Raw genomic sequence first — 68780 nt, forward strand, 5'->3', positions numbered from 1 at the left:
GAAGGCCAAGCTCCCTCAGTTGGCTGAGGATCCTTACCTTCTTACCTCCGTTCGTAGATGTCGTTACAGGAAGTAAGGTTGGATTGTGCAGGAATTTAAGTTTTGACGGAAAGTAGTGCTGCAAGTCAGAACTATCTATACATATATAGATACTATTAGCCACCTGATACTTTTCCATATAAACCCCTAGGGCTTTACGTTCTAATCACCAACCTTAACGGATCCAACGTACTTTATAAATTCATTTGTTGGCAAACTTTTATCCAGAAAACACTTTTTAAGAGCTATTCTAGATGTAAAGATAAACCTACAGCTCTGATACCAGCTGTGGTAGAACCGCTTGAATTATTCCGGCTCAAGTGCGCTATTGATCGCCGTACAACTGCAATCAGCCCAACGCACTTCAAACGGAACAATCCTTTGGTCTGTCGGGTCTCCGCCCGATACAACCATGGTTCAGCAGGATCGAAGCAGGTTTACCTCGCACGAAGGCGAGTTCACATCACAGAATAGCTCATCAACTTTAATTTACAGCCATATATATATACACTATTACAAAACGAGTTCAAAGAGAGGTAAATTTATACAACCATGTTCGAACTGACAAGCGTAACAGCTTGTCTAAACTCACAGCGGAAGAGAAAATTTTACTCGACTACACACGTCGCGAAGGCGAACGCCAAGCTTAGCCCAGGGCTTGGTGTCACTCCGGAGGGTCAGTGCCGGCTGGGGACGGGTCCCACTCCACGGACCAGCCAAAAGGAACGGACGTTGGCCACACAAGGTTGTCCGTGGGATTCTCGTAGGTTATACCTGAAACAGATATTGGCAAGGCTGAGTATTCTAATACTCAGCAAGGCTTACCCGGGGTTGGGTATACTTAGCCCATAACTAGACTCGTGAAGGCATTGCAAAGGCTCTAGGTTTATTTTCAGCTGAAAAGTAACAAAGAGTATGAACTATTTTCAAGTTTTAGCTTTCATTTTCTAGTTGAGTATTTATTCTAGATTAGCACCTACACTAAGCAAGCAAGGTAGTGATTATCATCCATCAAGATTATCCATCATTAGTTCCACTTTTTACTCAATGTGGCAAAAGGGATAAGCAATCTCAATCTTCGTGAGAGGCGGACGATTCGAATCGAATTTAACCTTGCAAGATAAACCTAACACACACGCTTGGAAGATCCAACGATCGTTCCGAAGCAACCGTTTGCCTTTCATTCCGGGTCGTGGATCAGGTCCACCACAAGCGACTGCAGGACCGTACGCACACCCAATGTGTACAGGACATACGTCTGTAGCGCGACTACAAAACCCGTATTCCTGTCTGCCTTGCAGAACGTACTCCCGCACATCGGTGCGTGTAAACATAACATAAAATCGAGTGGTGGGAGGTATGTCCACTTGCCGGGCCGATTGGTTACTAGGCTTACCGCTTACCATATTTTGCGGCATGTGGCTAGTACTTTCAAAAACTTAGCCACCACTACCACACATTTCGACCTTAAAGCGTTTATCAAAACAGACAGGGTAAACTTCCAGGTCATGATACAACACATGACCCTGTCTGTCATCCTTATAGTGATTGCAGAAATGTAAACATGCAACTCCTATATCGCGCGAGTGACAGGAAATCACCCGACTTCTACCGGTCCTATTAGCGAAGCATCTAACCGATAAGGACTTGGGAGCATTACATTGGATTCCTAGGATTCATGCATCTAGGGTTTCATTACAACTCCTAGACTTAATGCAAGATATAATATAATAGACTTAGATTGCAGTGTAAATAAAGTAGTGGGATATGTCCGGGGCTTGCCTTCTAGAGTAGGGTTGAGGGCAGGAGTGTCAGAGATTTCCGAACTCGGGTTCGGAGCTTCAGTTAGTTCCTCGACGACTTGTGCTGGATCTTCGGAAAAGCCTTGGTCTTGTCCTAGCACCAATTCGTAGTCTCCGTCGTCGAGTGTTGTTGATTCTATATGAAATGCAATAAATTAATAAGGTGAAATTTAAATTTAAAAATTCACATTTCAAATATTATACTCATCCAATTAACACACAAACATGCATAAAATAAAGAGGTTTAGATTTGAAACACTATTTATAAAGATATGGTAGAATTCATTGTAATAAGAACTAAAACATTTAAATTAAATTTGAAATGAACCAGAATTTGAATTAAAAACCTTTAAATAAAAGATTACAGAAATTTGATTATAAAATATCACATTAGAGACTAACAATAGTGTTAATTTAGAAGAGGTTATATAATAGGTTTATTTAATATTTCAAATTTGAAAGTTCAAATAAAAGAAGTTAAATTTAAAACAAGTTTAAGTTTGCAACTTTACACAAGTTAACTAGAGTTCATTAAACATTCATACTATACTTTAAGAGAAACAAAAGAACATGAATTAACAAGATTGAGTGTATCTTACCCCTTAACTTTAGATTCAGAACACAGGTAGAAATATTTTATTTCAAACTAAACTCTATTAACAAAAGTCATAGAGTTTGAAATCTATTCTCTAACAAAACTGGTTTTGCTATTTTTGGATTTTTCTGTGAATTGTTACGGATTTTACAAGACAAGACAAAGTTTTCACATGAAATAACAGTCATCCTTTACAGAACAGCCCTTAACATTTAGCAGAAAACCCCCTGGAAGAAAAACCTTCCAAGCAATTGGGTCCAGGCCATGGCCGGCGGTGGGGGAGGTACGGGTCCGGCCAAATTCGGCCGTAGGGGTCGCCGGCGGTGAGGGGAAAAGAGAGAGGGAGCATGAGGAGGTCCTGCGCTACCTGTAGGTAGTCTCGGGGAGGCTTGGGATGGCCGGAGGCGAGCTGCCCACGGAGGGCCGGACCGGCGGCCAAGGATGACCGGCGGCGGTGGAGTTCCGGCGGGCGAGGAAGGAAGCGGCTGGGCTGGAGAGCTGCGGTGGGGCACGGGGAAGCTACTGGTGTAGTCGGTTTGGGAAGGAACTGAGCGGAGGGGCGAGTCCCACGGTGACCGGAGCTGGCGGCGCTAATGGGGCGGCGGCGAGGTCTGTGCACGCGCGCGGGGAGGGTCCGGGGCGTCTTTTTATAGGCAATTTGAGAGGCAAAAGGGGGCACGGCAAGCTGAGCTCGGGTTTGGGGATGCTAGCGGGGAGGATGGACCTCGGATGCACGGCGGCGGCAGGGAACACCGGTGGCGGTGCGGCAGTGCCGCAGGCGCCGTGGCGCGCGGGCAGGGTGCCAGCAGGGGGGGGATGGAGCGGTGGCCGAGCAGAGGGGCGACGCGTGGACGGGGAAGAGCAGGGGGTGGCCGGCGGTGACCAGGGGCGGCGCATTACGCCGGCGGCAGAAGAACCAGGGGAGGCAGAGCAGGGGGAGCAGAGGCGCCTGAGGAAGAATGGGGATGAACTGATTTGTGGACTGATCTGTAAATTCAGAGAAAGGCAGGGACCTTACTGTAAAGGACTTGCAACTTTTAAACCAATGCTCAAATGATGATGGTCCAAAAAGCAAAAGTGCATGGTTTTTCAAACTCTACAACTTCTCTTTAAGGTTCATCTGCATTTGAGCAATAGTTTTGGAGATAATATAGACTTAGTAATAATTTCGTATTTTATGTAAATCCATAAGTAAAGTTACTTTTACACATATACCCTATGGTAATTTCATATATATTTTTGCAATTTAACCACAGATATCACTTTTGCAAACTAACCCTTATGCCTTTTAAACTCTTACCCCATCTCCATCCATTTTGCATAAAAGGACCTTTAGTTAATATTAATTACATAAACATCCCTTCTTCCATAGCATTGCATACATAAAATACACATTTACCATACTTAAAACATACAAGCATACCAAAACTCTAATGTGTGACCAAGCTAATTACCTGAGTGTCACACCTAACTTACAATGGTCCGCTAAGGTTTCAGGCCGCAGTGGTCATGACCCTCCCTAGTGAGGAAGACGCCTTAACCAGGATCATATCTACACCTCAAGAGCACCGAGCTATACCCCATCAACGCACTCCCCTCTTGCCCTTTTGGTAAGACCATTACAAGCTAAAGTTTCTAATTAATTAGCCAAGATCAGAGCCATGTAGTATTGTGGTTGCACTGTTTTCCTGGATGGTTCTCCATGTTCCAATTAATGCAATGATCTTAATTATCACTATAAAAATATTCCATATTCGGGTAAACCAGTGTAGCATGATTTCAGGTTATCCAACCAAAGTCCAGTAAAATCAACTAGCATAGCTACAGCATAAATGTAACAACCCAAGTTAATCAAGGAAGTTCAAAAGAAACTAGGCACATCTTTAATTTGGGATCCATCATATTCTAGACACATGCATGCATATAAAGTAAATGTGTGTATTTATGAAGTTATTGGGACTGGAGTATGATCAAGAACCACTTGCTTTCGTCAAAGAACTGCTGCTGCTCGGAAACGTCTTCAAAGCTTTGCTCTTGCGGACCCTCGAACTGCGCACCGTCTATCGTAACACACAAGTACATACAAATAAATAAATATAATAAATAAAAAACAGTACACTAAACAATATAAACTGAGCAAAATAACATTGTAAAGCTACTGTATATGTCGCAAGGGTCGCGTGAGCACGAGAATCGATGAAAATGGAGTTAAAACGGAGAAGTTATGGCTAAAACATGATTCTAGGAGCTTATTTATAGAAGATTTGAAACTAGAAGGGCTCTGAATAAAGAAACCAAGGGCTAGAATATAATTAAACATTAGATTTAGGGTTTAGATTGCAAAACAGAGGGGCTAGGGGTGGCGGGTTCTATTTTAGAAAAGGAGAGGGGCCTAAACAGAATAAAAAGGATCTATTCATGAATACTTTTGAACTATTTCGATAGAACTCAGGGGCTAAAGCACAAAATAACCTAGGTTTGATCGGTATCGGGTTTACTTGACTCAGGTTAGATCTAATCTAACCTGTTGGATCAGGATCCAACGGCTAGGGGGGGCGGCGCTGGACGCCGGCGGTGATGGTAGGCGGCGACGGACGGCGGCGGGCTCGCCGGACATGGCCGAAAACGCCGTCCGTGCACGGTTTTGAGCGCGGACTACACAGGAAGGACGTGGGCGTTACGGGGAACTCATCTAAAGGCTCGGGTTTGGTGAGGCGGGGCCGGAGAGGGACGCACGGCGGCGGCGTGCGGCACGGCGTAGACGGTGAGGAATCGGGCACGCGGGAAGGCAGGGGAGAGGGGGAGAAGCGCCGGCGAGGATCCTCACCGCAACGCGGAGCTCCTGGGGCAACTTGCGGCGGCAGCGGGACGGCGAGGCGACGGCTGCAGTGGCAACCGAGAGATGGCTGCAATGGCTAGGGATTCGAGAGCGAGAGGCGGCGGCTGCGGGTTTGACGGGCTCTAGGACACGAGGGCGGCATTTTATAGGGCGGCTGCAGGCGCCTTGGCGTGCGGGCCCGGGCGACGCGCGGCGGGGCGGTCGTGCCGTGTTGCGGCCGGACTTGGGCTCGAACCTGAGTCTGGCTTGAGGACGGGAATGGCCCCGACAGGTGGGGTCCGTCTGTCAGCGAGAGAAGGGGAAGGGGGAATGGAAGCAGGCCGCGCGGGCGGACTGGGCCGGGGAAGAGAGAAACTGAGCCGTGCGGAAGGAAAAGGGGGAAAGAGAAAGCCAGGTTGGGCCGGGCCGTAAGGAAGAAAAGAGAGAGGAAAAAGAAAAAGAGAGAGTGGGCCGGACCCAATTAGAAAAAGTGGAAGAAAAAGAATTGCATTCAAATACATTTAAATTTAAATTTGAAATTTAAATTCAAATGGAAGACAAACAATAAAACAATACAATAGGGCATGAAATGCACAAGACCTATATTTCCTTATATTTATTTTTATGGTTAAATAAATAAATTACTATTAATGCACGGTAAATGGTCTAAAATTAAAATAATTGAATAAAAAATCTTATGGGTCCTAAAAGAAATCTAGCAAAATTTATTGAGATTTCTAATTTGAAAATTAAAGTGTTACATCATACTACAGCAGTTTATGATCATACTGGATTATACGCTTATTTCTGATACATTTTTAGTTAGTAATGTTACACAGTCATACTAATTAAGAAATATTGTAGGATTAATGTGTGTGCTTACCTGATGAGGTGATTGGGGTGGTCCTGGATTGGTAATGGCAACACCCGCACCCCCATGCTCTCAATTTTTAGCTGTGATAAATTGTGTTGATCAGCATTAAGCACTATACTACCAGGTCATTTTTAGTGAGCTGCTACCTGCAAGTCTGCAACTGCGACTTGGTGCCTTGATCAGTCATCATGCATGGTTGTCTACATGTTATGGTCATTTGAATATTTGCTAGTAATAGCTAGTACTGGACAGATATATGTAATGAAAACTGTGTCGTCAAACATATATAGAAAATGCAACTCTACGTATGACGATAGAATTTTGTAATGTGCCTCAAAAAGTTCGGTATGGCCCTATGAAAGGGGCAAGGTGTGTGTACTTTTACTCATAGATGAGTGTGCGTACGTCTAACTGTCTAAGCAAGCATGCCTTTGTACTATGTTTCAAAGAAAAATATATAATGTCTAAACAAGTGACAAAACTTCCTTATTTTATACGGGCAAATAGTGAGAGGGTATGAATTTAGAAATAAGAATTGAAAAATTCGTTGTCTGTTGGTAGGAATGGGAGTTAGCACTTACCACGAGAGGACTAGAAATTTTAGTTTAAGTAGGAAATTGATACGTCATAACTGAACAGAAAGGGTAATTCTCTATGATTGTGAGAATGCAAATAATTCAGTAGTGTCCCTCTTACGTATTAGTAACCAGGACTTCAGTTCCAGCAGGAAAGCTAGATCAAAACCTTCCTTCAGAAGCAGAAGAATTGAATTTGCAGGCACTACGATGAAAGTTGTTAAGCTATATATCTTGGGTGGGTGGGTAGGGATAGGGGTAGAGGAAGCCATAAAACTCTCCACCCTCCGGGGCAAGGAATATTCACCCAAAATAATGGATTTAGAAGCTCTCACATCAAAAGTCATTGATCTATGTCACTCATCTTAATTCCCATCTCAAACCAAACAAGGGGCTTCGGTCAAAAAAATACCCAAACAAATGACCAGCACAAAAGTCCAACTCCCACGCAACTGCCTCTTTTAACTCCCATCATAATTGCCATCCAAATAATGCCTTCTTTCTCAGACAAAATTGACCTTCAGTTCTGGCCAGAAAAGAACTAGTCCTTCCAAACCGGCCCTGCCTATGGGTCGTATTTACAGAGGGCACGGCCCAGCCCGGCACGACGAGGCAGGTCTTGAGCCCGTTTCGTATCCGCGCATTCCGGTGGTGAGAGAGAGGGCAGGCGGTTCGCCTTTTGCTTTCGTAGCGGCCGCGTCAAGTCCGGCCCTGGCTATAAAGCCGCACCACGTCCGCGGCGCCACAAACACAGGCAGCTCCGCCACCCCACCCCACCCACCCACTCCCCCCAAAACCCCCACTCCTCCGTCCTGCCGTCCGGCGAGAAATCCCCGAGCTCCGGCGAGATGCAGATCTTCGTGAAGACCCTCACCGGGAAGACGGTGACGCTGGAGGTCGAGAGCAGCGACACCGTCGCCAACCTCAAGGCCAAGATCAATGATGAGGAATGTACGTAGCGGTTGCGTGTGTGTTCTCCGGCCACCTTTCCCTTCGTCCGCGCGCCGCCCAGCCGCCGGCCGCCGGGCGGCGCTGCTTCCTCCTCATGTACATTGCGACCCTCCTTCTCGTGGCACTGGGACGCCGGTAGATAGCTGAAAGGTGCTTCTTTTAGCCCCCGCTCGGTGGTTTAGCCATGCGTGTGCCCAAGCAGGCAAGGCGCGAGAAATCTCTCCCCGCTTTCGTGTGATTTCCGTGGGCGGGTTGTGCTCCAGTGGCTTCTTCGGTGAACAGAGCAGGTCGGCCGGTGATGCTCGGGTTGTGCCGCTGCCGCCTGAAGGGAAAAGAAGGTTCCTTTTTCTTGGACCAAGGGAGAAGGGGATGGGGTTTTGATGGGTTTAGCTGCTTGGGCTAAATTTCGAGGACAGTGCTGGATTGGATTTCTTGATGTGATTCTTGAGTCCGATTGAATGTATTACTGTCCCAGCTCTTGCCAGCGAGCTTAAAGGTGCTTCCTTTGGCCTCCGTTCTTTGTTTTTTGTTCCTGAATCGTCACGACCCAAAATATAAAAGCACAAGATAAAAATTTAAAACATCATCATGAGCATCATCCAAGCATCAAGGAGCATCATATGCACTTAATTACATCATGAGCATCCATTTTCTTGTATGATTTATGTGCAAGTTGTGAAGCAAGTTCAAATTCTGCTATGTGGCTGTGCCCCCAAATATTTTATTAAAATACTAGATTTCAAATTATGATTTTTAGATATTTTTCCTCAATTTTTCGATGTCTCTGCCGAGCCATAAAATTCTTGGAAAGTTTGAAAACTGCAGTTTTGGATGAATTATTGTGGGCAATTTCTGGCGTATTTTTGAGTGTTTGCTGTTGCATTACATTCTTGGTAGTATGTTCTTGCTTCAGTAAAATTTTGGTGATTTTTGGAGCCAGGGAAGTATTTTTGTTAGAGTTTTGAAGTTGGCTTTCCATTTTCGGTTATTCTCTTCCCTTCCGGCCCCACCTGTCAGCCCCCTCTCCCTCTCCCGCGCGCCCGGGCCCGCGCGTCAGCCTCCCCCCACTGCGCCTACTGCGCCTCTGCGCCCGCCCGTTGGGCGCCCGCGCGGCGCGGCACGCCGGCGGCCGCTGGCTCGTCCAGCGTGGCCGCCGCCGCCCCTTCGTTTCCCGCGCGTGCCGCTCTCTCTTCCCCTCCCCACTTCAAATCGCACCCATTCTTCTCCCCCGGCCCGAACCCTAACGCCCCAACTCTCCCTCTCCCTCCCGCTACCGCCTCCCCTTCCGCCGTCACAATCCATCGCCGCCGGTAAGCCCCGCTCCGATTGCCCGCGCCTACACCACCTCCTCCTCCTCCTTGTTTGATTCCAGCCGCCCGCTACCTCTCCCTCCGTCCGCAGCTCCTCCCCGACGCTCGCCCCCTCCCGCCGCCGCCGCTCTCCGCCGCACCGCCGCCCGCCGCCCCGTCCCGCTTGCCCGTGCCGCGGCCGGGCACCCTTGCCGTGCCGCGCGGCTGGTGCGCGTGCGCCCTGCCCCCGTTCGCTCCCCCTGCCGCTCCTCCGTTCGCTGGCCGCCGCCGCGTCGCGCCGCGCGCGCGCGTTCGCGCGCAGCTCGCGCCGCGGGCGTGCGCGGGCCGCGTCGTGGGCGCGTGCTGGCGCCCCTCGTGGCGGGTCAAGGCCGCGGCCGGCCTTGACTTCGCCCAGCCCGGGGCTGGCAGCCTGGGCCCACCTGTCGGCGCCCGGGAGTGCCGGATCCGGGTGGCTCTAGCCTTTTTCTCCACGTTTCACCCAGTTATTTCATGCTAATTCTTGTAAATTGCGTAGAAATTGTTGTAGATCTCCAAAAATTATACAATTTGTTTTGTTTGAATCCTCTGTAATAGATCTACTTAGATAAATTAATGTTATGCATGTTAGGGTCCTGTACCTTGAGTTATAGTTTTTTTTCTTGCTAAAACAAGTTAATTGTTAATCTTGTTGTGTGATGCTTTAAAAATGTCAAACTAAATTTTGTTGTGTTCCTTGTGAAATGCTCTATCTCATGGTCCAGCTTATGTATTTGTTCCTGTACTGTTTTATAGGTTTTTAATGCATTTTTGGTTTGCTGCCTGCAAACTTGTAAAATGAATAACTTTTGACAGAAAAGTGATAAAATGATAAAACCACTTCTATTACTTTTGTTATCATGTCCTCTATCTCCAGTAGTTATTTGAGAATTTATAGAGATGCTTTGAGTATCTTTTAAGATTTAACTTGAGTTTAACGGCTGAAAATTATAAATAACATAAGTAATTCCACAAATATGCTCTTGATGCAATTTCAACTCTCATGAGTTTATTTTTGAGATCCCCTGTGTGCCTAAATTAAACCATGATTTATGCTTGTAGATGTCCTGTTAAGCGAAGTTCGCCTCGGTCCTAGTGTTAAAATTAGTAATCGAGCTTGTGGTGCCATGGTGGTTTTGCTTTCACGTTCGTGTGATATTTTTCTTCTATTACCTTGTCATTGCATATCATCTCATTTTCACATCATTGGCATCATCCTAATGCATACATCTCATTCATGCATTATAGTGACCGAGACGCCGGAGGACGCACCCGTTGAGCCCACCGAGTTCGTTGAGACCGAGCCGGGAGCCGAGTGTGTTGTTGAGTAAGAAGAGAACCAAGGCAAGCAGCTAAGCATGATTCCTTGACCTACTTAACTTGCTTAAATTTAGTTATTTCACTTGGGGCCTATGTTTATGTTAAATATTTATCTATTGCATCGTTGGTCCTATTTTCATGCAATGTCCTCTCTTGATTTTGTATATCCATGCCCTTGGCACACGTAGCTAGTTGCAACCCAATTAACTAAATGCTTAGTCGTGCCTAGAGTTGGTAGATTTCTTGTAGGGAAAATTGGAATAGGATCACTTGTTTCACCCACATTTTATTATCTTAAACATGTTATCCGGTGTTGGGTTGTTGGTTTGGATCGGTCTGGTTGGAAGTGTGGTTTTGAGGTTTGAGCGGAAGGTAGGACCTAGAGAAAGGAGTCTCGGAGGTTTAGTCCGCTTGAACCGATTAAGGACCGTCCGTGGATGACCTTGGAAATTGAGCACTTATCGTACTACCACATATCCATTCATAGGGTGGATAAACCGAATACCCTCTAGTTCTAATCGTTGATGCACGGTCCTAGATGCGTGGCCGTAGGGCTTTGTAGAGAGGCTTAGGGGTGTCCCCGGTGGACCTAGGTAACTCTCCGCACAAGTTAGGCGTGATGTTCAACGGTTACAACTTGTCGGGAAAGGTTGATACGAGTACCCCCTCACCCCACGTGATCGGTTGGGTGAGTCGCATGGTCCTTGTGTCGTGTGGGTAAAGATGTACACCCTTGCAAGGTTAATGAATCAATTCGAATTGCCGCGCTCTCGGTTATGAGCAAGCTCTTTATCCTACGAAATCTTCGTAAAAGTTTTGGTCAAATGGTTGGTTGCATGTTACGTTCCCTCTTGTTGATGCTTAGGATTTGAGTTATCTAATTAACTAAAATTTGAGGTGGGTTGGGCAAGCTAAATAAAATGCTAGGAGGCTAGATGGTGGAGTTAGGGAGCTCATGCTTATTTAATTTACTTAACCCTAAAGCCTTTCTTGTGAGCCTTCATATGCATTTTCCTTGATCTATTTATTCGCGTAAGTCTTGCAAGTGCCTTTGTACTCATGTTGCCTTATTATACTAAGTTGCAGGTGAGCCGGAAGTGGTGTTTGGCCATTTCTACCCCACCGAACCCGGCGCGGGCGAGGACTAGGCCAATATGGTCAATGGTGTCCTTGAGCAAGACGCCATTAATATTATCTATCGTTATATTTTCCGCTGCGTATCGTACTTGGGGTTATCATGATAAACATTAAGCTTTATGGTTCTTATCTCTTCTATGTTATTGTGAGCCCGAGGCTTGTATCCTTTATTGAATCTTAAATTTCAGATTTGAAACCTTCCCTTATGTCATTGTTGTAATGGTTAATGGCTTAACTTTGTATTAAAATTTGCTCTTTGTGGATCAATGGTGATGTATGAGCTTGTGACGGTATGTGCATATGCGTGATCTTGGGCATGTGTTGGAGCACATACCGGGACTACCGGGTTTAATATTATTTTCGGTGAAAAGTTAAGTTGGTTCTTGGGAATTTAGACGTGGGTTAACCCGTGACGCGACATTGGTGCGAGCGTGAGTTAACTCTCATCTTCATGATAAGTACCGACGGTTTCGCTTAAAATGATATTAAATTGGGCGGTTCTCACGGAATTAAGGCCTGCGTCCCTGTTTTGTCGCCATGAAAATCTAGGTAGGAGTCCTACCGTAGGAGATGCTAAAAGGAAATGCAGTTGTGCCTTCTTCTTATCGTGTTTGATTCTCGTGGCCCGGAGCAGAGTGCGACAGTCGATTTTGGGTGATTGGTCGGTCGCATCAGGCTAAAACCTGAAACTAGAAAGTAAAAGGTTGTTTTTTTTTTCTAATCGCGAGAGGTGGGAACATATTTGGATGATCGTGTTCTGGCTTTTCTTGGTGGTGATCAGGTTGGATTTGGCTTGGATTTGAGCATGCCCCTGTCCTGCACTTGGATGCTTCTGTTTAATCTGTTCGATCGATTCGCTACGAATTCTAACGTAGTGACGTGCATTGGATACTAAAACGTGCATCTGCAATGGATCGCTTTGGTTTCTGATTGACGGTGTGTTAACAGTCCGTGCTTGACTGTGTTTTGCAGGCATCCCTCCGGAGCAGCAGCGGCTCATCTTCGCCGGGAAGCAGCTGGAGGACGAGCGCACCCTGGCCGACTACAACATCCGGAAGGAGTCGACGCTGCACCTGGTGCTCCGCCTCCGCGGCGGCGGACAGGGCAAGGGCGGCAACTACCCCACCAACATCGAACCCAACCTCCTCCAGCTCGCCCTCAGGTACCGCCAGCACAAGATGATCTGCCGCCACTGCTACGCTCGCAATTCCATCAGGGCCGAGAACTGCCGCAAGAAGAAGTGCGGACACAGCAACGAGGTGAATTTTTTCTTCTGTTTTCAGTTCATCTGCTGTTTATTTTCCCTATCAATATCCCATGTGTTTTCTGTGCAATTAATCTATCATCTTTATGTGTTCCATTTTATCCATTATGGCCTCAATTAGTAGGCTAAACATTGTCCATGTTCATGCTTAGGTCATCGTATAGATAATAGAATCCGTGAAGCCCTCGTGTCCAGTTAGATTTGTGTTTGGTATACCTGCTGTGCTGAATTATGTATCGTCCCATCTTGGAACATTTTGTGCAATCATAGTCTACAGTTACTGGCAGCTGAGAACAATCTAGTGAAATGGATATCTGCTTATACTGAATATATGTCATCGTTCATGTTCAGATGTCACCTTTGACCCATGTTCTTGATTCCAGTAATCGTGGTAGCATCGCCTACGATTGCTTGGCCTTCATCATGAATAATGATGCTTGTTTCAGGGTTGTCAGAAGATGGCATCAGTTTGCTAGTTCACCTACTTAGCTTTCCAACAGTTTAGACGTTACTGGGTGTACTACTACAGCTCATGATTTGTTTTGGACTTTTGGTTCATTCCCTTGTATATGCTGTGCTAAAACTAAAAATCTTATTTGAGTCCTAGAACAGTTTTTGCATCAAGCGTACAGCATTCAATTACTGAAAGCTGATCACAAGCTGTTTTATCAATGCAATTTCTTCATTCTTTGATGTGACGTATTGTTTCTCAACATTCCATTTCAGCTGAGGAAGAAGAAAAAGATGGTAGTCAAGCGGGACTGAAGCAACATCAAAGAGCGAGAGAAACGAAGATCAATCCATGTTATGCATCAGTTGGACCAACTATCTTAGCACTTTATCCATGTTAGAGACCATACTAGAGTTGTGGGGACTCGGAATTTAATTTTCGCCTAGTTTAAATTTCCTACTGGAGTACTTATCTGATGCAGAGCAGCGGTATGCAGCTTCAGAAACTGCTTGCCAAAGTTCCTGCCTGTTGTTGAAACTTGATCGTTCTTACGTGATGCTAGTGGTTAACATGGTCGGCGTGAATCTTAATTGTGTGAAATGAGCTCCCATCTGTTTTATGCTTTCTTACCTTGATGTGTGTGTTCCTGATTCATTGCTGATCATGTGATGCTCTTCTCTTTGCAAAGTATGAGCGCATGCAGAAATCAGATTAAGAGATGACTTGTTTTGTGTAGATATTGCTGGTAATCAACACAGCTAAGTGCCATCTTTTGCCTGATATTACAATGGAGCTAATTTAGTTCCACACAGCATTGCGGGAGAATTTAGTTTCCTTGGAAGTCTGTAAAATTGAGAATGGACATAGTGAAAAAATACTGCTCCACTTTTCTATCTCTTCTAGAATTCTAGTAACCCGTATATGGACACGGTAAATCCGTATTTTGTTCAAGTTGATATTCCGAAGAATCTGAAGAATAATTATTTTTTTAGCTATAGTAAATACTACTTCTAGGTGGTGAATGTTTTTGTTGTGAACATGCATGATCATGGGCCGGGAGCCTATTTACCACCGCGCAACCGGGCCGAGCTACGCAAGACAGCCCAGTCTGGCTATAAAGCCGCACCCCAACGTCCGCGGCGCTGCTGCTGCTGCTGACATGCAATGCAATCCCTGAGCTCCGCCCGCCACCCCACGGCCACCCCACCCCACCCACCCACTCCCCCAAAACCCCACTCCTCCGGCGAGCAATCCCCGAACTCCAGCGAGATTCAGATCTTCGTGAAGACGCTGACCGGGAAGACGGCGACGCTGGAGGTAGAGAGCAGCGACACCGTCGCCAACATCAAGGCCAAGATCCAGGACAAGGAAGGTTAGTGCGTGCGTGCGGACGCGTTCCTTGCTCTCCGGCCCTCACCTTCTTCGCCACCCTGTGCTGCTGCTCGCCGGCCGGTGACCGTACATCGCCTCTGTTTCTTTCACGCTGCGCGAACGCGCCACTTCTTTGCCGTGGCGAGCTTAAACTTGAAGGCGCTTCTTTTTGGCTCTGGTTTGGTTTATTAGCCGCCATGCGCGTTTGTGTGGTTTGATCAGTGGGGCATTGTATACTGGGTGCTCGATTCTTTAAGAGTTTGATGTCCCTGCTCTGAAACAGAGCAGATCGACCTGGGTGGGGTAGAAAAAAAGGCACCTTTTTTGGATCCCGGGAGAAGGGAGGAGAGGGTTGGCTTTGTTCTACTGTTTCTTGTGATCGAGCTTAATCTTGGATGAATTCGACGACCACATAGTTTGGATTTGGCTACTCTTTATGTTTCGGCAAAATCCATGTTCCGTATTTGGTCCACCCTAGAAAAAAAATTGTTTTTGCTGACCACCTCTGCTGTGTTTGATTGTGCTTTGCAGGCATCCCTCCGGACCATCAGCGGCTCATCTTCGCCGGGAAGCAGCTGGAGGACGAGCGCACTCTGGCCGACTACAGCATCCGGAAGGAATCGACGCTGCACCTGGTGCTGCGCCTCAACGGCGGCAGCAAGGGCGGCACCTACCCCAAGAAAGTCGAGCCCAACCTCCTCCAGCTCGCGCTCAAGTACCGCCAGCGCAAGATGATCTGCCGTGAGTACGACGAATCCCCCATCTAGCCATCTCAAATCCTCAGTCTGTTGCTATCAATCACTCACCGAGTCACCATGCCTTCTGCTATATCGTCGGATGCCGCGCAGGTGCTACGCCCCGCAATCCCATCAGGGCCTACAACTGCCGCAAGAAGAAGTGCGGCCACTGCAACGAGGTGAGCTGCCTTTCATGTCATCCAAATGTTTTTGTATGTGAATGATTCCTCCTATATATCCATGGTTTCATGTTCAGCGTTGTTGTGTCAAAGTCGACGTACTGCCTATTAATTGCTGATACCTCATGTTTTGATTTGTCGTTATGACTGCTTTAGATTATTTATTAAGTCAATTTGCCTTTATTTTAATTGGTGGTCTTTATGCATCTGCTTCACTGAATCATGAATCGTCCCCCCAAGAACAAGTTGTGCAACAAATATGTTCTTCTGAATTTCAGTTACTGGCAGCTGATAGCATTCCAGAAAACAGAAGTGGATATTTGTTCAGTGTTTCATCTCGTGTAATATATTTCCAACAATACTCCTACCTATTCAGTTGAGAGCAAAGAAAAATTTTGCCTTGTTGTACCCAGTCATCATAGCGCTGTGTATGTAGCGAATCATTGTTCATGACCTTAACCCTGATTTACATTAATTCTCCATGTCCTTGACTTTGGTCATCGATCATATCATTGCCCGTGATCTCTTGGTCTTCGTCTTGAATATATGATGCTTGTTCCAGAGTTTTCATAAGTTGGCATCACTGTGATATATATCTAGGTCGATTTGTATCAGTTCAGATGTTGATGTAGCTTATACTGTTACGCTTCTTAATTTTCTGTTCTCTGATGCAGATTTGTACATAGTATACTAGATGATCTTTCCATTCTAGATTTGCATCAACCTTGCTTGCCATTGCTAGCACCTCATGTTCTTTTTGTAGCAAATATTTGTTCACTTTTCAACCTGATATCTATTATTTCCAATGTTTTCCTGAATCGGCTGAGGTTAAAGAAGAAGCTGGCTTACAAGGACTAAAAAGGAATGGAACAACATCAGAAAGTGATCAATCCTTGTGTCGTTCATCAGTTGAATCCTAGTGTCTTATTACTAGTGTTAGCGTACTGTCTGAACAGAAGTTTATCCTAGTCTAAGTTTCATGCTGGAGTACCTATCTGAGCAGAGGCATGTAGCCTAAGAAACTGCTAGTTTAAGATCCCTGTCTATTGCTGGACCTTCGTCGTTGATTTTCAATGCAAGTCAACATAGTTGCGTGAATCTTAATCTAGCAATCGATTCCTTGTTGTCTGCTTTGTATGCCTTTTCTTCTCATGCCTGAATTTGTCGGTGTCACCTGGAGATATACATATATGTGCTGGGTCATTTCTGATCAGGTTCATCATGCTGCTCAGCTTTTCTCCTGCATCATCAAGCCATGCTGAACTCTGGCCGTTCATTTGATGACTGGTCTGCCCAACGATCTTTGCATAGATATGAGATTTTTGAGTTTTTACCTGTGCCTGTTGTTCATGTACGGTTACCTGTTTCACATAAATGTATGCCTTTTTTAAGCTTTATTGCACAATTGAACCATCACAACAAAAACCTATCTAAGTTAATGTTCCAAGTGTCTTTGAGCTGGAGTGGTCGAGCTTCAGGGATGACGAACCCTTGGTCTTTTTTCTAAAATTGGAGCAGGGGAAGGGGATGATCATACATTGATCAACAGACACCCGAGAGTTTCGCGGGTAACTAACGAACTCAACTGCCAGCCAGACATCTTCAGCCACCATCTCGCAGACTGACGAGGCCCACCTCTTCCTCCGCTCCGGCGTATTCGCTGTCTAACTCTTAACGGTCTAACCACACCGACACGTCAGCGGCGGTGGCGAGCCGACGAGGCACCCTTCCGGGCAAGGCATTTCGCCTGCACCAACCGGTGATCGTCGCGGGGAAAGAGAAAAACAAAAGATGAGCATGATCGACGTGCTGACCCGGGTGGACGCCATCTGCAAGAAGTACGAGCGGTACGACGCCGACAAGCACCGGGGCGACGGCGACCCCTTCTCGCGCCTCTACGCGGCCGTCGACGCCGAGATCGACGCCGCCGTCGAGGTCATTGCTTCCCAGTGATCCGCCCCTCTCGCCCTTGGCTGCCTTCTCGCTATATATGTCCTTGGCTCCGATTGAAATGTCGCCAGCCACTCATGTCTGGTGAATTTTTCTTCCAGAAATCGGCTCGGGCGGCGAAGGAGAAGAACCGGGCGGCGTCGGTGACCATGAACGCCGACGTGCGGCGGACCAAGGCGCGGCTCCTGGAGGAGGTGGTCAAGCTGCAGAAGATAGCCACCAAGAAGGTCGTTCTCGTTGTTGTCGATACAAATTTAGAGGAGAATTTGGATGCACAAACTCTTGATTTTGAAGCGAAATGCACCAGATTGTTGATGCAAATCCGGACGCATGAATGTGCAGGTGAAAGGGCTGTCGCCGGAGGAGAAGGCGCTGCGGGCTGATCTGGTGGCCGCGCTGCCCCACAGGATCCAGGCCATCCCCGACACCCACGACGGCGGCGCCACAGACCAGGACGGCGGCTGGAATGCTCGGCCAGGGATCAAGTTCGATGATTCTTCAGGTTTCCTTTTCTCCCTGTAAACACCTGTGCTGGCGATACATACATGATTTCGAACATAAGAACACAATTTCATAGGAATTATGTAGGGATTCCGCAAAAACATAACGATTTCAGCAACAACAAGGGGATTTGGTTGTGCAAGCAGGTTCAAACTGACTTTTCATCGTTTTTGGATCCAAATTCAGTTGAAAAATTAGAAGAGGGGTACTTTCAGACAAGCGAGCAATCAGAGCAGTTCAGTAGAGAATACGAGATGCGGCGAACCAAACAGGCAGGTTTTCTGGTCATGCGAATCTTCTGACCAAATGCATTTCACGCTAATCATATCGCTCTGTTCTCTTCATCTAAACCATACATAACCTGTGTCCCATGAGGTGTGATGTGCAGGATGAAGGGCTGGACTTCATCTCTGAAAGTCTGGACACGCTGAAGAGTCTGGCCGAGGACATGAACGAGGTTTTTGTCGCAAATGCGAGCTGCTTTCTCTGTGTTGCGATCCATAGCTCTGTGGTTGCATCGTGTTACCTCTCATTGTTCATTTACTTCTGCAGGAACTGGATAGGCAGGTCCCTCTGATGGATGAGATTGACACTAAGGTTAGCTTCTACAGACTGGACAGCTACTTTGTTAACTGTTATCCCTTGTGAATGGCTGAAACTGAATTGTGTACATGATATGTGAAGGTGGATAAAGCTAATTTAGAGATCAAGAGGACCAACGTCAGGCTAAAACAAACTGTCAACCAGGTGACTAGCTGATATTCCTGAATTCCTGAACTGTTATTTAGTGGTAAACTTTGGCATTGTGTTCTTAGATTTGCTGATGAATCTAGGTCATGTTTTGCGCAGTTTCGATCGACTAGGAACTTCACGATTGACATTATCTTAATATGCATCATTCTTGGCATTGCAACATACCTCTACGAGTAAGAAGTTCATCATTTTTCTACTTTTTGCGAAAAGAAAATAGATCATTTTTATTGATCACTTAAAAAACATTCTTTATTGCTGTTGTCATCTGACCTGGTTCAATCTGCGTGGTTCAATTTCTGATGCAGCATTCTCTCCCAGTGAATCTTCACAACATGCTCTGAAACTGTACTTTCGAGAAATCCTTGTTTCATGTAATTATGTAAAAGAGTATAACCTGTTGTCCAAGGCTGCATGCATCTACAGCTAGTCTGTAATCTGTTTCGCGATGCACTTACAGAAAATATCGAACGCTCAAGCAGTTGAAATAATGAGCATAAACAAAATGAAAAGGGCAAGGGCTACAATGGCAGAATATTTCGATCACAATAAACTGCAACAGCAATCTTTAGATGCATACAAGTCAACAACTGCCAACATCATTCAGGAAAGAAATTCCACCAGGAAATCTGTAAGTTTTGCACTACAGCAATCTCACACCTGCGGGCCAGTTTAATCTACTCTCTACCTTCGCTAGATTCCAAAGAATCTAACTAACCAATGCATAATAATACATGGCCATGAGAAAAAGGCATCATTTCTGCCAAACAAGATACTTGGTTAAACAAAACTTGGGGGCTCTGGGGCATCTCCCGTTTGCACCTTGGTCACCGCATCTTGTAGAACTGTGTTCTTGAAACCTGGCATCTATGCCCATTTATTGAGTACTTGAGCTTAATGTCAATGTCCCGGGGGTTATTTTTATTGGGTGCAACTGTCATGCTACCCGTCAGGGTTTCCCCCTCACAGATTGTTATTACATCCTCAAGGTAAAGAACGGTTTGCTTCCAGTGAGTGGCTTTTGATCTCGGGCCTGCGAGTTAATTTGAAAATGAGGTTGTGCTCACTGAACTGCTAGAATGAAAGAACATCACTACACATTGTAAAGATGACAAGAACAAACCTGTTGAGAAGCCCATCAGCTTATGGCATTTGGTGAATGACACGTCGAAATATGCAACAAGAGCATGAATATAATCGTTCCGCTGTGCCGTAAGCTTGAATGGTACAGTAAAGGAAGCATCCCCAGGTGTCATTTTGGAGATATCCATTGTCTGAAATACACAGAGATTTAAGCCCAAATATCGCTGAACAAAAAATTAGGGAAGCAAATACAACTTCATTAGTCATGCAAATACCTTCAGTAACCGGCAGTTAGTGACAATCTGATTTGCGTCCACTGTATCTACCAGTGGCTCCATCATTGCCTGTTTCTTTATGCAGCTCATATCAAACCCATATACATTATTCCAAACTGCAAAAGAGATTAAAAACATCAAAGAGAGATCTAAATAGAACTTTTATTACTTAATAGGTAATAACCAAGTAGAACATCCAGAAACTTCCAATATAAAACATGCTTTACAAGTTTTATGCACCATGTACTGCCGAACTTACATTCAATTTTGTCTTCCTTATATTCCGCATCTTCGATTGCAGTAAGATGCAAAGAGGCTCTGTCTGGTAGGACCACCCCATCATCAGTCTAAAATCACAGTAGCACAACATAAGAAACACATCTCAAAAAGTTCAAATACTGTCCACAAGGTCAGAACTAGACATAGACAAAATCTACTATGAACAAAAATCTGAACATTTTAATTACAAAGGATCACTTACAAGCCATTTATCACGTGCATACAGGACAGTGTTCAACATATTCTCGAACAGGAGGAAATAACCCATCCACTCTGAGATTATAACATCTACTTTTGGAACAGGAAGCTCTATTTCTTCAACTTTCCCTTTTATTACAGTTATGACTGCACAGAGCAAAACAATGTTAATGGTTCATAGCCAACTAAGCACTGTATGTATAAATAGAAGAGAGTACAGTTAAAGGCAGGAGATATTCACCATTAGAATATCCATTTGCTTTCACAATTTCATTTGCCATGTCTGCCATCTGGGAACATTCAATCTGTAAAGTATAAACAGATCAACATATTAGTAAAAGAAAAGGATTGAAGTTGCATTCACATGATGTCAAAGTAACAGAAAAATAAACAGGTAAGAACAGATCAACATATATTAGTAAAGAAAATGATTGAAGTTAAAACTTAAAAGTACATTCACAAAGTGTCAAGATGACAGGAAAAAAAAATGCGGGTCAATAAGCCCATAGTAAAACAAAATAATTTCCTCAATTTACAGAACTTCTCGTATCCTAAACTGCACGTGCAGGGAGTCCTATATTGTAAACAATAAAGACATTTATCGAAATGGGCATCTGAATAAAACAGAACAGTACAATATTTGAGGAAACCTGAGCGTTTTTAGTTGACAGGAAAGAAATTATTTCGAGCAGCTGCTGACAGTAGATTAACCTATTTTGTGTTTTTCATGCTTCTTAAGTACATGCAAATAGGATAGATGACATAAATTGTCCCAAATTATGATAGCTGTGGACACATATTTGCATGGTAACTAGGTTAACAGTTTAGATTGAATACAAAAAAGATTATAATGTATCCACTGAAATAGCTCATGTGGGATCAACAACCATAATAGTAAAATGAAAACATGAGCATAAGTCATCCAACTAACCGCATAGACATGTTTAGCTCCTGCTTTTGCACAGAAAAGTGAAAGAATCCCAGTTCCAGCGCCAACATCAAGGACTATTTTGTCCTTGATAAGAAAGCTACTCTGGGTGATAACATTTTGATACGTTTTTGTCCGAACAATATCTTTAAGCATTTCCTGCGGTCAGTACGAGAAAAATAATTGGCATAAATCTCTTCTCTCTGAATATTTCTGTGTAATGAGAAACCAACTGCTTGGGAAACGATCCACAAAAGCAAGGCTTGTTCTAGAATCACTTACTTCATGAATACCTGCAAAACAAAGAACAGGGGAAACATGAGTACAATTTGACACTTCGTTTAATGGAGAAGCATGGGTACAAAGTAAAACAGAACCATGAAGGTTAATTTGAAAACGCTAGCAGAAATAATTACATTTTAAAAGGATCGCAAGGAGACAGGAAATGTGCTATAAATATCACCTGATGCTAAATGAACTAAAAAAAAGTTTTAGAAAGTAAAATCTCAAGGAGACAAGTAGGTGACAAAAAAAACAGCAAATCAGTTCAAGTGTTTGTTCCTCAAAAAAGATCCAGCGCCAATGATGTTTCCTCAAAAAAAAACATCAATGAGACAAGTAGTGTTTACTGCACAAATCTTCAAACACCCCTGTAGATCAACTGAACAGAAGAAATTCCCCCCCCCCGAAAAAAAAATACACACACAGAGGTTTCCTATGCACATTATACAGACCAGCAAACATGTAAACACATGTTGGCCACCCAATAACAGCGTCAAAGTATGGAGCCACTGAAGATAGGACTATATTCTTACACCAATTGAACAATTGCAAGTACTAGGGGCAAATTTTCACCACAGGTGAGGTACATGGTACTCCCTTCGTTCCAAATTGTAGGTCGTTTTGGTAAATCTAGATACATATTTTTTGCTATGTATCTAGACATAGTCTATATCTAGATGCATAGCAAAATTTATGTATCTAAATTTGCCAAAATGACCTACAATATGGAACGGAGGGAGTAACAAACAAGATACAAATTCAACTAATGATTGCAACTTAAGAAAGGTTTAATTTTTAGCCAACAAACAACTTCAGTCAAATTCCCAACACTTCAACATTTATCATCTGGGGAGGCACTGAAAGGCCGCACACAGTACAAAACTAACTAAACACCAATCTTTCAATTCCTGAATGCAGCAACTAATCAAAGCTCTAACTCATGTGTGCTGAGTACCGATCAAAATGTCATCTTTCACCATTTGTTCTATAATACATGACCAGAAGAATAATAGCGTATTGTTCTGTTATGTACATGACCAAAAAAACAATAGCCTAAGTACTAGCTTATGGGATCACATAAAAGACCGCACCGAAAACAAAAGACGATCTGCAGCTTCACTATCAGAAGCAAAAAAAAAAATACTAAAACCTTCGCCCAGACTTAGCAATTCCTTAGAACGCAGTACAGCACTCAAGCTAAAAGCTACAGAGACCAATCCTTTCCCCCGCACTACAGCCATTCAATGATACAAACAAGTCTAGCACTTCCTTTGCTCCGCACAAATCTCAAGATTCAAATTTTTTTCCGATGCAAATTAAATAGAAATAGCATCCAAATCTGCGGTAAAATAAATAGCATCTTGGCGAAATCGAGCGGGGCCGGCGCGCGTACCGAAGTGGGAGTAGGAGTCGAAGTAGTAGTCGGCGCTGGTCTTGTCGCTGCCAATCACTTCCGCCGCCGCCTGCTCCTCCTCCCCCTCCGCGTCGGGGCTCTCCTCCACCTCCATCTCCACCTCCCCCGCCTCCTCGTCGGAGTCGAACCTCAGCCGCGACGCTGTCGCCTCCGCCAGGCCGCCGTTGGCGTCGCGGTTGCCGTCCTTGCCCCGATCCATGGCTCTCTCTCTCTCCCCCCGGTGTTCTTGTGGCGCGCCGCAAAGCAGGGGAGGAGGAAAAGCTAGGGTTTTGCGAGAGGGACAGAGGGGTTTGGGGAAGTGAGGTTTTATAGCCACGGTGGCGCAAATATCTGCCCGGATTGTAGCTCACGAGTCATCACAGTTCTTAGATCCCGGATTGTAGCTCACGAGTCATCACAATTCTTAGATCGGAGCCTCTGCCTGTGCCATGTATGTACTAGTTGAAGTTGGAGTTGGATTTCTTTTTTATAGATTAGTTGGAGTTGGAGACTTGGAGTTGGAGTGCATAGGTCTGCAAAATTATACAGGTTTTCCGGTTCGCTTCTAAATTCTCCATCCGATTTTAAGTCTTATTAGTCGATTTAGAATTTGTGCTTGTCAAAATATTGGAATGTTGACCATCTATGCGTTTTTGTAATTTTTTAATTTAAGAACGTAAAATATTATTATGAAGATCATGTCGATTTTTCAAATATCTTGCATTTCAATTTAGAGGTTCCATTGCCGTCTAATTCATCAAAAAGAATTAACTCATTTCACCCTTACACTTGATTTCATGTGTATGCCAAGAGTTTATAGGGATATTTAGAATAAGGTAAAATAGATGTTATAGTCCTTAAATTTGAGCCGAGGGTCAAGTTCATCTCTCAACTTTTAGATTGGCCAATATATTAGATTGGTAAATATAGTATCTCAACTTTTAGTTTTAGATCAATTCCATCCTTATATTAATATTATACTTTATAATAATATGAGATTTATGTAAAAGGTCCTCTTTACCTTTAGCTCTTTCCCTTTCTAAGAGCTGAACATCACAAGTGTTTAATTTGGAATATAGAATTTTATTTACCTATGCATCGTATTGTATTGCGAACGCATGGAGAGTAAAACTAAAACTACTTATTGCATAATTATGTACCACTATACAAAATATTGTGGAAAGTTGAGCCAACGGTGACACAAACAATGGAAATTGAGGAGGGGAAAGAAACCAAGGGTAAAAATAAATTTTTACATTTATCTCATGTTATTATAGAGTATAATACTAGCATAAGGATGAGTCTGACTTTAAAAATAAAATTTAAGGGACTATATTGGCTAATTTAAAAGTTGAGGGGTAAGTCGAAGGGTCAAAATATCTATTTTACCTTTAAAATAATATTCACCATTTGACTATGAGTCCACTAACGTGGAGAAGTAAGCTCTCTTAAAGCAGACATAATAGATTTATCACGATCACTGACCTCTGCATGCCAAGTTGATATGGAACAGTAACAAAGTCAGTAATCTCTGTTTAAAATGCTAAAAAGAAAAAAAAAATAGAGGAGGAATCAAGTAAAGTAGCAATCGTATAGCTCGTTTACACGCTGTAATGATACTACATGATAGCTAAAAAGAAAAAAAATAGAGGAGGAATCAAGTAAAGTAGCAATCGTATAGCTCGTTTACACGCTGTAATGATACTACATGATAGCTAACGTAATCTTGGACATGAGGAGTAAAAATCACCGTATTCATTTAATCACATGGTTTGCTCATTTAATGACCATTTAACCTGTTCAAATAGCCTATTAACCCGAATAAAAGCTAAACAATAGGTAACTGACTATTTGATCCAAGGAAAAAAAATGTTAAGATACCACGAAAGTTGACTTCTCATGGAAACACATCTTGGGCTGTTATTCTTCGCTCAATGCAAGCAGTGCAAAAATAAATAAATTTTTACTTGTACTTGTAGTTAGTTAGTTTGTTGAGCTTTCAAGTTTTTAAACTCTTTGTACCGTATGGCAATGGATTTTAAATTGACAAAACGTATGTTGTTTCGATGGGCCACGCCGTGTAAAATCTCGACGGAGCCGAAACCTTTCCGGCCCAATCCAACTGACAGCCGGAGACAGGCCACGCCGTCGTCGGCATCCTTCCCGCCGTCTTCTCCCCCGCCGCCATCCGCCCTCGCGTGGCCTTCCCGCTCCTCCGCCATCTCTCGTGCATCTACGTCCATCCGCCCCGATTCCCTAAGCCTTCACCTCCGCCTGCTCTTCTTTGCCGCCGGCTCCGCCGCGGCAGGTCGGCAGGTCCCCAGCTGTTGCAATGGAGAACACGGAGGCTGCCAAGAACACGACCACCAGCGCCCCCACCTTCGCCTCCCCTCTCTTTTCCTTCTCCAACCCCGGCAGCTCCTCCTTCGGCTTCGGCTCTGGCGCTCCTCCGCCGCCCCCGCCGCCGGCCGTCGAGGTCCAGCTCTCCGAGGTACCTTCTCATCTCCATCTCTTTTCCGCTCTGTTTCTGTGCTCTTTTTATTTTTTTTTAGTTATAGCATTGAAAGTTCGATCTTGCAGGAGTCGCCTGTTGCGTCAGCTAGCTTGGAGCCTGTGGTGGTCGATGACTCCCTGACAATCTACAAGGTGCGGTTGCAAATGTGCTTGCTCGCTTGCTTGCTTTGTGTTTGTGGAAATGCTTCTGTCACTATGTAATCCTGAACTGTGCTATGCTGCAAAGGAAGTTATCACGGGCTAACAAATACATCAATGGAATATTTCTGTATGTATTTTCTAATTTACTCTACCTAAGATATCATGTTCAAACTTATTTCTGTATATGCCGTACATGTTTGAAGACAAATGACAGAGAGTGAATCCAAACAAAAGGAAGTCAAACACTACTATTATTAGCAAGTTTATCTCTTTTACTTCAAACATTCATTTTCCCTCCTTCGCTTTTCCCCTAAACCAAAGAAAGAAGAAAGACAATTTTTAAAACTGGAATAGTTGCCTGACCAAACCCCTGATTGCACATAAACACAGTACAGCAACTATGATGTTAAGTTTATTACTGCTGTTCGACAAGATTTTGCTCTTATACCATATCCCATGGGTTATTCTCAGCCTGGTTTGTGAATCAGGGGGCCAAAGGGGAGTCCAGTATATGACCACTAGTAATCACTGCAGCTATCATTGTTTGGGCATGAGTGGCTAGCAACTGCATCGTTAGTGGGCAACAGCAAGCAACACAGGGACTAAGATGTGGAATATGATTATGGTTGCTTATCTGGTGTTGATATAGATTAAGATTGAATATGATATTTTTTAGACACTTTGTTTTATAAAATTTTGAATTTCATTCAGTTGCATTAAACGGTGTCCATGCCTGTGTACACCACTGGTCATTCATATCCCCTTGTGATGATGCTAAACTAAACAAGTTTTCTTTCTCAATATTACCAGGGGAGAGTGAGTACATCTGATGTTTTTGGGGTCAAAGACTCTGATTTGGTCCCAGGAAAATATGAAGGTGAAGATTGAACAAAGTTTGTTCTTTACAACATATTTGTATTTATTTGGCCCTGCGAAGTTGAGCAAAACCATTGGCACCAGGTGGGCTGAAGTTGTGGGAAGGTTCGTTAGACTTGGTGAATACCCTAAATTCTGATATCAAAGAAGGTAGATTGCTTCTAGAAGGCAAACATGTATTAGAGGTGCGATGCTTGCTCTCAGGTGTCATGTTTGTGCATGGCCCCTTATTGATTCAATTCTTTTTTCTGCTGAAATTACTCTAGTTATTGTTGGTGTAACCTTCCTCTATTCTGTATATGTACTCAGCAAATGAACCTGGGATCATAATCTGCATTAGAATGTCCAAGTGACTGAAACTCTTAACAGAATTATTCAAACAAACAGTTGTAAAGTAGGAAACGTGTGGAGCATGCTACTTACATCAGCTATTTTCCTCTGATTCTTTAGCTTGGATGTGGACATGGCCTCCCTGGCATTTTTGCAGGTCTTAAGGTATTGCTCTTAATCCTTTCTTTTCTGGCATTTTGAAATAATTCCTCATATATATTGTTTTTTCAAACCTCGAACTATCAGGGTGCTGGTCTGATTCATTTTCAAGATTTCAATGCTGAGGTGCTTAAGTGCCTGACCATACCAAATGTAAAAGTCAATCTTTTCAAGGAGTCACCTGAAGGAACATGTACATCTAGGAGTGTTGGTTTCTTTGCTGGCGATTGGAGTGAAATGGATAAGCTGCTTCTTTGTGGGGATGCTGAGCAAGACAAAACAACCAGTGGTGTTACAGAAGACAAAACATATAATGGTTATGATATCATCCTGATGGCTGAGACTGTTTACGCGTTATCTTCTCTTCCAAATCTCTACAGGCTTATCAAGAAGGTCAACATTCAAAATTTTCATTTTACTGAATATTCTTTCTTCCAGATTAAAGAGGTTGCAGAATATTGTCTTTCTTACACACTGAAAGCCTTTTGCAGTGCTTGCGCTACCCTGGGGGTGTGGTTTACATGGCAGGGAAGAAGCATTACTTTGGAGTGGGTGGTGGCACAAGACCGTTCCTACGCTTGATTGAAGAAGATGGTAAGTTGTCTGTTCTTCCTGTATAGAACTGTTAATCTGCATGATTTTTATTCGTGCACACCATAGCTTTTCTTCCAGTAGGATCAAATGCTTGTTTTGTAAACTTGTGAAAAAACACGATTGGGAAATGATATCTGCCTGCTACATGGTGATCGTTTATGTTTTGTTTTCTCTTTCTTCTACATGTGTCACTTTAGAAATATACGGCATTTTAGGATTTTGAAATCATCAAACTTCTTCAACTTTGAGATTGGTGACAAGGAAATAGTGATATTTAATCAGCTAGATTTGTTATGCTATGTACTTTTACAGTATAAGAGAAGGTACTTTTATTAACATTTTACTACAAATGATGTTTTCATTACTTATTATCTTGTCTGTCCAATGCGACATATATGTTGTTGAAGAGAGGGGGGTAAATTTTTCTTTTCTTTTTTCTTTTTCTACTCCCAGTGAATGGTATCAACATGTGTTCTACATCTATAGTTCTAAAATGTAGATTATAAATGCTTAATATGATATTTTACGTTCCATAACAATAGATGGTACTATCTTTGTATTGATGGGAACATAACTGTAGACTATGAACAATTTCTCTGGACGCGTGTGATATTGAAGCATTATTTTTACTAACTTTTGGTTGTTCTTTAGGCACTATGCAAACTGAGCGGCTCAATGATGTTGCTGATGGATCATCCAATGTTAGGGAGGTTTGGAAATTCTCGTTCAAATAGATTAGCACTGCCCTTGCGATTGTAGGAGAAACTGAAAACATGTATTGGTCTCCATGCATATTGGTAGAGGGAATCCTTGGTCTAGGAGTTCCCTGATTCTGCTAAATGCTAATGTACCTTTGACTGTTTCAAAAGTCAATCTTTTCGTTTGGAATTTTCTATATGATTATGAACAGAAGTCACTGCTTCTAATCTTGAAGACTCAAGAAATTGCTGTACTTCCAGATCATGTTTTTAAAACTCGTGTTGCCCTTCCTTTACACATGAATTATCCATGATCTCCCAAATTCTCTCGTATATTTTCCTCCAACAAAAGTATCCCCTTCCTAGAACAAAAGCTTCACTTTCCATTCAGCATCATTGCCAAGATTCCTGCGAGTTCCAATGGCAGACACAACTGATTGAGTAACACCTGACAAGTCAAAAAAAAGGGTGCCATGACAAAATTCTACCCCGGATGCTTCACCCTTCCAGCAGCTTTCCATCCGAAATGATACGCCATGCTTGCTGGCATGGGGCCAAGGAGGGACTCATGGCAGCCAAGAGGAATGTTTTTCCCCCAGTAAACACTCGAGATGTCATGCACCCAAACAACACCGAGACTGACAGCGAGAGGTGTCAATGGGGTAGGGACATGGATGTGAAAGGATGCCCATAGCCCCATGTGATGCGAGGAATCAGGCATTAGGGCAAGCTTTGTCCCTATCTCCACGTTTCAGCGCTGCTAATCCTTCAACATGGTACAGCTTTCGGGGGTGGGCCGGTCTCATTCCATGTGCCTACTGTTTTAGTCCTTGTGATCTGCGTGTACGCCCTCCTCGTAGTGTCTATATCTCCTGCCTTGCAGCTTTCGCAGTGGAGCTGCCATGATGGGCTTCTTCCAGGACACCGGCGGCGGCGGCGGCGGCGGCGGCGGCGGCAGCCTGTTCCAGTACCAGCGGCTGGAGCGCCGGGGCGACGACGGGGCCGCCCCGAGGCCCCGGTGGCGGTGGCTGCCGGCGGCGCTGAACGGTAAGGCGGCCTCGTCTCCCCCCTGCCTGTTCCGTGCCAAGAAGCTGAGGTGGGGCAGGATCACCTCGGCCCTGATCCCGAGGAAGGTGGCCGAGCTCTCCGCCAAGATCCGGCGCGCCGGCGGCGCGACGGAGGTCGACGTGTGCCCCGCCGTCGTCATCTTCATGTCGCCGTGGGGGCTCCCGGTGCTCTCCCGGCCGCTCCTGGCCGGCCACAGGAGCAGGTATCACCTTGGGAGGGATGCATTCTGAGTTCCGGTCGAGAAGCAAGCAGCAGGTACCCAGAATCCGTGTTCCTGGTGATGATATATATGGTATACCGTGTGTATGATATGTGTGTGAGTTAGTTGATGTTGTAGGCTGAGTATTAATTTTCATTCTGAGTGAATTTTTTATTTCCGCAACACTTGTGTCGTCGTGCTGGCAGCCGCATCTGAGCTTGGATCTGCCGTTTGATCCTGACCAGAGGTTCATCAGATCTTTGTGCAAAAAATTGGGTGCAGACTGCAGAGAGCAGTGCCTCGTCCATAGCCTACTGCTGCTCCTTTTGTGCGGAAACTTGGATGCAAAAGATTCAGTGCCAACCTCAAACTGGGGTCTCATTCGATCGGTGCTGCTTGAGGGAAGCTGCGCTGAAATTCGGCGCAAAAAGTGAGTCACTGACAGGTAGACACCACCAGGCCTGGAGGCCTGGAGTCTCGGTGGTGTCAGCCTCGTGCCTCTAGCGGGCTACTGGCCTAGCCACGCATACACCGTGCTCTTGGTGTGTGCTTTGTGCGGTCAGTCTTGTGCCACTGGCTGGCTATGAAAGGCTACTGGCCGAGCGTCGAGCGAGCCATTCATGTGCGACGAGCTTTTTGAATTTTGTGTTTCACTCTGTTTTTGGGAAGAATTGCAGCTGATCCGATCATTTGAAAGAAGAGATGTTGTCCAAGAGCATCTCCAAGAGAGTAGCTAAATGATGGCTCGCCAAGCTAAATCGGCCTCCAACAGGCTCTCCATCCTTCTCGCCATCCTATCCGGCTCTCCAAATTGGACCTCCATCCAGCCAACCTTGACGAGCTAGTGGTGCTAGCCAAACTGGCTTGCCAAGTGTGGGCCTCACTGGCTGGCGGATGCGGGAATGGCCGGCAAGGAGGAGAGCCGGTGGCAGGCGCCGGGCGCAAGCGCAGGAGGAGAGGAAGGGGCCGGCTGAGGAGGAGGGGGGAGGCGTACCTGGAGCTCCTCGTGCTGGCCTGCCAATAGACACCACCACCGCGCCTCGCCCCTAATGGATGCCACCGCCGCACCTTGCCCCGCCAGGCCGCCACTGCTCCTCACCACAGGCATGAGGTGAGGGGCGAGCGGAGGGGTGAGGAGATGGGAGGCCGGGGCAGGAAGGGGAGGGAGGGGCCGGCCGCCGTCGCGGAGGGGGGGGGAGAGGGAGAGCGTGAAGCCGGGGTGGAGGGGAATTGATAGGAGAAGGGTGAGGGCGGGGAAGGTAAAGAAGGGGATGACGCGGTCATGCGTCAGTACGTGTGGAGGGGGAGAATTGAAGGAGCCGTTGGGATTTAAAGAGTGGAAAATGAAGAGTCTGTTGGAGTAAGCAGTAAACAACTTAGTAGGAGAGGAATCTTTAGAGAGTCAAATAGAGAGGTGAAAATGGCTACTTTGTAGTGCTCGTATTCCATTTGATGCGAGTGGATGCCAAAGCTTGATGATGTGCATTCTCTGTGAACTTCGCTGGCAACCAAGATGATCTGTTTTGGTGTGTACCGCCATGGACTGTAAACGAAGGCCTTTCTGAATGCAGAAATTTTCACACAGGGACATGGAAATCGAGAGAAATTGTTCCCCCCTTTGGGACCCTTCGCACATTTTCGTTTTAGGGGTGTGGATCCTTTTGCGACAACGGCATGCGTGCTGTGTGCTCTTGATCATCAACGGCTAGCATTACCAATCAACTGCTACTACAGACATTCCAAGCGGCACACGTGTTCTGACAGAGTCGCGCGAGCATCACCACGATGGATACGCAGCCACGTCGAAGCATCATCATGCAGCTTGCAGCGTGTGTGTGCGGGCGGATTGTCCTGGTATGAAAAAGAGAGAAAAGTACTCTGGAGCAGGGAGAATCCATCAAAGGTCAACCTACTAAAGTTGAAATCCTCTCGTCCCCTACCTAGCGCACCTTACATCCATGGAGTAACTCTCTCTCCCGTGCCGTGCACATAAATGTAGGCTCTCTCCTCTCCTCTCTATCGAACATCAGATCCACGGAGACAGAGTTCAAGGGATCATCGATGGAGGAGGAGGATGCCATGGCCGAGGAGAGCCGCACCAAGCAGCAGGCTGCGGCATGCAAGAAGCCCGTGAGGCTCCACAGGTCGTTCCTGCGCCTGTCCAGAGCCCTCAAGAAGCTCCACGCCCGCCGCGGCCACCAGGCACCAAGCGCGGGCGGCTCCGAGCCGCCGCCGACGCCGTCGTCCTCCGCCGCCGCCTCGTTCCTCTCCGGGTGCATGCACCACCCCCGGACCCACTCCTTCGCCTCCGCCCGTCGCCACGAGCACGACGACGGCCGCGGGGACGCCCTCGCTGTCAACTTCCGGTCACTCCGGATCGGCAGCACGACGGCTGCCGTTGTCGCCAACGAGAGCGCCTCGTCGTCGGCGCAGGATCATTACAGCAGCGACGGCAGCAGGGAGCGCGTGGCGCCGGCGCCGGCGGCTGCCGCAGTGACCAGCAAGGCGGTGGTCGGCGGCGCGGGCGTCGCGGTGGTGACGTTCTCCGCGGCGCCGTACGAGGACTTCCGGCGGTCCATGCGGGAGATGGTGGACGACGCCGCGGGCGGTGCCGCGACGCCGGCGGTGGACTGGGACTTCATGGAGGAGCTGCTCTTCTGCTACCTCCGCCTCAACGACCGCGCGGTGCACGGGGACATCCTCCGCGCCTTCACCGACACGGTCGCCGCGCTCCGGCGGAGGAGGAGGCGCAGGGCGGCGGCGAAAAGCAGGCGGGCGCGCCGGCGGGACGCTGGAGCGGACAGCAGCGGTGGCGGCGACGTGGAGGCCGCGGCGCCGTCGTGATACGTGCCAAGGACGAGGAGAAGCGTCCTTACGAGTTAACGGTAGCGCGCGCTTTTATGAGTCCTAATGAATGTGATAAAGTAACCTGCATGTTAATTACTCTGTCACCGTTCATTTCTTGGTTGGAAAATATCACACCGTCTTCTCCATCTAAAATATCTGAATTTTGGCAGCGTTTTGGTTCCTATTAAACACCTAAAATAGAGTAGTACACTAGTACCTAATTTATTTTTAAAAGTATACGTGTGCTTGTTGTTCCTCTTCTTGTAGCTTGTAGCCTGTAGGAGGGGCATTTCTTTTTGTTTACCGTTCTCCCCCTTTCCCTAGAACAATATGGAGTTTTCAAGGTTACTCATTGGGACTATCTCAGCCATAGATTTGGGTTTTTTACGCTAGCTGGAGACTGTATGCTACAGACTTTTTATGTTCGCTAGATCCGTATCCCTGCATTGCTACGAGTGGCAAAATATTTTCAGCGCACAGCGCTAAAGGATAGTGAATATAGCACACGACAATAGCTAATTCTATACCATAGTCTATAAAATAAACAAAGCAAGGAACATTAGGATATCTAAACCCAATCAACTCTATTTTATGTCTCTGCATGTGATGTAGCTATGATATTATTTTACGACTATAACCAATATTTTCTGATCAAGAAGTCATGTTGCATTGTCCAGCCATCTGTGCATTCATCCGCAAAACCTTGCCCTTATATAGAATTAGTTGTCTTGAGAAACTTCATATGTTCGAGTTGACACTTGACAAACAAGAAAAAAATTGCAAGTAGCCGTTAGATTCTAATGAAAATATTATTATTGACATTATACATATTTGAGCTAATTTCACACATTCATCGTTAAAGGTTGAAGCAATGTCCCACTCTCTAAGGCTAAATTCTTTTTTCTTCTCGTTGACAAAATTCTGCACATAGACAACTATTCCATTTAAAAAGCAATGGCAAGAGTCTCTGTCACAAAAGGTGAGATTAAAAATAAAAGATAGGAGTCAGTACAATGAAAAAAATTCATAATTCTATATTAAATCCCAAGAGCTCTGCTATTCAGGTTATGATTGATATTTATAACCTATTAGGTTAAAGTACATATGCACACAAATATCAATACACGTTTAATCCAAATATAATTATCAACACAGTAATCTAGAGATCCATAACAATATAGTTGCTTATGCCTTAGTTGTATGTTGAGATAATAAACAAGTTGCTAGCTGGATGGGGACAGAGAGCTTACTTGCAGTTTAGTGGCTGTCGCAAAGCTTATCCATAGAGCAAACTTGGAAGACAAGCTTTCCTGTTCAGGCCGTAGCTCTTATTTCCTCATCTTGGTTAACCATATCACCTCATCTTATGGCCAGATCCAAATTAAAGGGTGAGCCAGGCAGGCTGTATAATTACTTAAAAATAACTATAATCTAAAAAATATTTTTTAGGTAGTTATATCTTGAATAGTTTTTAGTATTTTTAATTATTTTTAGTATAATTTATATTCTGAATGTAGAAAATATAATCTGAGAATCGCTGAAACTTAGGATCGTTGTGTATTAATATGTAGTATAACTAGTTTATTAGTGATTGATAGATATGTCTTCCGAATGTGATTTATGGATCGAATGGGGTAGATTTAAGTGAATTCAACTGTGTAGTCAGAGAAATTACCAGACCCCACGAGAGAACAGTTGAATCCCTATGCAACTGGTTAATGAGCGGATTAAGGATTAATCAGGAGACACACTGTGAGTGTTCAGTGCGTCATAAATTGTACCACTCACGCTTTGATCTGGGAGCTGATGCCACTTGCAAGCAACGAGGACTGGTTAACTTATCTGCAAAATGCAAGTCATTGGCAATGGCCACTGGTACTCCTTGTCAGTGTGCACCAGAAGCCTTTGATAAACATCGAAGCTGCTCCGGGGGATGAAAATATTGATGAAGAAGTTGAGAAGCCAAACATTGAGGCAGGTGGCACCACAGCACCTCAATGCGTGGCTGATGAGGGGGAGAACATACCTCTTATTGTTGAACAGCTGCAAGACGAAGAACGTGAATTGGATGAAGCAATGAATACCGATTCATCTGATGATGACGAGGATGTGCCCAAAGAATGGATAAGCAACGACTTCAGTCATCTTATCGTAGATGAGGGATCCAGCGTGCTTTGGGATTGCAGGGAGAACGAAGTTGTTCAGGGTGCGAGGTACCACTCAATTGATGAGGTGAAGGAAGCTGTTAAGTGTTGGTCTCTCTCTTATGCGAGAGTTCAAAACAGTCGAGTGCAAGTCTCGTAAGTACGATGTGGTATGTGTGAAGGAGGGCTGTCCGTGACGGGTGCATGCCTATAAGGGCAAATGGAAAGATTATTGGGAATGCTCAATTGTCACTCAGCACACTTGTCATTTGCCGGGCGTGCAGAAGTCCCATCGCAACCTTACATCGCAATACATTGCAAACGAGATGTACAGGATGATAGTAGACAACCTGTCATTTGAACCAAAGTCTATTATTATCAGGCATATTCAGGAGAAGTACAAGTATACCATCTCGTACGCCAAGGCGTGAAGTGCAAAATAGAAGGTGTTCGAGATGAGGTTTGGGACATTCGAGGCTGCATATGATAATATTTCTCGATTGTTGGCCGTTATTTGTCAGAGAAATTCTGGAAGCTATTATAACCTGAAAAGTCTAGACAGAGGACAAGGTCCGCCCTTCGTATTGCAGCGGGCCTTTTTCAGCTTGGGTCCATGCATTAACGCATTCCAACACTGCTGGCCGCTCCTGTGCATCGATGGGACCTTTCTCACAGGAAAGTATAGATTGCAAATGCTGACAGCTATTATAGTGGCTGGAAACAATCAATTGCTTCCGGTTGCTTTTGCTTTTGTTGAGAGTGAGAATACAGACAGTTGGTACTGGTTCCTGAAATGGGTTAAGCTTGCAGTCGTTCGGGATAGGGAAGATGTGTGCCTGTTACATGATCATCACGCCGGCATACTAAGGGCATTACTAGATTTGCAGGAGGGGTGTGTAGAGACCGGAGAGCCACCCGAGTGGCGTAATGTTCGCAGTAGGTGGTGCATGAGACACATCGGTGCAAACTTTTTCAGGCAATTTAAGAACAAGCACCTTATGGATATATTCAAGAGGCTATGCAAGGAAACAAATCAACAAAAATTTAACAAGCAGTGGCAGAAACTTGATGAACTGATCAGGAAGAAAAGAAGCGAGGGCTCAGTAAAAACCAGAACTGCACAGGATGAAGTAGAGGCTTTGTGTCCTTTGCCAACAGATACTGCACGTACTCGCAGAAGGTCTAGGTCAGCGGTGAAAACCTTTTCTGAATGGATTGAGAATGAACCGAAAGAAAAGTGGGCGTTGCTTTGCGATACCGATGGTGCAAGGTACGGCATAATGACCACCAACTTCGCCGAGGTTCACAATTGGGTGATGCGAGGTGTTTGTGGGCTTCCACTGGTTGCAATTGTGGAATTCATCATTCACGGATGTACCGATTACTTTAGGGATCGGTTCACTAAAAATCAGGCATACATGCAAGATCCTGATAGATATTTTGGGAGCATGATGACAGATTATATGACCAAGAAGGCAGCTAGCGCCCAGCTACACCACGTACGGCAATGTGGTACACAGGAGCTCAAGTTTGAGGTAGCTCCCAAAGACAGAGCTCGACATGGCATGAGACGTCAAACTCCTGTAAAGGAGTGCATCATCAAATTTGATGGTACTTGTGTTGCTCATGCATGAGGCCAAAGTTGCTGCACATACCTTATTCTCATGTAATGGCTGCTTGTATGGATATTGGACATCCTGTCGATATATATGTTTCCCATTACTTCAGAAAGGAGACAATTGCCAGCACCTGGCAGTATGAGATCTATGGGTTCCGTATGGTTGGATTGTTCACTGAGATAGCGAATCCTGTGATCTATATTTCAGATCCGAGAACAGCTCGGGTTAAGAGAGGGCGCTGTCAAACACGACGTATTCGTAATGACATGGATGAGTCAGAGCTCCGTCCGAGGATACAGCGCTGCAGTGCATGTAACCAGAGTGAACACACGTATAAACGTTGTCCAAACAATGATGCTGGGCCTAATTCTGCTGAAGTTGGCCCTACAGGTGATGCTACAGATGGAAGACCTCCGGTTGCATCAAGGAGTGGGAGACGTCGCCGATCGAGTGCTACTACAATATCAGGCATCGTTTAGTTGTAATTTTATTTGAACGTTGTTTGCTCATGTGTAATATTTGCCGCGTTGAGTTTGTATCAGACCTGGATGTGTATTTGTAATTTTAACAGATCATTATGTGTATTTGTAATATTTACCGCATTGACTTTTAGCAGACATTATGTGTGTTTGTAATTGTAACTGTGACTTGGTATTTATATATTTAAACTGTTTTTTATCATACTTTTTTTATTTTTAATGGCTTGATATATCGTACTATCGTAATATTTGGATTCTACATTGCAAAACGTTATCTCTTAACCATCTTCATACGAGTTTTAGATACCGTAATCTTCTTCATAAAATTGAATTAAATTTTTTTATGTATACAAAAGAGTATGGCGAATAAATCTTGTATTTGAAAAAAAATATAAATTTTAAATAGTTTGTAAAACATAAATTCCAATAAAAAATAAGAAGGTGGGCACCTTCCGCCCGTTGGGCGGGCGGGATGCCTCAGGGGCCTCTTCGCGAATAAGAAAAGTTTCTTATTCGCGAAGAGACCCTCGGAAGGGGTCAGGAAAAAGTTTTGGAACCTCCCGCCCGTTGGATGGGCGGGAGGTTCCCGGCCCCACGCCTCCCGCCCGTTGATCGGGCGGGAGGTACCCATTTTCCAAAAATTTGCGAATCGGCATCCCTTTTTCGAATTTAATTTTTTATCCCATTTTTTAAAAAAACTCGCGTCCTGACTATATATTTGCAATAGATAGCATCTAGTTTTAGAATGGTAGAGCGATGTTGTATTGTAGGATTTTGAAATTCAAAAAAATTGTCTTATTGGACCACCCTAATTTCAAATTCTAGATTCGCCACTGCCTCATCTTGGTTAACCATATCACCAACATCAAGTTATGTAGCTAGTAGAAAAAAATGCATTTGCCTAAAAAAATAACCGTACAGGACACAAACTTCCGCTTGCCCTCTTTGTAATCATTGCCTTTGACCAGCCTCTTAAAGACAAGCTCGCACCAATTATAGTTTTGGATGGTTGTGGAATCTGCAATTGCATGGAATGCTCGCACGCACTGCTTTTTTTTTATTGATGTCGGACACAAGAATATGCTGATCGCGAAAATAAGCTAGTACCTTAACCATTTGTCACTTCTCAAGCCCTTTCCATTGTACAGTCTCAGCCTTTACAAATGTGGTGCCTTCTGATCATGTTCATGGTCGAAGACTTTGTAGAATTCAGCGAAAGTATCGGCGAAATTCTTCTTCTCGTAATCAATGTAGACTGCCCCATCGGTATGCCAAGGACTCTATGTACCGCATGATCATCAACCTTGATTATTGCTCTTGATGGAATAACCAGCTCAGACTTGTTGGTGCTAAAATTATTGATCAACCATGAGGATAGCTTCAGGTATTGACTTGCATTTGTTTTGCAGCAAACCGCCAAATCCCACACTTGAATCATAGCTTTCTGATGGTACATGAGAATTAGAGTGATCTTGCTTAGTTTGCTTGCTGACCTTTTTTCCTAACATCCTAAAAAAGTGGAAAAAACATGCATGTAAGGTAAGTTGAGTTGCTACATATGATCCTCCATGAGTTGCTGGGTGTATATATAAGTTGCTTCATGTGTTACTACATAAGTTGCTGGTGTGAGAAATATAAGTTGCTACTTAAGTTACTGGATGTCTAATATAAGTTGCTGGTGCAAATAAGATGCAACTTATGAGGGTTTTGTTAAAACCGTGGATCGACTACCGCATGATAGGATCGGGTGACGTCGTGTAGATCTAAAGCAAGTAGAGACATCGAGAGGGATAAAGGAGAAGAGCACTGGGGATCATACCGTCGTGGCCCTGCATCGCGGGAGCAGCAGAGAGACCTGCCATCGTCTCGGGTGGTGGTGACGCTTGAGGTAGTCGCGGCTCGATGTAGGTCTCGGCATCCTTCGGGTCGCCATGGGGAAATGCAGGGACAATGTGGCGTCGTCTATAATGGCGGCGGTGAGTCTTCTCGCCGCTGCTGCGCTTCCACTAGATCGGCTAGGGTTTTGGTCTGTCGGTGGAGTGGCGGCGGCACGGTGAACCTCGTGTTGTGTGCCGCTGGCCCCCACCTTCTCTTTATAGCGCAGTGCGACGGGAGCCCACCAGCTATGAACGGGCTGGAGCGCCCCCGATCAGGGCGCGTGTGAGAGGAGGCCCATCGGGCCTGTTGGGGTCCGAGTGGTCTCTGGGAGATCAATCCAACAGTCTCCCCTTTGATCTCACCTTGTACTTTTTTTTTCCTTTCCATTTACTTTTTCTTATTTCATCATAGATTTGTGCATAGAGCATGCCACATCGTCACAGTCATCTGCCGATAAACTTAACACCTACAATACACGCCTCCATTCAGAACCAGATTCTTTAATCTTTTGGGCCCTTATAGTCCAGAGATCACAGGCTATCCCTTAGCCCCATGCCGGCTACGTGTTCCTTGAACACATTGGGTGGTAAGCCTTTGGTTAACGGATCCGCAAGCATCTTTACTGTGCTTATATACTCAAGACTTATAATCTGATCTCGGACTTTATCTTCCACAACATAATACTTTATGTCAATATATTTGGCAGCACCACTTGTCTTGTTGTTGTGTGCATATATTACTGCGGGCTCATTGTCGCAGTACAACTTTAGTGGTCTAGATATATCATCAACCATTTTCAGATGGGGTATGAACTTTTTAAGCCAGTTCACCTGCCCCGTAGCCTCATAACATGCAACAAACTCGGCATACATTGTGGATGATGTAGTAACGGTTTGTTTGCAACTCTTCCACGATATTGCTCCCCCGGTGAAAGTGAACACATACCAAACGTGGATTTTCTGTCATCTCCTGCATAATCGGAGTCTGAGTATCCTACGATACGCAGAGATTCTGTTTTTCTGTATGTCAACATGAGGCCTTTTGTTCCTTGCAAATAGCGCAGAACTTTCTTTGCTAATTTCCAATGTTCTGGTCCTGGATTACTCTGGAATCTGCCAAACAACCCGGAAACATAAGCTATATCAGGGCGTGTGCACACTTCTGCATACTGTAAACTTCCCACAGCTGAAGTATATAGTACCATCTTCATCTGATCAATTTCATATTGATTCTTGGGACATTGAAATTTCCTATATTTATTGCCCTTAACTATAGGTGCAGGTGAGGCACTGCATTTATGCATACTGAATTTCTTTAGAACCTTTTCTATGTATGTCTTTTGGGACAGTCCTAGTTAGGGATGGCAACGGATAAGATATCCGTGGATATCGACTCTGGATATCCATACGCACGACCTAAAAACCATACCCGAACCCATACCCATTATCCGCAACGGATAGCAAAACGTACCCACATCCGTTACCCGCGGGTAACGGATATCCGCGGATATATCCATTTGTCCAATACGGAGAGGGGCGGCGGGCGGCGGCTCGCAGGAAGGGGAGAGGGTGCTCAACGCGGGCCGTGGTCGCGCGAGGCGGCGCACAGGCCGGAGGAGGAGGAGAGGGGCGGCGGGCAGCGGCGCGCAGGAAGGGGAGAGGGCGCTCAGCGTGGGCGCACAGGCCGGAGGGAGGATGTTCGCGGCCGGACGGCGGCGCCAAGCCCGAGCGGCACAGGGAGGAGGGAGAAGGGAGCGAGGCGGCACAGGCCGGAGGAGGAGGAGAGGGGCGGCGGCCAGCGGAGGGGCCAGCGAATGGCTTGGTGACGGGGGCCGGGGCCGGGGGCTGGCGGCTGGGAGCTTGGGCGGCTGGGAGCTTGGGCGGCTGGGCGCTGGTAGGTGGGAAGTGAAATTGTGAAACCCTAAATTCATATATATATATATAAGGGTACTCGGGCCCACATGTCAGTGGGTCTTGCGGGTTTGCGGGTTCGGGTATTATTTTTTCATACCCGTTAGAAAATATCCATTGGGTTTAGAGTTGTACCCGCGCCCGTACCCGCGGGCACAGATCCAGACCCGTATCCGCGCCCACCGGGTATGGTATCCGCGGGTACGCGGGTATTTCGTACCCGTTGCCATCTTTAGTCCTAATATCCTTTTCACTCTGTCTCGATGAATTTCGATTCTTAAAACAAATCTTGCTTCACCAAGATCTTTCATCTCAAAATGTGAGGACAAGAAACTTTTTGTTTCCAGTAGCAGACTGGCATCACTACTCGCCAGTAGGATGTCATCCACATACAGGATTAGAAAGATATATTTCCCATTTTTGAACTTTGCGTAAACACAATTGTCCTCAATATTTTCTTTAAACCCGAACTCTTTTATTGTTTTATCAAACTTCAAGTACCACTGTCTTGAAGCTTGCTTTAGCCCATAAATTGATTTCTTTAGACAACATCCCATCTTTTCTTTACCTTCCATGACAAACCTTTCGGCTGTGCCATGTAGATGATTTCATCTAGATCCCCATTTAGGAATGCTGTTTTTATATCCATCTGATGTAATTCTAGATCATAATGCGCCACAAGAGCCATTATAATTCTGAAGGAATGTTTACATGAGACTGGAGAAAAAGTCTCATTGTAATCAATCACTTCTCTTTGTGTGTAGCCTTTTACCACGAGTCGTGCTTTAAATTTATCTATATTCGCTTGGGAGTCATATTTGGTTTTGTAGACCTATTTGCAACCTACTGTCTTGGCTCCTTTAGGAATTTCCTCTAAGTTCCAAATTTCGTTGGTACTCATCGATTTGATTTCATCTTCCATGGCATCAAGGCATTTGGATGAATATTCACTTCTCATAGCTTCTTCAAATGAGGTGGGATCATCCTCTGTTTGAAATTCTTCGCTATTATAGACTTCATAGTCGTTAGGAATAGCGGACTTCCTTGTTCTTTGAGGTCTCCCATAGGCCTGAGCCTACGGTGCCTCATTTATTTGGGGCTGCTGTTGCTCCCCCTCTTGTGTGGCAACAGGTTCTTCAGGAACCTGATGGACAGGTTCCACATTCTCATTCATTGTTACCACAGGAGGAGCCACCGCAGGTGTTGGCATTGCAGTGACTTGCACTGGGGTGCAGTTACGGCGGGCAGTGAGAAGAAAGGTTATTGATTCATAGGATTGGTTGTATACACCCGCTTCTCCTCAAGATCAATCTTCCCAACTGTCCCGCTCCCCCGGATCATTTCATCTTCAAGAAAGACAGCATGTCTCGTTTCTACAAAATTTTGTGAATCTGTCTGGACGGTAGAAATGAAAACCCTTTGACCTTTCTGGATAGCCAGTGAAATGGCAAGATACTGTTTTGGGATCTAGTTTCGCAATAGTCGGGTTAAATACTTTTGCCTCAGCAGGACTCCCCCACACCCGCAGGTGATTCATTAAGGGTACTCTTCCTGTCCGCATCTCATACGGTGTTTTCGGCACCGATTTACTGGGAACTCTGTTGAGAATATGAATGGCGATTTTCAAAGCCTCCATCCATAAACTCACTAGCAATGTAGAATAGCTGATCATAGTTCGCACCATATCTATTAGGGTACGGTTACGGCTTTCAGCCACTCCGTTCTGCTGAGGTTCGCCCGGCATTGAATACTGGGCAACTATACCTTGCTCCATCAGGAACTTTGCAAAAGGTCCTGGAACTTGGCCATATGGGGTACGTCGACCATAGTATTCCCCTCCACGATCGGATCTTACGACTTTAATCTTTAAATCATGTTAATTTTCTACTTCAGCCTTGAATATTTTAAATTTATCCAAAGCTTCAGATCTTTCTTTAATTGGGTAAATGTATCCATAGAAGGAATAATCATCTGTGAATGTTATGAACAAGTCATAACCATCCATACTTTTTACATTGAACGGACCACAGATATCTGTGTGAATTATCTCGAATACACCTGTGCTCCTTTTGGCATTTTTCTTTATTTTCTTTACGAATTTTCCTTTTATGCATTCAATGCATTGTTTTAAATCAGAAAACTCTAATGGAGGATGAATCTCATTTTTAACTAATCTTTCTATTCTCCCCCTCGAAATATGGCCTAAACGACAGTGCCATAATTTTGACGATGCATTATGAGTTCTTTATCGTTTTCTGTAGACGAGAATACATTCGCGTTGTTATCGCATATGGAATTCACACTTTCATGCAATGATATCAAATAAAGATCATTTCTTCTGAATGCAATGGAAATAACTGTATCATTACATTCTATTAAACACCTGCCATCTCCAAAAAGATAGGTATAACCATCTTTGTCCAGGCAAGACACACTAATTAAGTTCCTTTGTAAAGAGGGTACATATAAAATATCTCTAAGAAACATAATGAAACCAGTATCAAGTTCCAAGTGAACATCACCCACTACTTCAACATCGGCCTAAGCTTCGTTGGCAACTCTAATTTGCCTTTCGCTTCTTTGAGTGGTTCTCGTCGAACGGAATCCTTGCAATGAATTTGCAACATGAATAGTTGCTCCTGAATCAATGCACCAAGTGGTTTTGGAATAATCTATGTACAGGGATTCTTCACAAATGAAATAATGTTCTCACCTTTCTTTTGCATAATCATCTTTAAGTACCTGTGACAATTTTCTTGTAATGTCTCTTTTCTTTGCAGTAGAGACACTGGTCCTTCTCTACTAGAGCCTGTCCATCTTGAGGTCTATGTTGAAGCTGCTGAGAGCCTTTTCCTTTAGAGGAGGAAGAAGAAAAATTGCCTTTGAAGTTGGCATTCCTTTTCCTGTTCACATAGTTGAGAGATCCGTTGTTGGCGGACTTTATCCTCTCCTCCTCCTGGACACACATCGTGATGGTCTTTTCTACATCCCCAAGTGTGTGGTTGGGTGTTATAGTTGACAACAAAAGTATCAAACTCTTTAGGCAACGAGGCAAAGACCAAATGGATGATGTGATCCTCCTTGAAGGCAAGGTCTAATGATTTAAGCTTGTTGTTCTGGTTGACCATACGATGGATGTGCTCTCTAATGCCACCTCCATTGTATCTTTCTGAAACCAGTTGTTTGATCAATTGGGTAGCATAAATCTTTGAAGAACCAGTATACTGGTTCTTTAACTTCTCAAGATACTCTGTGATAGTGGCACAATCTGGTATTGAGCCCATAATTGCAGGCTCAATAGTATTTTTTACCACTGCCAAGCATTTGTTGTTGGCAGGGACCCACTTAGCATAAAGCTTCTCATAATCTGCTTTTGCTTTCTTATAAGAAAGCTCTGTTTGCTTCCAAGAAGCATCTGTGTCTGTGTCCTCCCTCACAGAAATCACAGGCTCTGTGGGAGTTGGTGTAGCTAGGACTCGAATTCAGTTCACCCATAATGAAATACAGGTCTAGTTTTCTGTACCATTTATGGTAGTTGTCTCCCTTTAAGATAGAAATATCATTGATGGAAAACATCATTGATAACCCTCCTGAAAAAATATTCATGAGTAGTGAGAACATTAAAATAAATTCTAACATATTGTTGCATATTTTAAACTCAACATTGGTCAAAATTTAAAACATGCAATACTTTTTGTATTAAGTCTAAATCACCGTTGGGCAGAATTAGAATTAATACATGAAAAATATCTATCAAAAAGATAATATCATAATAATTGCAATATTGTCATTGTCAACGTTGGTCAGAAATTAACAATATTACAATTTAAAATAATCTATTTGTCTTGAAATTTTAAATTCCCCCGTTGGTTCAAATTTAAATAACAAGACAAGCAATCATTAGAAAATTAATCTATTTAATCTTTGCAGCGGAAAAAATAAATTCTATCAAAATTATGTCTAATTTTATCTTTTGGAAGCATTCCATCAAAATTCAATCAAATTTGAATTTGAAATGCATCAAATTCTCTGAAATTCTATTGAAAAAGTGCTTTTGAAAAAAGGAAAAACAATTCACTGTGCATCTTTGGAATTCAGCCTGCCCGGCCTTTTTCTTGTGCGCGGCAGCCCAACTGGAAAACAAGCCCGCACGCGGCGGCCCGTAGCAACGGCCCGTTAAGGGCCGGCCTGCGAGCGCGCCCATACGCTCGCTGCGACACGCGAAGGCAACCTGGGCCTAGGCCACAATTTTGCCGTCCCGCCTGGGCCAAAAGAAGCCCGATAGGGCACAACTCGATCTCAACCGTTGAACAACGATGGACGGTCGCGCGCGCGTCTCGGCGGAACAAAAACCCCGGCATCGACCGCACCTGTGAACCCTAGCCCATTCTTCCTCCCCGGCGCCTCAGTCTTCTCCACCCGAACCCGCGAGCGAGAGCAGTGGCGACCGGCGGTGTGCAGCGCCACGGTGAGCCCCCTCGCCGGCGCACGCGTCCACCGCAAGGTGAGCGCGCCGCCGTCGAGCGGCATCACCGTGGTGCCCAGATCCGGCGCGCGGCGAGCGGCACGGCGGCGGCTCGTGCGGCCTCTGTCTGCGCTCGGCCCATGGCCTCGCGAGGTCGGGTCGACGTGTCGGCGTCCCGAACGCGTCGACGGTGGACGGCGCAAAGAGAGAAGAGGTAGGTCCTCCTCTTTTTCACCGTCCTCTTTGCTGTTGGGCTAGGGTTTAGGGTTTCTGTTGATTCTCTTCTTTGTTCTCTGTGATCTTCCCAATCTCTAATCAACGCGAGTAGGATTAGGCATCTGATACCAATGTTAAAACCGTGGATCGACTACCGCATGATAGGATCGGGTGACGTCGTGTAGATCTAAAGCAAGTAGAGACATCGAGAGGGATAAAGGTACCGTCGTGGCCCTGCATCGCTGGAGCAGCAGAGCGACCTGCCATCATCTTGGGTGGCGGTGACGCTTGAGGTAGTCGCGGCTCGATGTAGGTCTCGGCGTCCTTCGGGTCACCACGGGGAAATGCGGGGACGATGTGGCGTCGCCTATGATAGCGGCGGTGAGTCTTCCCGCCGTTGCTGCGCTTCCACTAGATCGGCTAGCGTTTTGGTCTGTTGGTGGAGTGGCGGCGGCATGGTGAACCTGGTGTTGTGTGCCGCTGGCCCCCACCTTCTCTTTATAGCGCAGTGCGACGGGGGCCCACCAGCTATGAACGGGCTGGAGCGCCCCTGATCAAGGCGCGTGTGAGAAGAGGCCCATCGGACCCGTTGGGGTCCAAGTGGTCTCTGGAGATCAATCCAACAGGTTTCAGTTGATCATATTCTTCCAGCTTGCCTTTACCCTTTTCAACTTCAGCCTTCCATTGCGGGTTATCCGAGGTGCTAGGCTTCTCCACTCTAGAAGTAGACCTGGTTGTACTCTTTGGAGATAAAGCTGTGTCAGTAACTTCGGGTTCCGCTTTCGTACCATGCTAGAAAAGAAGGCAAAGAAAGATATCAAACAAAAATGCACTTGATAGCTGAATAAGTTGTTGCTGCTACATGCTGTTGCAAATGAAAACTACATCCCCCACATGAATTCAGCATAATCTCCAACCCAGAAAAAGAAAAACTGCTATAATCTTTGAGGATCAACCTACAATATATGTGAAAAACTGCACATTATAATCATCACATGCAACATATCATCTCTTGAAAATTGTTTCTGGAAAAAACCACATATCCTAGTTCCAACATGAGCATTATCATCGTAGGGGAGCACATCCATCACGAAGGGGGTATCATTTCATTTTGAATCTCCATACTGGCAAATCCGATCAGCACATTCATCACAGATTTCACACATGAGTATTGATTCACACATCAATAAGAAGGCATCATTCCACTTTGAATATCCACACCGGCAAATACGGCCATCACATTTATTCATCACAGAATTCACGCAGTAGCACGGTGAGGACATCGGAGGAAAAAAGCGAGGGGATCACCTCGGTTTGTCACCAGGGCCAGAGGGTGCCGTGCGACGGGCGCCAGAAGTAGCGCGTCTCGCGCCGGCCGCCGCTTCTCCTCCACTGCTCGCCGACGCTACCCTTCTTAGGGAGTGGGCGCCTCCCTCCGCTTGATTCCAGCTCAACAACCTGGTTCACGTGCAGTCCACGGCTTCATCCGGGGCATCCTTGTCGCAACCGTTAGAGGAGCTTCCTCGAGGTCTCCTCTCCGGCGCCGCTAGCGGACGCTCCCGGCATGCTGCTCCACCGTGCAGCCGCCGCTCAACCGTCGCGCTCCCCGCTGTAAAAAGTATCTCGAAAACGGAAACCGTTGAGATAGGTTTTGAGATGTGAGGGGATAACGGATCAGTGGGATGTGTGTGGAGCGGGGGAGCCCAGACACGCGGCCTGCTAGGCTGACGGTCGCGCGGTCACCACCCCTTGTTAGATTTTTCCTTACGAGTACGTAATAAAGATTCCTCGCAAACTAATAATAATAAAGATAAGATGGTCGTGGATCTAAATTCAAGTGCCGGTGCCGCCTTAGGGCCTGCTCGCCTCTTACTGCGGGCCCAGAAGACCCCTCGACCAGCATGTATAGGAATTGTTTGGATCGGGTGACTAAATTTTAATCTATCACGTCGTATATCTGAACATCAATTATAAGTATTAAATATAGACTATTATAAAAATAATTGCATAAATGGAGGCTAATTCACGATACGAACCTAATTAATCCATAGCCCAACATGATCAAATTATGGACTAATTAGTCTTAATGTATTCATTTTGCGGATTACCCTCCATCTATGCCATTGGTTTCGTAAATTAATCTATTCTAAGTAAATATTCGATCGATACAAACTAAAATTTAATAGGGTTGATTCAAACAGAGCTTAGGGCAGGTCCAATGACGACCAATATGGCTGAACCCGCCGCCTCGAGGCAGGTCGACGAGGACGACCCCACCACTCACAACCGAGCGCGCGCGGGGCCGGTGTGAGTGTGATAGTGACACTGGCAGTGCCAGGCGGGCAGGCTCCGGGGTCCCACCTGGCAGCCTCTCTCCGCCACGCCGTCAATCCATCACGCCCCCACGTGCGGGCCGCCCCCTCCCCCACCCCTTCGCCACGAGCCCGTACACTCGCCCCACCCGGCTCTCCCACCGCCATGCGGGCCCCAGCCCCAGCCCCAGCGTCGGCATCAGCACCCGCCCCGCGCGCGCCCACCACAGCGAGCGACGCGACGAGCGAGATGATATGGGGAGGCGAGGCGAGGCGAAGCCAACCAAACCAACCACGGGGAGGAGACGAAGGCTGCAGCCCAAAAAGAAAGAAAAAGAAAGAAACCACAGCGAGAGAGAGAGAGAGAGGGCGAGAGAGACGTAAAGCGGCCGCTTCGTGCGCGTCGACGTCACCTCGCCGCCGGGGGCCATCTCGCCGCGGGTCTCGGGCTGCCTTCCCCCCCGGGCACCGGGCTGGGCGTGCGCCGGACGGATCGGGAGGCGAGGGGCGAGGGGAGCGGAGGGGGATGGCCGGGAAGAAGCGCAAGGCGGAGGCGGCGCGCCTGGAGGAGACGGACCGGGCGCTCTACGGGGCCTTCCGGGGCGCCGCCAACTCACTCTCGCAGCTCTACACGCTCGCCATGGGCGCGCAGAAGGCCTCCTTCCACGCCGGCGAGCGGCACGCCATGGTACGTGCGAACGGATACCCCACACGGTCTGGCGTCTCCTCTCCTCTTTCTCCCTCCGCGGCGGATTCGGGTGTCTGGGCTCCGAGTCCCGGCGGCGCTGGTGGAAGAGATTTGTGTCCCGGGGGCGGTGAATTCGTACCCGCGCCCTCTTTGGGCGTTTCGGAGCGTCTGCGAATTTGTGAGTTCTTGGCTCGATTGGTTGGCGATTTCCGCGCGAACGCCTCTTCTGCTGCGGGGAGATTGGATTCGTAGGTTCAATTCGTTACTGATTTGTCTCGTGCTTGCCATGCCAAATGATAGATGGATATGATAGATGGATGCAGTTTTGAGGTTCCTCGATGCAGTTTCTGACTGAGTTTCGTGGATGGATGCACGATGAAATTCGATCCATGTCTACTGCCAACATTTCCTAGATGAATTCCTGTTTATAGCCAGCTTGCTCTGTTGAGTGTTGACCGCTCCCAATACTCTATTCATTTGAGAGGCTCAACGAAATTGATTGATAAAAATGACAACTGTTGCATTGACGCCTGAGGCCATTCTGATTGGAATTTTACCAACTCTAATTTCACTCCTTGCCTAGTTTGATTCTTCCGTGTGGCTTTAGCTTTTCCACTCTGGGTGGAAACGGCTATGAGCATCTCCACTTTGTACGCTGCAACTTGCTAGTGTCAGATTAGGAGGATTGGTTAGGTTCAGAGTGAGGGTGCGCAATCCGAAAGCAGGGGGTGGGAGAGACTTTACTTATGGGGCAGGTTACTTCTGCAGTGGTACCAAGGATGCATCCTTTTCAGCTTTTCTTTGCTTCTGCACTGCTACATGGGATGTCTCACTGTTCGGGGTAGGGTCTGTGCTAACCCCAGTCTTGGTAGGCATTTCTTGGCACTGCAACTTATAGCATCTTTGATTGTGGTTTTAGTCAGAAAGTGCAGTACTCATTGTGTTTGATAGGTATTGTTTTATGATCAGCTGTGTCTTAGTGTTAGGTAAGAAGTTAGCACTCTTTTGAGTTGAACGAAGAAGTTAACATTAGTACAATGGAGGATGATAGCTAAGTCCATTTGAACAAAATCTATTCTGCTTATCTCATTAAATAGTTAGACTAGTACACTGTCATCTAATGGAACACTAGCCAATGCATCTGAACAGTAAATAGTGGCGTCTAGTTTACAGATCGCATGAGTTTCCTGATGAGGTTACTAGCACTACATCTTTTGTTTCATGCATAACCACTTAGAGAGTTGTGGGCTGCACTTCTTCTGGGCTTTCAGCTAGTCCATTGCAATGCCAATGAAGAGCAACAAAGTGTTGAGATACCAGCTTAGGTGGCCTACGTTCATTATAGAACAATTAGATAGCAACTTGATGATCGCATTCTCAAAACAGGTGACCTCTGCACCTCTGGTAGCATGTGTTTAGTGATTCACAAGACTTTTTGTAAATGTCAAATTTGGAAGGTTGGCTGTACCCTTTTCTGAAGAAATTTGCATGCCAAACTGCTTTGTCCTTTCCTCAAATTAATGTCCATCTAAAAGACTCGACCCGTGGGGAGAGATGCCACCAAAGCATTTTAATTAAGGTATAGGAAGGCACCGGTCACCCATGACACAATCACAATTAATGACATTCTTGTTCATTGTCCCTATCCATCTTTTTCTACTGGCTATATTGTGCTTCCACCTTTTCAAATAGACTAGTCACGTTGTTTTAAAACCAGTTAAATCTTGTCCATGGTCCATTCAGCCAATACATTAGGGTAATTGTGCCTTTGAGCACTGTTTTGACATTCCAATGTGGCCGGTATTATGTATGGTATGGCAGTATCTTGCTTTCTTTTGCTGAATATCAACCTAAACTCTTTCCAATGCCCTGGGGTTAATGACAAACTCAATGTTGGCCATTACGTACTTACAATCTCATGCAGTTTTATTGTGGTGAATCCGAGGTGCAAATTATGTTTTTTCTATCTCAATCTTAGATTGAGCTGTGGGCGATACATGAAAAACATGGTCAGAGCACGAACAAAAATACTGTGATGTATGGGTACCAGGTCAACCTTCCTTATGGGGGAACCCTTCCTTCTCACTCTGCTTTGACTCAACAGTGTTTCTCCCCATTACACAAAGCTATATATACAAGGGTTGTTGTTTATCCATTTTTATCGTGACATATCCTGTCACTGTCTTCTATTTCTTCTGTGTGTTACATCCATTATGCTGTTTCCAAAACCTATCACTTATACCAGTGCAGATATGATTTATGTCTCGTGTACAAACATGTGGTGGATAAACCTAGAGGCTGTATGGTTGTCATGCAAATGCAGAGATTTTAGGCTGACTATGTGCCTATCCATAATGCTTCCATTAGTATTGGCACCTCTTATTTCTTTTCATTGTCTGTTATTGATAAGGTAAACATCTGCTATTTTTCTTTATCCCCTGCTTAGTAACTAAAAGCCCACTTTATCTGTTTGATGCAGGAGAAGCTTTATGAATGGATCTTGAGGCAGCACGAAAATGGTTTGAGGCTGACAGTTGCTGATATAGCCTCCCACATCCAGGTAAGTTTGCATTAATCCCCTTTTGTATTGCTATCCAATTGGAAAAGGGGCTCTTTGGATTTAAAGCACGGGGTAGAAACTTGGATATATTGCCATTTCATACATCTTGTAAAGTACTGAAACATGTGCTAAGTGGTTCTGGCTGCTGCCCCTACAACTAATGAACAATGATTTATGATGAATCAGATAAGTGAACTTACTGTTCTTACAGACTTACCTACGATCCTTTTCCTACCCACTGGCTATTATTTTGGCCTATTTATATCTGCAGCCGAAGCATCCTAGCAGACAGTTACACCATTGTTTTTCCTTTTGCACATTTCTAGGCAAAGAATGACTACAGATGCTTATGAATCGCTTGTATGTGTAGCATGAGATTCAGTACGGAGGCGACAACGCATCAGCCTCTCCAAGGTCACAATATCCTAGCCAAATCACCGCACCCACAGTGCACATCCCCAACGCAAGCAACCAGCAACCATCGCCGAGCTCATTTGCTCCAGGAAACCCTGGGTTGGTGCAGTCCAAGAACTCCATGGTCTTTTCGAACGCATTATCCAGCCCCATCCGGCGGAGCCTGCAGCCATACCACCTAGAACAAGGCGGAGACGCCGGGTACTTCGCGAACGGCGCAAGCCGCGACGCCAACCCCACGGCCTCGAACGACTCGTCCATGGACATGCACTCAGACAGCCCGGCTCACGACTCCTACTGAATGAGCAGCTCGCTCGGACCATGAAAAAGCTGGAAGAACAGCACTTCCAGTGGAAGAAGTCCGTCATCAGTCGTCACAGGTCAAGTAGGTCTATTCAATTTAACACCTTGCCTAGCCTCTTACACTAAGCGTGTTGCTGTTACTGCTACTACTACTGCTTACCACCTGTTGCTTTGCCAGGATACTGTCTGTAATTTGCATGTATTATACTGTACCATTTGATTTATCTGTGCATATTACTGCTGTTGGTATGCGACGTACGAGGGCGGAGGGACAAACCAGTGGAAAGAATTAACATCTACCACCTTTGTGCTTTGCCCTGAGTGATCCTGATTTATCTCTGGCTATTGCTGTCGTTCACGTGGACACTGAAACTAGCAGTCTTTGCTTTTGTTCAGACTGAATCTGCATAGATATAGCATTGAAACCACATGACTGATGCGCCTTCTGTTGATGTGTCGTGTCTACCTACTGATATGATGTTCTGCGACCATGAGAGACCCAACATGGTGTGTCGACGGTATGCAATGTACACTTGGAAGACATGCTTCGGTACTGATCGCTAATTCAAAATATATGAAAGATAATAAGGTACTTGGCTCATGTTCGCTATTTGATGGTGTAGTATCAGGCTCTCAGCTATGATATGACCCATTCCAGTTCCGGCACCTATGGTCGATCTAACATCTGCTATATGCAATGCAAGTCGTTTTCTTCAGCCTGCAAAGCACCCAAATATGGCCCCATCCTTCTCCGCCTGTATTCGGACATACTTATCGTTTAGGACGACATCAAGAGCATGTCTTCCTCAATGCATCACTTGCCATTAGCAGTACAAAAAAGAGTTTTTAGTCTGTAGGACGCCACGAAAGCGTGGTTTTGTACAGCACACATCGCGAAACTCAATTTAGTATCGAGCACACCGTGAAAGAGTGTTTTGGTATGCTACACACCACACTGAATAAACTAAACATTTTTAGCTCAAAGGAGGATGAAAAGACCATTTTACCCTTGGGCCCACCTATCATCTTCTTCCACACACTCATTTGCTTCATCCTCTCTTCCCCTCTGACCTTCGCTGCTGCTCCGCTTCTGCCGGCGGATCTGGTGACAGACCTGCACATGTGGCTAGGGACGAGGTGTGGCGGGGACCGGTGTCATCATCGCAGCGCAGGGGGAGGGCGTTGTGGTGTGGGAGGTAAGGAGCCAGGAGCGGGCGCAGAGATTGGGGTCAGCACTCGTGGAGAGGTTGCTCGCCCCAGCGGCGAGCATTGGGCGGTGTTGCGGAGAAGGGAGCATGAGGGCGGAGAAGGAGGAGCCCGGTGCCTGCCCTTGGCCTTGCCGGATCCTGCGGCCATCCTCACCTCTCGTATCCACGCGCGGTGGCGCGGGATCACCTTCTCCTGCAGCAACCTTGTCCTTGTCCTCCTGCAGCGGCGCCGCCGGAGCCTGTGGGCCCTCATGCACCATGTGCTGCGGCAGGATCCAAGCCAACGACGGGATCCAAGGTCGAGTCTATTAGGGCCGTCGCTTTGCAACCAGCGGCCAGCGAGGTGGAGGCCGCAAGCTCTGACGTCAGCAGCTGGACCTTGGAGGCGCTATTGGAGCAGAGCACGAACACACGCAGAGCGGGCAGGGGAAGAAAGGAAGAAGGGCATACATGCCATTTCACAGACCTCTCCCACTTAATCAGATTGGAAGTGAGTTCTTTAATCGGCTCAATGTGCTCCAGACCAAACACTGATTTCATAGTGTGTGAAAGACAAATTCAACTTCGAGAGTGTGCGGGAGGCAAAACCATATTTTTCCGGTGTCCGACAGACTAAAAACCCTAAAAAAACCGTTAGAAAAAATTTTAGCAAAAGACGACTAAGAACATGATTAGCGATGGACATGTTTGGATGAGTTAGTTGACTGTTAAACTTTAGCACCTATTAATATTTATACTCCTGCTAAAGTTTTTAAGTTTTGTCTAAAATTTAGCCCACCCCATTAGCACTCATGTTTGGATGAATTAGTGCTAAAGTTTATCACTTGTAGATATTAGCACTAGGATCCAAACACCCCCTTATTCATGTGCTAATTTTTAGTCTGGATCACATTGAATGTTTGAATGCCAATTAGGATGACTAAATATGACTAACTATAAAACTAATTGCATAAATGGAGGTTAATTCACGAGATGAATTTATTAAGCCTAATTAATTCATCATTAGCAAATGTTACTGTAACATAATATTGTTAAATCATAGACTAATTAGGTTTAATGAATCCGTCTCGCGAATTAGTCTCCATTTATACAATTGGTTTTATAATTAATTTATATTTAATACTTTTAATTAATGTCCATATTTGTAATGCGATGGGCCTAAAAAATTTAGCGCAAGCGATCAAATGGCTCCTTGGAGACTTGTATAATCCAATTGGCGTCTCAAGCTCATCTCCGCGTCTGGCCACTCGTACGCGTAGCTCGAAACGGGATCATTCAAGTTCAACTCTCCTTTTCAGAGCCTTGCGTTCTGAGCAACTCTCGATCGGGACCGGCCGGGCCGGGGACATGTCCATCTACCTACTCGATCATCGCGTGCGTGCTCAACCGAGTCTACGGCCGTCGCCGCAGCATTCATCCCCCTCAAAGCGATTTATGTTGGCGCCAGCGCCGCGGCGACGCGCATGCAGCACGGTGTACGGTCTCATCGGCCCGTCCGCCCGTCGTCTTCCTTCTTCACCGGATGCTCAGCTCAACCAGCTGCCTGCCATGTCTGCGCCCTGTCCGGCTATCCCTGCTGGTCCTCACTTCCTTGCCCACGTCGGCATGGACGTACGGTCCAGCGGTCCTCCTCGCAGTTTCGAATTGGTTTTTTTTTTCTCTTCGGGTTGGCGTGGACACAAGGGAAAATATGTTATTATTGCTATTATAGCCGCGTGTACGTGCCCGCACAAAGTGCAGCAGAGCAATCGTCTCCACGATATCGCTGGTTGCAGCTGCAACATGGACTGTGTTACTGTTACGAGGACTCAGCTAGTAGTTGTAGACGGTAGAGTAGTAAGAAGGAATACCATGCGCAAAATAGCATCTCAAAAGGAGATTTATGGGGATCTTAACTTGGCTAGATAGGGATCATCTTGTCTTGCTTCACAAGTAGAGAAATGCCCTTTAATCCAGATTTTTAAAGCTCTCTACGAATCCGCCACTTTAGTCTTTAGTTCTGGTCCAGAAACCGGAACTAAAGCGACCGCTAGTCAAAAAAATAATTGGCGCAAGCAACACCCATCTCCGCGAACTCAAAACCTGTTGCCTCGCGTATAGCTTGCTTAGCACCCCACCTATACAGCACATGTGACTTTACATAGGATGCTTTCCTTTTAAACTAACATACGGATGGTTTTTTATATCAGTTGACCAACCAGTACTTTTAACTCCCGGTTGGAGGCTCCAACTGGAATTAAAAAGAGTCCTCCCGCCGTCTAGCTGTTAGATCCGGAACTAGCCGCCTAGCTGTTAGATCCGGGAATAATGACAACCTCAATCGGGACTAAAGCTAAAAATCGAAGAGGGATTCTGTAATAGTGCTTCCATAATTAATGTAATAGTGCTTCCATAATTAAACAGACTTGGCAATGGCGTCATGGCGGAGGTGCAGGTCAAGGCTCAAGCGGTTACATTTGCACCTTAGCTAGTGACCGATGGAGCGCCATGGGGACGGAGAAGATCAGCGTCGTCGGCACGTACGCCCGCAGCGCAGCGGCGCTCCAGCTAGGCAGCTAGCTAGCAGGGGTTTGCAGTACGTCGGCCGGGACCGCGCGCGGCGACAAAGTGGTCGCCGCGCACGTTGCGCTGCCGATCTAATCCGATTAGATCGATCGATCGATCGATCGATGAGGGGGCATCGTCGTACGTACCGATCGGCATTGATCGCGGAACAATTTCTGTTGGTACATACGCCGCCACCCACTTATAGTACGAGGCTGATGGGATCGATCCATCCATCGCCTTCTTCGCATGCTGGCTAGCTAGCTGTCCACACGCATGCAATGGTCCGTCCTCACGATGACGACGCCGTGAGATATAGGAGAGATGGGGGCGCTGCATTTGGGTTTCTCGAGCCGTCCACATAAGGCAAAAGAATGTTGCAGTGGTGGTGATGATTAAGAAGCAGAGTACTAGAACAAGCCACATGGGCGAGTTAAGGCATCGTTTGGGCCCACCTGATCTGAGGTGTGGAAGATGACTCGTAGCATCTGGGATAATTGAGAAAACTTCGGTTCCAGGTGATCTAAACAGGACCTTAAAAATACATTATCTTTTTTTAGGAGAACGGGGGAGAGAATTCCCACCTAAGTTCATTGATAGAGCTTCTTGCAAGCTCATGAAACCATGAAATTCAGCGGTTTTACAATTAAAACTCTCACAACACACGCAAGGAAGTTGATACAACACGCACCACCACACCAACAAATAAGATTGCATCTACTCTCTACTCTTCTTGTAGCCTCCTTGAAGGAAGCACCTGTAGTTCTTGACTAGCGCCACTACCAAGTGACTATACTTCTGCAATCTTATACCACCTGAGTAAGAAAAACAGACGGCAACCATGATTAGAGACATCTTCGAGTTGCTTCCGGGATCCTAATGACGTTCTCCAACGCCCTTCAAGGGAAGGAGGTTGTCGGTGTTTTACTGCCTGCCCACCGAGAGATATACTCAAGGTGGTGAGTTTTAGGTAGGGTGTCGCCGAGATCAGGAACTCAAAGGTGCAAGCAACACGAGATTTAGACAGGTTCGGACCGCGATGTTCGTAATATCCTACGTACTGTTTGGTGATTTGTATTGCCTTGGGTGTTGATGTGTTTTGAGGGGGTCCCTGTCCGCCCTTATATATCCAGGAGGACAGGGTTACATGAATCCTAATCCGACACTAGCTTAGAAATCTTACTCGAGTACAACTCGAGTAGCTTCCTTCTGTATCGACTAGTTCTACTTTGCATGCGAGTAGAGTACAGCACAGATATTCACTACTGCAATTCAAAAAAAGAAAATTTAAATTATAGTTAATGGTTCTAATTTGTTCTGAATTTGGCAGCCTGTGACCGGAAATCCACCTTTTCTCCTTTGTCATCTCAATAGATTTTCTCCTTTGTCATTTCAATAGAATAGAAAGAAAAGGGGTTTTAGTAAAAAAATGTGGATGAATACTTGTTCTTTTCTCGATTTTAGATCGGATTTTTTGGCGGCATGGCCAAGTATTTTTGTGGGTTAGACCCTAGATCTACCCTTTAATTATGTTTAGACCCTCGGTTTTTGCACAGAACCCCTTAGAACTTTGAAAACGCAAAATAGCTGATGAGAGAAGTTGTTGTTGAGAAATAGGAAAGTGGAATGAAATCTAGTCTTAGTCAAATATTTCATATCTCTTCTTGTCCAAACAGAAGGAAAAGAAGACAATTTGAGCTGAGCGGTATGGATTGGAAGCTTCCGACTTCAGTCCATCAAATTCGAAGTTTCCTTGGATTGGCGGGATACTATCACCGATTCATTCCAGACTTCTCCAAGATAGCTAAACCCATGACTGAGCTACTTAAGAAAGAGGTTAAGTTCCGTTGGGACGACAAGTGTGATGAAGCGTTCCACACCTTGAGAAAACTTCTGACAACCGCTCCAGTGCTAGCTCAGCCACTTTACTTTTTTGAACTGAAATGGCTATTCCTCAGCCTATTCCCAGTGCAGAGTTAAGATGACCATTCCTCAGCACCCTTTTCGCTCTCAATGGCAGCCCATCGAGGTCGATGTGGTTGGCTATCATCTCGTTGACACCATTGAGACCACAGCTCTTGAGGCCATCCATACTTTCTGCGACCAGCATCCCGCAGAAGTTGCTGGGCATCCTATCAGCCTATCCCGCAGAAGTTGCTGGGCATCCTATCAGCCTATTCCCGCAGAAGTCGGGGAGCATCCTATCAGCCTATTAGAAATGATACCATCCCAAGGTATCATTTCTAATACATCTGTTGGACAAGCTTGTACACATTGAGTGCATCCTATACATGTATCATAAATTTTTACAGAATGTGACATTGGATCTCTAAATTTTCCTTTTCAACATAAAAATTTTCGATCTGGTAAAAATGAAATTAGTACTAGTCTTCACTCTTGTGGTTTCCTCGGTTTCTGTTTTCTTATTCGGGATCTTGCTTTTCATGGTTTAGGTAGGGATGACAGGATTTGAACCTGTGACATTTTGTACCCAAAACAAACGCGCTACCAAGCTGCGCTTGTCGGTGTTTAACCGGCTGCCCACCGAGGGATATACCCAAGGTGGTAAGTTTTGGGTGAGGGAACGCCGAGATCAGGAACTCGAAGGTGCAAAGAACACAAGACTTTAGACAGGTTCGGGCCGCGCGGAGCGTAACACCCTACGTCCTGTATGATGGTTTGTATTCTCTTTGGTGTAGAATGACCTAATGATCTTCTGTTTTTGAGAGGGGTCCCTGACCTCCCTTATATATCCGAGAGGCCAAGGTTACAAAGATACTAACCAACACCAGCTGAGGAATCACACCAGAATTGATCTCGAGTAGATCCTCTCCGTGTTGGTTAGCTCTATCTCCTATTTAAACGGGACAAACAAGAGATAAACAAAATGAATAAGAGATAATACAGGCTTAATCTCTTAAACTCCGTAACATGCCCAGCCCGGTGGCCCCGGGTCTGACAAGCCCCCGAGCTCTTCGTAGCTGAGTACTGCAGGCTTATCGAGTACTTTCGAAGCAGTCTTCGACTTCTTCTGATGATTCGTCTTGAAGTCCTTCTTCGAGTACTTGCTTGGCTGCATCGAAGCTATGAGGTGCTCACGCCCCGAATTTTATTTCTGATATGGTGTGCGATTGCAAAATCGCACTCCATATGGAGTAGCCCCCGAGCCTTAGGTTGAATCGGAGAATCAGGCTGAGGGTCTCACTTGTCTGTAGTCTACCTTACCCTTCAAAGAAATTTGAAAAATAAGTAGTCGATGCCACGTACCCCGCAGCCCCTGACCCTTGAATCCAAATCCCGCAAAATTGGAGATAAGGGTCCAAAAATCGTGGCATACAGGCTAAACAATGACACGTTAAGAGGAGACCAAAGCGATGGTACAAATGATGTAATTAGACCAAAGATTCGAAAAACCCCTTTTTTCAGGCTAATTAGCCCTGAAAAAATGATTAATCAAATATTCAATCTAATCAGATCACCAAATGACCCCTCATCTTCGGAATATTCCACGAAACGACTCTTGAACTTCATAACAGTAACTTTCCCCCACTCCGCTGGTTATTTAACCCCGCGATAACTGTAGGAAAAAACCACGCTTTCAATCTGCATTCCATCAAGAGCCACCAAATTCCCCAATCCGAGCCAAACGCCGCCGCCTTCCCTCAAGAAAAACTCTCACCCCGACCTCCCCGCCCCTCTCCCCGCAGCCCCCGAGCATCTCGTGGCCGGCGCATCGGAGATGACGTCCAAGAAGTCAGAGATCGAGGGATTGAAGAAGGATGCGAAACCAACAACCGCGGAGTGGACACACAGTAAGTGCTCCCTCAACAATCTGGAAAAACTTGTTTCCGAGGGGTTGCTGCAAGAGAAAAATCTCGTCAACTGGCGCCCCTCTTTCCGTGAACCTTTCCCCATGGAGAATGTCGACGAAATCGTCACATTCTACCATTTTGCCGAACGGGGATTGGCCCTCCCCACTTGTTCTTTCTTCCGTGGCCTTCTTTACTACTACGGGCTTAAGCTCCATCACCTCAACCCGAATTCCATCTGCCACATCTCCATTTTCATCCACTTTTGTGAAGCATTTCTCGAAATTGAACCCCACTGGGATCTATTCCGCTTCCTTTTCCGCCTGAAACCCCAGCCAACCACGAGAAAACTCGCTGTGGTAGGGGGCGCCGGCATCCAACTGCGACAGCAGGCCGGCGAAAAATACCTTGCATATAGATTCCCCTCCAACCTTCCTGGGTGGAAAAACCTTTGGTTTTACATCGAAAACCATGCTCCCCCCCTGCCGACGAAGTCGAGCAAACCGCCCGTGGTGAGGGGGGAATGGAACCTTGAACCCTCCGGCATGGAAATGATTCAAGTCAAGGAGCTGCTGGAGGCCATCGATGCACTGAAGAAGGAGGGGGTGACCGGCGCCTCCATCATGTTCTCCTTTTACAAGCGCCGCGTCCAACCCATCCAACAGAGATGTTGCCTGGGCTTCGAGTACACCGGCCCCGCTGACCCTTCTCGCATGTGCACAGAGGAGGTGCCAGATGAAGTCGCGCTCCAGCGGGTTCAGCGGGTGCTGCTGGACGTGAACACCGTGCCGTACGTGCCCACCTTGTACTCCGCGCAACATCTGCCCCCGCCGGTAAGTACCCGACTTCTTTTGCTGAAGGAATCGACTACTGCGCCGGTACTGAACTGAAGGACTTTCTGCAGGGACATTCAGAACTGTACTGCAGCTACCCGCCGCAGCCGGACCTCCCCCGAGCATATCACCTCCTTCCTTCTGCAGTCACAGCGGCCAAGAAAGCTCGCCTTGCTGTGACCCAAAGCCGCAGCGAGTCCGCCGAACGCGTGGACTTGCCAGCGGGGGAAGAAGCCGAGGGAAATCCGCGCCCTGTTGCCGCCGTTGCCACCAAGGCGGCTCGCCATGCTGCGGTTCAAGGCGGCAGCGAGTCCACCGAGTGCGTGGGCTCGCAGGCGAGTGAAGGGACCGTGGGGGAGCCGCGCGTGGACAACTCCTCCGATCAGAGCGTGGAGTTGGCCGGCGCTCTGCCACCGGTGCCGAAGGGCCAGCGCCAAGTGCGCAAACGCAAGGCTCAAGAAATCGAGTCCTCCAGGTACGGAATTGCTGTTGTGGCCAGTTCCAAAGTTTCCATGGTGCTGAGTACTGACAGCATCCCCTTGCAGTCTCCCTGCTCCGCCGCCCGGGACTGAGCCCGAAGGGGTGGAGGCAGGCCCCTCTGCCGCCGCGATGGTGACAATCGCCGTTGCGGGGACCCCTCCATCGGCCGATCAGGCCCCGCCATCCGCAACGGGCGTCCCCCGTCGGGTCTGGCGGGTTAAGAAGGCTGCCAAGAAGAAGTCGACACTGTAAGTTTCCTTTCGATCGCTTGAAAATCCTGCTCGTACCCGCTCGGATAACAATGTTGTCGATGTCACCAGGGCTGCGAGCGCCGTCAAACTCCAGATCGAACCAGGCACGGCTGCGGCGCCCGCCTCGGCCGCTGCAGCCCCCGAGCCCCCGGCGCCTGAGGGGCCAGTACCCGCGGAGGTGGCCCCTGAAGCGGATGCGACGCTCCCCGACTTGCCGCCTCCCGAGCCTCGACTAGAGGAAGCCGGACCCGGTGGCGGGGAACAAGTCGAGGCCCCTGACGCCGCTCATATTGATGGCGCAGGTAGGCACTTACCCGCCCGCGTCTGGCTGCCGGGGTCTGGGCGTAGTGTTTTTACCATTTCGTATGCCTGCAGGTGTCCAGCCGCCGCTGCCAGGAGATGCCGCCGGGCCCTCGAGGAGTCCCCGTGAGGTGTTGAGGGCCGGGTCCGGGCACCGGAACGTCATCACTACTGACCTAGTGGATGACCTTCTGCTGTCGGCGGAGAACCTGAAGACCTTCAAGAGTACTTTCAAGGAGCTGTACGACTTCTCCATGGTAAGGCTCGGGCGATGATCCCGATGTGCGCCTTGGCGAGTTGTTTATGACTCACTCTCCTCCTTTTGTGCAGCATGTAATCACCAAGTCCCAGAAGAAGTCAGAGAAACTCCGCGTGGTTGTGAGCGACGTGCGGGAATTAGCTGCTCTGGACAAGCGCGTCTCCGAGGAGATTACCAAGAATTGCTATCTGCAACGGGAGCTTGATATGCTGAAGCAGGAAAGGACTTGAGAGACCTGGCTGCTCAAGAATGACCTGAAAAACATGGAGAAGGCCAACTCCGAGCTCCAACAACAGCTCAAGGAGCAACAAGCAGAACACCAAGAGCAGCTCAAGACGGAGAAAAAGGCGCACCAAGGTAGGCCCTCGCTCCCCTCGAGTACTTTCCCTCAGTAGCTCCCCATTAGATGCTGAAGTACCCTTATCACAGAGCTTAGGAAAATAACGAAACACAAAGAGGAGTTGCTTACTGACGTGAAGAATATGCTGTATCGACGTACAGATGAAGTCAAAAAGCTGCAGAAGGTGATCGGCGACACTGAACGCCAGTTCATCGATTGCCTTCAACAAGTCAAAACTCTGGGCGAGAAGGACGAGCAGCAGCGCAAGGAGCTGGAGGAGCTCCGAGGAGCCGCCCAGGAGCTGGTGGACATGCTGGATCCGCTGGGAGAAAGCGATGCAAGTCCGCGGCCCCTGCTTGAGCGTCTCCGCGAAGCCCCGAAGAAGGTGCTCAAGTTTCTGTCAGAGGCTCCGTTCGCGTGCGTGAGCAATGCGCTCGCGTACGTCAAGTCCTTTGTGCCGACCGCGCAGCTGAGCATCTTCGCGCAAGGGATGGCGGCGGACTGCCCAGACGAGCGGTTTGAAGAGTACCTGCAAGAGGCCCAACCCGTAGCAGAGCAAATTGTACACAATGTATTGCAGGATTAGGGTGTATGAACCACTTAATTATTCTTTTATGTAAATGCTTCCCTTGACGTCTCTACTTGTTTGCATGTCTTAGCTGAATTGGGATCCAGGCTTACGAGACTCAGGTAGGAAACATGTCCTTGGGTGCAACGACCCGAAAGGGCAGCTAGAATTCGTCTAACAGAGTAGCCACAACTCGATCGAGCGGGTCTAGACTTGTTAGGGAAGCACGCGAGCATCGTCGCGGGGTTGCTGTGCATAGGGCGAAAAGGGGACTACCCTGAGTTCGAGTCCTCGGAGTGTAGTCGAGAGCGCTCCTTCTGTGAGCGTGCTCCGCAGGCTAGGCAAGACCCGGACAAACGGATCAAGCTTGCGAGGAGCAGGTGCGGGCAGCGCCGCGAGTTTGCCGTTCTTTTGGCAAAAACAAGACTGTTCTGAGTGCAGCCACTCAGACTGTAGTCGATGTAGCTCTGTATGCGAGCCGTTCCAACGTACTAGGTGTAGGCCATTCGAACGGATCGACTGTGTTGGAAAAAGTGCGACTGCTGTCGCGTGCGACCATCGAAAGTCGCGGCAGAACCCGAAAGGAGATGACCGTGGCCGTGGCCCCCGCGTCATGGGCGACAAGAAGTCGATTTGGTTGTATACGTGTTTGCACGTGACACCTGCCATCATGTACAACCCGAGTGATGTGGCTCGCAGCCTTCAAATATGTTCGGGGAAAGAAAATCTTTGGAGCCCCCGGGGAATTAGCGATCACCGGGTCTCGAGTTAAGGGTAGAACTTGCGCAGGTTTTGAACGTTCCAGGAGTCCGGGACCTCGCGACCATCGGGGAATTGTAGTCGATAAGACCCTGGCCTTGTGACCTGCTTGACGACAAACGGGCCCTCCCACCTTGAATTGAGCTTGTGTAGGCCGGACTCGTCCTGAATGCGATGCAAAACCAAATCGCCGACGCTGAATGACCGTTCCCTGATATTACGATCATGGTATCGCCGGATCCCCTGCAGGTACCGGGCTGACTGAACAAGGGCGGTACAGCGAGCTTCTTCCACGGAGTCGAGCTCTAACTGCCGCGCCTCGTCCGCCTCGCCTTCATTGTACATTTCAACCCTTGGGGACTTCCACATGATATCGGCTGGTAGGATAGCTTCGGATCCATACACGAGGAAAAAAGGTGTTTGTCCTGTGGCTTTGGATGGCTGAGTCCGGAGCCCCCAGACGACATGTGGTAACTCATGCACCCATTTTTCTCCCTTCTTGCTATTCTCATCATAGAGTCTCTTCTTGAGGCCATCGATGATCAAGCCGTTCGCCCGTTCGACTTGTCCGTTAGCTCTGGGGTGTGCAACCGAGACATATTTGACTTCGATGCAAGCATTCTCGCAGAACTCCCAGAACTGGTTTGCCGTGAAGTTTGATCCCAAGTCCGTGATAATGGAGTTGGGGAAGCCAAAACGATGCAGAATATCTGAGATGAAGTCGACGATCCGATCTGGTGTGAGCTTGGCTATCAGCTTGTACTCGATCCACTTGGTAAACTTGTCGATAGTCACCAGAACATGGGTGAAACCGCCTGGTGCTGTCGTGAAGGGCTCGATCATGTCAAGACTCCAACAGGCAAAAGGCCAGGACGGCGGTATGGTGATGAGGCTGTAAGCTGGAACGTGCGTCTGTTTGCCGAAGAATTGACAGTTTTGGCACCTGCGCACGAGGTCCTCCGCGTCGGTCACCGCGGTGGGCCACCAGAAGCCGGCTCGGTAGGCTTTCCCCACCAGCGTTCTTGAAGCCGCATGATTACCGCAGACGCCGTCGTGGATCTCCCGCAGTATGGCGTAACCATCTTCCTTGGTGACGCACTTCATGAGAACCCCTGACCGGGCGCCTCGCCGATTGAGCTTGCCGTTGACCAGGACGAAACCCTTGCTTCTTCGCAAGATGCGAGCTGCGTCAGCACTCCTGGCGTCGACTCCCGCTGGCAACCGTTGATCTCGTATGAAGTCGATAAAAGCCCCTCGCCAGTCTTCCTCCAGCACCATAACCTCTCGATCGGGTTGTTGGGGACCCGCGTCGATGGCTACGTGCGGGGAAGACTTGATCGATGGCTGGTTGAGCTCCTGGACGAAGACTCCCGGCGGGACCTGGGCGCGCGTGGACCCCAGTTTAGACAGGGTGTCCGCGCCGACGTTGTGCTCCCGCAATACATGATGAACTTCCAGGCCAGAGAACTTGCTTTCCAACTTGCGCACTTCCTGCACGTAAGCGTCCATTGTTTCCTTGTTGCAATCCCATTCCTTGTTGACCTGCTGAACAACAAGAAGAGAGTCGCCATATTCAAGTAGTCGCTTGATCCCTAGTGATATCGCCAAACGAAGCCCGTGAAGCAAAGCTTCGTACTCAGGTTCATTGTTGGATACCGCCCACAGGATCTGAAGGACGTATTTCAACTGCTCACCTCGTGGGGAAATAAGCAGAACCCCAGCGCCACCGCCGTCGAGCTTGAGGGACCCGTCGAAATACATGGTCCAATGCTCTGGCTTGTCCACTGGAGTTGGGACCTGATTCTCCCTCCATTCAGCCATGAAGTCGACTAGAGCCTGTGATTTGATTGCGGTGCGTGGCTTAAAGTCTATTGACAATGCCCCCAGTTCCACTGCCCACTTGGTTATGCGTCCGGTGGCGTCTTGATTATGCAGAATATCCGCCAGCGGAAAGTCCGTGATCACAATGATCTTGTACTCGTCGAAGTAATGGCGCAGCTTTCTGGATGTGATCAAGATAGCATACAAAAGATTTTGAACGGCGGGATACTGTACCTTGGATTCGGAGAGGACCTCGCTGACGAAGTAGACAGGCCTCTGCACTCCAAACGCATGGCCTTCTTCACCTCGCTCGACTACAATAGCACTGCTGACGACATGAGTTGTTGCCGCAATGTAAAGTAGTAGATCCTCCCCTGGCAACGGTGCTGTGAGGATTGGAGGTGACTGCAGATGATGTTTCAGATTTTGTAAAGCTTGCTCGGCCTCCTCCGTCCATTGAAACTTATCCTGTCGTTTCAGGAGCTTGAAGAAGGGTAGTCCTCTCTCCCCGAGCCGGGAGATGAACCTGTTTAGAGCCGCCATGCAACCTGTTAACTTTTGCACATCCTTGACTGTGGCCGGAGCCTCCATGTCAGTGATGGCCGTGATCTTTACAGGGTTGGCTTCAATACCTCGGTTGCTGACGATGAACCCGAGCAATTTCCCTGAAGGTACGCCGAAGACGCATTTGGTGGGATTGAGTTTCCACCGGAATCTGCGCAGACTGCTGAATGTTTCCTCCAAATCCGCGATCAAGTTATCGGACTCCCTGGTCTTGATGACCACGTCATCCACATAGGCCTCGACATTTCGATGCAGCTGATCCGCGAAACACATCTGGATTGCCCGCTGATATGTCGCCCCTGCATTTTTCAACCCGAAGGACATTGTTTTGTAGGCGTAGGTCCCGTACGGGGTGATGAATGCAGTCTTGATTTGGTCCTCCTCCTTGAGCGCAATCTGATGATACCCTGAGTAACAATCAAGAAAACAAAGAAGGACACACCCGGCCGTCGAATCGACGACTTGGTCAATGCGTGGCAGCCCAAAATGATCTTTTGGGCAATGCTTGTTGAGATCGGTGTAGTCGACACACATTCTCCATTCATTATTCTTTTTCTTTACAAGGACGGGATTCGCTACCCACTCTGGATGGATTACCTCTTTAATGAATCCAGCCGCGAGAAGTTTAGCAATCTCCCGTTTAATGGCCTCACGCTTGTCGTGGGCAAACCTCCGGAGGCGCTGCTTTTTAGGCGTGGCCTTCGGGTGTACATTTAAGGCATGCTCGATCAACTCCCTGGGCACCCCTGGCATATCCGCTGGTTTCCATGCGAATATGTCTCGGTTAGCCCGAAGAAAGCTGACGAGCGCGAGTTCCTATTTATCACCCAAGCCCGCGCCGATGATGGCGGTCTTGGATGAATCTCTCTCCTGGAGCTGGATCGTCTTGAGGGCCACATCGTCAGTCGACTGGATGCTCGACTTGTTGGCCTTCTTGGAAGGGATCTCCAGCCCGGTCTGGGAGAGCTGCTACGCGGCCGCGAGTACTTCTCCCGAAGCATCTGGCACGCGAGTAGTCGAAGCGTACTGGATCGCCTCCTGATTGCAGTCATACGACTTCTTCAAATCGCCACGGAGGGTGAGCACTCCACCGAGTCCTGGCATCTTGAGAAGCAAATAGACATAATGCGGCACTGCCATGAACTTGGCAAGTGCCGGACGACCCAGTATTGCATGGTAAGAAGAATCAAAAGTAGCCACTTCGAACTTGATGAATTCAGTACGATAATTCTCCCGCGTGCCGAAGGTGACTGGGAGGACCACCGTACCAAGAGGGTGCGCCGCATTACCTGGGACGATGCCGTAGAAGGGAGACTTGCTGGGGACCAGCATCTCCTTGAAGTTCAGGCCCATCTTCTTCAAAGTATTGACGAAGATGAGATTGAGCCCACTCCCGCCATCGATGAGGACCTTGGTAAGCTTGACCTCTGCCACCACCGGGTCCAAGACCAAGGGGAATTTGCCCGGCTCGGGAAAGCTCGTCCACTGGTCATCACGAGAGAACGAGATGGGGACCTCCGACCAACGGAGTGGTCGTGGTACCACCGGCTCGATGGATAAAATCTCTTGGAGGAGCAGCTTCTGATCCCGCCTGGAATAGAAATCCTCGTCTCCCCCGAAGATGACGTTGACCACTTTGGACGCATCTTGAAATTTCGGATTGCGCCCGTGATCCTCCTGATCATCGTCTTCGGGTTTCTTGTCGGCAGGCTTCTTATTCTTTTTGCCACCACCAGAGTTGCTGAACGTCCTCCGAAGGTGGTAGCAGTCAATAGCAGCGTGGTTGGCGCCCGGGTGCCACGGGCATTTCTTCTGCAGGAGCTTCTCGAACTCCTCCTGAGTTGTCGACTTCTTGCCGCGCGAAGGACGATCGATAGCCGCGATGACATCATCTGGCTTTCGTTTCCGGGGTGGCCCGGAAAAGTCCCGCTGGCCTTTGTCGCTGCGGTTGTCGTTTGGGCGCCGCAGACTGCTATCATGGCGCCGCGGGAACCGCTCCCGCATCTTCTCCACCTGCTCAGACCAATCGTGCATCATATCACGAAGGCCCGCAACAGTTTTTGGCCTGTTCCACCCGAAATCTCTGTATATGCTCGGGTCGGTGATGCCGTTGTAGAAGCAGTCGATGATGTCCTCCTCCGAGATGTTCGCGATGGTGGCGCGGACGTCGAAGAAGCGACGCGTGTAGGACCGTAGAAGCTCGTTACGTTCTTGCTTGCACTGGGCAAGATCGTGTTGAGTACCTGCACGGGTAATCGCTCCCTGGAAATTGTCGATGAAGACCTTCTTAAGTCGTTCCCAGGAGTCGATGGAGTTGCTGCCGAGGCTTTCCAGCCAAGTGAGCGGCGCAGGGTCCAAAGCCATCGGGAAGTAGACGACTTTGGTGATATTTGAGCCCCCCGCGACATCAATGGCCGTGGAGTAGCAGCGAAGCCACTGCTGAGGAGCCTGCTTGCCGTCGTACTTGGTGATGCCGATTGGCTTGAAGCCCTCCGGGTACTTGTAGCTGCTGAAACGAGTAGAGAAAGCAGGAAATCGATCGCTACAATCAGTACCTTCAGCTTCGACTTCTTCGCGAGTCTTGCGCCTGGAGGAGATCACAGTGCGCGCGTCGCGACCGTCATTAATATGCTGGCGCAGGTCCTCCGGAGGGGGTCGTCGACTGGCCTGTCGCGGACGACCCCCTTGCGGTGGCTGTTGCCTCCCGCCAGGGGCCTGGCTCGCGCGTGCGTTGTCATTGCTGATATGATTTTGAGGACGACCACCAGTCGTTCGACTGCGGGCCTGGCTCCAGCTCTCGTCCACGCGCTCCTCCCGGATGATGGACGTCGGATTATGCTGATCCAACTGAATCCAAGCCCTCTGCGCAAAGAGGAGTGCTTGACGTACCTCCGGGTCGTGGCTGCGCTCGAGGATGGCCGTGACCCTGGCAATGTTGGCCACCGGGGTCCTGAAGCCCCGCTCACTTACGGCAGCAAACTCAGGGTCGAGCTCGCGATGCATAGATCGCCTTCGCTCGTTGGCTCTCCTCCTCCGGATTGCGCGGGCCCTGTTCCTGGCCCTCCGCGGCTCACGGTCAACATCGTTCTCGTTGCCGGCGCTGGCAGTGATCTCATCTTCAGAGATCGCTTCAAAGTTGCCGATGGGAAGATCCCCACCGTCCTCGCCTTCTTCGGCCATCAGCACCTGGCGGGAGGAAAGCTCATGAGAACTTTCGTCGACTAGCTCCGTCGACTCCTCCGCCGCGGTGGCCAACGGCCTGCCCTCCTGGAAAGGCAATGGCTCGAGGTGAGCCACGAGCCGACTCTCTTCCTCGAGTAGATTGGAGAGCATCATGCCCCTCCAATGCACAATGTGCCCCTCCGACGAGGAGGTGATCACCAAATCACCGGGACCAGAACAACCCGCGGCCTCCCGACACGCGGTGGCTTCAGGGTTTCCGTCCCGGAGCAGCAGATTCAGATCCTTTTCTAACATGAAGAGGGATCCAGATGCGTTGGCCTCCTGAAGATCAGTGGCCGGTTCGCACAGGCCGGGTTGAATCCGACCATGG

General features: G+C 47.1%; 8 protein-coding genes and 1 long non-coding RNA gene across 9 annotated transcripts; 7 read left to right on the forward strand and 2 right to left on the reverse strand.

Annotated features, from left to right (window-relative positions):
* The first annotated feature begins 7487 nt into the window (after positions 1-7487).
* Positions 7488-13724, forward strand: LOC112879852 (ubiquitin-like). Its single transcript, XM_025944267.1, has 3 exons — positions 7488-7654; positions 12409-12695; positions 13427-13724. The coding sequence occupies exons 1-3, from the start codon at positions 7552-7554 to the stop codon at positions 13463-13465; spliced, it is 429 nt and encodes a 142-aa protein (XP_025800052.1). The 5' UTR covers positions 7488-7551; the 3' UTR covers positions 13466-13724.
* A 591-nt stretch (positions 13725-14315) lies between these two features.
* LOC112881044 (ubiquitin-60S ribosomal protein L40-like) lies at positions 14316-16124 on the forward strand. Its single transcript, XM_025945752.1, has 4 exons — positions 14316-14523; positions 15054-15263; positions 15371-15438; positions 16113-16124. The coding sequence occupies exons 1-4, from the start codon at positions 14316-14318 to the stop codon at positions 16122-16124; spliced, it is 498 nt and encodes a 165-aa protein (XP_025801537.1).
* Positions 16125-17229: 1105 nt separating this feature from the next.
* Positions 17230-18819, forward strand: LOC112879851 (syntaxin-71-like). The gene is made up of 8 exons (XM_025944266.1): positions 17230-17373; positions 17490-17615; positions 17731-17890; positions 18076-18161; positions 18278-18346; positions 18442-18486; positions 18574-18636; positions 18739-18819. The coding sequence occupies exons 1-8, from the start codon at positions 17230-17232 to the stop codon at positions 18817-18819; spliced, it is 774 nt and encodes a 257-aa protein (XP_025800051.1).
* A 342-nt stretch (positions 18820-19161) lies between these two features.
* On the reverse strand, positions 19162-23438 carry LOC112879850 (probable protein arginine N-methyltransferase 1). Its single transcript, XM_025944265.1, has 9 exons — positions 23078-23438; positions 21685-21695; positions 21406-21561; positions 20716-20779; positions 20479-20621; positions 20257-20344; positions 19998-20113; positions 19763-19913; positions 19162-19672 (listed from the first exon to the last, which is right to left on the reverse strand). The coding sequence occupies exons 1-9, from the start codon at positions 23295-23297 to the stop codon at positions 19467-19469; spliced, it is 1155 nt and encodes a 384-aa protein (XP_025800050.1). The 5' UTR covers positions 23298-23438; the 3' UTR covers positions 19162-19466.
* A 1739-nt stretch (positions 23439-25177) lies between these two features.
* Positions 25178-28617, forward strand: LOC112879692 (histidine protein methyltransferase 1 homolog). Its single transcript, XM_025944060.1, has 8 exons — positions 25178-25568; positions 25658-25723; positions 26543-26609; positions 26693-26793; positions 27059-27103; positions 27185-27490; positions 27589-27691; positions 28343-28617. Exons 1-8 carry the CDS (start codon positions 25410-25412, stop codon positions 28423-28425), a joined length of 930 nt encoding a protein of 309 aa, XP_025799845.1. The 5' UTR covers positions 25178-25409; the 3' UTR covers positions 28426-28617.
* A 140-nt stretch (positions 28618-28757) lies between these two features.
* Positions 28758-29834, forward strand: LOC112883010. Its single transcript, XM_025948222.1, has one exon. The coding sequence runs from the start codon at positions 29292-29294 to the stop codon at positions 29685-29687; it is 396 nt and encodes a 131-aa protein (XP_025804007.1). The 5' UTR covers positions 28758-29291; the 3' UTR covers positions 29688-29834.
* A 1883-nt stretch (positions 29835-31717) lies between these two features.
* LOC112881045 (transcription repressor OFP11-like) lies at positions 31718-32580 on the forward strand. Its single transcript, XM_025945753.1, has one exon. The coding sequence runs from the start codon at positions 31718-31720 to the stop codon at positions 32498-32500; it is 783 nt and encodes a 260-aa protein (XP_025801538.1). The 3' UTR covers positions 32501-32580.
* Positions 32581-42879: 10299 nt separating this feature from the next.
* Positions 42880-47082, reverse strand: LOC112879494. Its single transcript, XR_003226086.1, has 3 exons — positions 46523-47082; positions 45439-46006; positions 42880-44123 (listed from the first exon to the last, which is right to left on the reverse strand). It is a non-coding gene; the product is annotated as an uncharacterized LOC112879494 (long non-coding RNA).
* Positions 47083-47820: 738 nt separating this feature from the next.
* On the forward strand, positions 47821-51767 carry LOC112881890. Its single transcript, XM_025946799.1, has 3 exons — positions 47821-48214; positions 50694-50774; positions 51145-51767. The coding sequence occupies exons 1-3, from the start codon at positions 48053-48055 to the stop codon at positions 51487-51489; spliced, it is 588 nt and encodes a 195-aa protein (XP_025802584.1). The 5' UTR covers positions 47821-48052; the 3' UTR covers positions 51490-51767.
* The last annotated feature ends 17013 nt before the right edge of the window (positions 51768-68780 follow it).

Source organism: Panicum hallii, chromosome 2 (genome assembly GCF_002211085.1).
Source record: "Panicum hallii strain FIL2 chromosome 2, PHallii_v3.1, whole genome shotgun sequence".
NCBI lineage: Eukaryota > Viridiplantae > Streptophyta > Magnoliopsida > Poales > Poaceae > Panicum > Panicum hallii.

Excerpts from the sequence above, each read along its gene's own strand:
- LOC112879852 (XM_025944267.1), top strand. The coding sequence starts at position 7,552 with ATGCAGATCTTCGTGAAGACCCTCACCGGGAAGACGGTGACGCTGGAG. Across the intron at positions 7,655-12,408 it reads CAAGATCAATGATGAGGAAT|GCATCCCTCCGGAGCAGCAG; the intron begins GTACGTAGCGGT and ends TGTGTTTTGCAG. Across the intron at positions 12,696-13,426 it reads AGTGCGGACACAGCAACGAG|CTGAGGAAGAAGAAAAAGAT; the intron begins GTGAATTTTTTC and ends ATTCCATTTCAG.
- LOC112881044 (XM_025945752.1), top strand. The coding sequence starts at position 14,316 with ATGCAATCCCTGAGCTCCGCCCGCCACCCCACGGCCACCCCACCCCAC. Across the intron at positions 14,524-15,053 it reads CAAGATCCAGGACAAGGAAG|GCATCCCTCCGGACCATCAG; the intron begins GTTAGTGCGTGC and ends TGTGCTTTGCAG. Across the intron at positions 15,264-15,370 it reads CCAGCGCAAGATGATCTGCC|GTGCTACGCCCCGCAATCCC; the intron begins GTGAGTACGACG and ends GATGCCGCGCAG.
- LOC112879851 (XM_025944266.1), top strand. The coding sequence starts at position 17,230 with ATGAGCATGATCGACGTGCTGACCCGGGTGGACGCCATCTGCAAGAAG. Across the intron at positions 17,374-17,489 it reads AGATCGACGCCGCCGTCGAG|AAATCGGCTCGGGCGGCGAA; the intron begins GTCATTGCTTCC and ends TTTTTCTTCCAG. Across the intron at positions 18,347-18,441 it reads TGGCCGAGGACATGAACGAG|GAACTGGATAGGCAGGTCCC; the intron begins GTTTTTGTCGCA and ends TTACTTCTGCAG.
- LOC112879850 (XM_025944265.1), bottom strand. The coding sequence starts at position 23,297 with ATGGATCGGGGCAAGGACGGCAACCGCGACGCCAACGGCGGCCTGGCG. Across the intron at positions 20,780-21,405 it reads GAGCTAAACATGTCTATGCG|ATTGAATGTTCCCAGATGGC; the intron begins GTTAGTTGGATG and ends TATACTTTACAG. Across the intron at positions 20,114-20,256 it reads TAAGGAAGACAAAATTGAAT|TTTGGAATAATGTATATGGG; the intron begins GTAAGTTCGGCA and ends TCTCTTTTGCAG.
- LOC112879692 (XM_025944060.1), top strand. The coding sequence starts at position 25,410 with ATGGAGAACACGGAGGCTGCCAAGAACACGACCACCAGCGCCCCCACC. Across the intron at positions 26,610-26,692 it reads GGTCCCAGGAAAATATGAAG|GTGGGCTGAAGTTGTGGGAA; the intron begins GTGAAGATTGAA and ends CATTGGCACCAG. Across the intron at positions 26,794-27,058 it reads AAGGCAAACATGTATTAGAG|CTTGGATGTGGACATGGCCT; the intron begins GTGCGATGCTTG and ends CTGATTCTTTAG.
- LOC112883010 (XM_025948222.1), top strand. The coding sequence starts at position 29,292 with ATGATGGGCTTCTTCCAGGACACCGGCGGCGGCGGCGGCGGCGGCGGC.
- LOC112881045 (XM_025945753.1), top strand. The coding sequence starts at position 31,718 with ATGGAGGAGGAGGATGCCATGGCCGAGGAGAGCCGCACCAAGCAGCAG.
- LOC112881890 (XM_025946799.1), top strand. The coding sequence starts at position 48,053 with ATGGCCGGGAAGAAGCGCAAGGCGGAGGCGGCGCGCCTGGAGGAGACG. Across the intron at positions 48,215-50,693 it reads CCGGCGAGCGGCACGCCATG|GAGAAGCTTTATGAATGGAT; the intron begins GTACGTGCGAAC and ends TGTTTGATGCAG. Across the intron at positions 50,775-51,144 it reads ATATAGCCTCCCACATCCAG|CATGAGATTCAGTACGGAGG; the intron begins GTAAGTTTGCAT and ends TTGTATGTGTAG.